The sequence below is a fragment of the Diadema antillarum genome, unplaced genomic scaffold (genome assembly GCF_040938485.1).
Source record: "Diadema antillarum isolate AM-2024a unplaced genomic scaffold, OU_Dant_1.0 seq00001795_RagTag, whole genome shotgun sequence".
Classification (NCBI taxonomy): Eukaryota; Metazoa; Echinodermata; class Echinoidea; order Diadematoida; family Diadematidae; genus Diadema; species Diadema antillarum.
Genome location: NW_027272473.1, coordinates 674,132 through 735,324, shown reverse-complemented (window position 1 = coordinate 735,324; position 61,193 = coordinate 674,132). Strand labels below are relative to the sequence as shown.

The 61,193-nt window shown below is 39.4% G+C and overlaps 2 protein-coding genes across 2 annotated transcripts; both read right to left on the bottom strand.

Annotated features, from left to right (window-relative positions):
• Positions 1–2,853: 2,853 nt before the first annotated feature.
• On the bottom strand, positions 2,854–27,092 carry LOC139712376 (probable G-protein coupled receptor CG31760). The gene is made up of 12 exons (XM_071624202.1): positions 27,044–27,092; positions 26,242–26,457; positions 22,832–22,845; positions 22,118–22,314; positions 19,595–19,766; positions 19,050–19,118; positions 18,204–18,316; positions 16,856–17,070; positions 14,847–14,991; positions 6,068–6,170; positions 4,709–4,846; positions 2,854–3,408 (listed from the first exon to the last, which is right to left on the bottom strand). Exons 1-12 carry the CDS (start codon positions 27,090–27,092, stop codon positions 2,854–2,856), a joined length of 1,986 nt encoding a protein of 661 aa, XP_071480303.1.
• Positions 27,093–32,007: 4,915 nt separating this feature from the next.
• On the bottom strand, positions 32,008–59,760 carry LOC139712375 (methyltransferase-like protein 27). The gene is made up of 5 exons (XM_071624201.1): positions 59,644–59,760; positions 36,697–36,822; positions 35,727–35,862; positions 33,223–33,315; positions 32,008–32,195 (listed from the first exon to the last, which is right to left on the bottom strand). Exons 1-5 carry the CDS (start codon positions 59,758–59,760, stop codon positions 32,008–32,010), a joined length of 660 nt encoding a protein of 219 aa, XP_071480302.1.
• Between the last annotated feature and the right edge of the window lie 1,433 nt (positions 59,761–61,193).

Genomic DNA, 61,193 nt, shown 5'->3' with positions numbered 1-61,193 from the left:
GTGGTCAAGTTGAATGGTGTATTTTCGCACGAATATTTTCTTGCCGCAATGACCCTACTCTATCTTTCCTAAAGCAATAAACGACCCAGTACCAGTATCAGTATAGTGTGGAGACTTACACTGCCTATGGTCTATATCTATTAACATGTACTGCTGGTCTTAAAAGTGGCAGTATCCCATTCTCAACAAGTGCTTTAAAATTTCATTGAGATCCTATGCATCACATCTGGATATGAATTTACGGATATAATGTAAAAATACAATTCCATGCCATTTTCAAGTTCACTGTCATAGCGTTTACTAAAAAAAAACAAAAAAACAACAGTCAAACTTCACCGTCGTAATCGGACACAAAGTAAGAAGTTAAGGAATATCTAATCTTCACATGGTACAGCCCTCTCTTTCACTAGCTTTATATCGCTGTTTATTGCCCAGGAATCACCTTACAAGATCACTGTTTGACGATCGTGTCTCAGCTTTATTGCAGGCTAAAGCTATGTAGCCCTTGGAAGACTGCACTAAGTGCAACCAGAGGTTTACATATTGTGCACGTACATTAGGCTATGAAGTACAATACTCGCCACTTAATACGTAATCGCAATATTTTCCAGCAATCAGTAGGATTTTGAGCCCTTCAGTCCCAGACGTTCAGTGAAATGTTGGATGCAAAGTCCATCCTTGCAACTCCATATATCTGCCAGTCAGTGTAAATTTGGTACTAACTCTAGTACACGATGGACCTATACGGCATCACAGTGAGTAACTCAGCCATGAACTACGATGTGACAACAATACCGCTCCAGCTCACCTGGCTGCCTGGATTCAGTGACACTGACCCAGATGTGCATTTCTTTTGACAGGGATTCTTTGACTTTTGATTCGTTCTTCGGTGACCGCACTCTGCAACTATATACGGTATACCAACAGTCTATAAGACTGCGTTCACATAGAAGTATTCGGTATTCGGTATTCGGTATTCGCTATTCGCTATTCGGGCACCGAGTACACCATCACCCGCACCGTTAACTCACCATCCCATGCAGTGAGGATTTCTTCCTCCTACATCCCAGCAAATCTTACTAACAATTTCTAAACTGCATCAGAATGTCAGTCTACATCCTTATTTTTGCTGAAGGGCAAATCCAGACCAAAATTGCCATTATTTCATAAACGAGAGACGGTATACGCTGCAAGAAAATCCAACAAGCTCGATTCCCACTTTGCTATACTATTCGCAGCTATTCGGTACTTTCGAATAGTGCCCTCTTATGTGAACCGGTGTGAGGAAATCCTATCGTTCGATTCAAGCTATTCGCGTGCCCTCGAAAACGAGCCCCAAATACCCGAATAGTATACTTCTATGTGAACGCAGCCGTAGGCTGGGTTCACATAGAAGTATTCAGTATTCGGTATTCGGTATTCGGTATTCGGTATTCGGGCACCGAGTACACCATCACCCGCACCGTCAACTCACCATCCCATGCAGTGAGGATTTCTTCCTCCTACATCCCAGCAAATCTTATTAACAATTTCTAAACTGCATCAGAATGTCAGTCTACATCCTTATTTTTGCTAAAGGGCAAATCCAGACCAAAAGTGTCATTATTTCATAAACGAGAGACAGTATACGCTGCAAGAAAATTGAACAAGCTCGATTCCTACTTTGTTATACTTTTCGCAGCTATTCGGTACTTTCGAATAGTGCCCTCCTATGTGAACCGGTGTGAGGAAATCCTATCGTTCGATTCAAGCTATTCGCGTGCCCTCGAAAAACGAGCCCGAATACCCGAATAGTATACTTCTATGTGAACGCAGCCTTATGGAAAGACACTCTTCACCTGTGAACCACACTGCACCGACTATTATTGACAACTAAGCACACAAGCCTACGTGACCGTTTCACGACGAGACATTCATTCAGTCTCCAATATGACTGCCAAAGGGTCTTTTGCCGTAAAAACAATTAAATCAAGTCACAGCAAAACATTATGTCAACTGTTATCAGAGTCATAGGGGATGAAGCCATCCTTACCATGGTCGAATAACAAGCCTGCAAATGATTTCAAGATTCAAACTGACAAACAAGAACAAGTAGAATTCTGGTCCTAGAAGTCACCAATGACAAAACAATTTAAAGAAATTGAGAAACTCTCAAACAAAGTTTCCCAACAGAACAGACAAGATCCATTATGTAAAAGTTGAAACACCACTTAGATCTTCAGGAACAGTACTCCCTAACTGCCTACAATTTTTTTTTTTGTGCAAATGACATCAAAAGAACTCTTGATGGTCTTCAAATGACATTGATATTCATTGATATTCACTCTTGAATTATCAAGGAAATTCTTAAGTTATTGGGGAAGCCTTGAAGACTTGAATTATCACGAAATTCTTGAATTCTTGAAATATCACGGAAACGGCGTAGAAATGATGCTGTCAGATGCCAATTTTCAAATTATTGCTTGTTCGGTCGCTTATCACTGCTTATGACTTATAGTACAGCTTCCTTATAAAAGTGCATGTGTATTACTTTGTAAGTCTCTTAAGATAATACAGTCAACGTTGTAATTTTGTTCAATTAAATTGCCAATTCTTGCTGCCTTCTGCTTCACAGAAACTGAGTTCTCTACGTTCCTTCTGAACAGTCTTCAGAAGCACCTTCTTTACGCAGCTTTTCCAAAAAAAAAAAAAATCTAGCCTCAATCGGGAGGCCCTCCTTTCAGTTGCTTTGCTGTGTAGATGGAGCTTCCTTGTCCGGATTACATCCAGGGTGAAGTACAGAAACTGTGAGGGCTGCTCCGGGTTCATCTCCTTGCATAATTTCTTGACAAGGCTCAGAGGAAGCAGGTACGTCTAGTTTTGATTGTTCGTGTGCTTCACCGCTGACACGTCATCCACGAATATCGGTGCTGCAGAATCGATGCTGCTTGCATCGACCGTCCTGCCGGCCACTTCTTCGCTCGCCCGGAAAGGTTCCTGCTCCCTCTCTCTTGCCACGCGCTGGGAAGGCGGACTATCAACGGCGTGCGAGAATTTCGTGTAGGACTCCTTGGCGTTGCTCAGAGAGTTGACGGAAAGCGTCAGTTGACCGTCCGGGTTTCGAGGGATCTCCAATTTGGAGTGCCTGCCGGAGAGCGAGTGCAAGACGACACCAGCTAAGGGGTTTCCCGCCCCCTTCTGGGTCTTCTTAAGGAACAACGGGGTGCTACAAGGATTGTCCTCGTGACCTGTCTCCCGTGTGAGGGGTCCCCTTGACTGCAACACCACAGTAGTAGAACTGGGGTCGCATAGTTGATCGTTCTTGGAGATTCCTAGCTTGTAGCGATTGACGATGCTTCTGTTCACCGGGGCTAGTTTGGCGATTTCTTTGATGTCAACCAGTTCTCTCCGCATCCTAGTTAGCTCATCCTGGTTGTGTGGAGGAAAAAAAAACAACGAAAGAAAATGAAGAATCATGTACAGAGAAAATTTACCTATTAACAGAAATGTGGGTAAACATGAGAATAATTAAAAGTAACTGGGACGGGGGGGGGGGGGGATTAAAAATCGAGAAATTATAGCTTTATGCAATCTGCCATGCGATTAATGATAAGAAATGCACAAATGCGACAGAACTCGGAGTTTCCATTTTAATAGCCTAAGTGAAATCACGATCGTACATTAAACATTACACGAAAAACAAAACACCTTAAGTAGGTAACATTATGTTGATATACAGTGTACTTATGAAAGTATTACAGTCCTAACATAAAGGTATCTTTCAATAGTATTCAATTTTATTCTATGAATTAAGCGCTTTCAAGAAACAAAATTTCTTTAATGCATCATTTCCATTCTTGCTCGGCAATATGAGCCCAGAGTAATAAGTGTCAGGTTCCAAAGACATGATTTTAACAAAAGGGAATGGTGCTATTAGAGAGACGTGGGGGGAGGGGGAGGCATTAAAGGGATGGTTTAGTATACTATTGTTGGAGATCGCGGAGATGAGGATTGGGCTTTTAACTTTTTGCGAGATACCGAGAAGCCACTTATGAAATAGTACAGAGCAATACCATTCTAAGAGGAATTTAAAGTTTATTTGATGAAAATTGGTTTGGGAATGGCTGAGACATCCAAAAACAAAGTAAAACAAAGTGATCATGATAAAAAGTGGGTCCCACCTTTCATTCAGATTGCTCTGTTTTGCATATCTCAACCGTTTCAAAACCAATTTTCATCAAATAAATGTTGAATTCCTCTTCGAATGACATGCTCTTTCATATTTCATAAGAGGCTTCTCATCATCTCACCGAAAAAATGTCTTAATTAAAGCTATACGATCCCTTTAAGCACTAGGTGGACTATAGCAAGTGCACCGGAGGACTGTACAAGTTGACATCGAATTTTCATATATGACCGCCTTTTGTGTGGCTTTTCCAACGGAATTTTTTTGTAGGCTTATCTCTTCCGACTGTCCTGAGTCGTTTTTGCTTTTTTTTTTTGGGGGGGGGGGGTGTTTTTGTTTTTAGTAAACATGTCCTTCTTGTTTAATACAGTACTTTTGGTGGAGAGATGTGTTCCCAGTGCAATCAGAGCCTTTCAATAGTCTGCTCTGATGATCATGGATGTCTCCTACATGGATCCGGTCCTGCGATCGGATCAAGGGACGTCCAGACGATATAGGACCATGAGAGGATTCGAGGTATCGATAATAGGACCACGCACTCACCGATACTTCTCGATTTTCATATGTGAACTCTATCTTGTGTTCAGACGTATCGATGGTGAAGACGAGTGGAGTTTTCCTGCCGCTATTACTGGCTGTCCCGTCTGACTGTGACTTCTCCGTCTTTATCACTAAAACAATCTGCGAGGAGTAAGAAAAAGTCAGGAAACAAACACGAAAAAATTAATCTTAAAAGACACATACACACACACACACACACACACGCACATGCACATGCAATCAAATAGACGGCTCGTCACAGGAGTAACCCTGCGGGAAAGAACACAGTGTCCCACAGTGTGAAACACAATGAGAAACACCACTGAACACAGTGGGAAGACGTTGCAAACGCAGTGCTGAACCTCTTCACATTGCGTTTTAACGTTATGAACGCATTGCGAATCATTACAGTGTGAATCATCAATATATTCACGGTGTGAAACAGAACATTGCTATGTGAACTCCCTGTGAAAATCCACACCACAGTATGAAATCATCTTCACACTGTTAAGTTCGAGTGTTTTCACATAGTTGACTATGTGAACACATTGTGAACACAGTGTGGGACACTGCGTTCTTTCCAGCAAGAAATTCAGTGTGCATGTCTCTGCAGTTTGGTATGACCTATGTTGACTACTCGAAATCTTCTGCAATTTTGCCTGTTAGGCACAGCACAAAAACAAAAAGGCATGGATTTTAGTCAAAAGGATCGAGCGGCTAAAGTATTAACTGAAAGAGCCTAAGTGAAGATGCACTGCTCTGGATGCTGAAGAAGTATTTTAGCTGGAGATATACATTAGTAATGATCTGGTAATGATTAAAGATATCGTACAGTTTTGGTGGAAACTTCAGGTTTGTAACATTTTGGTGCAATAATGAGAAACCTCTTGTGAAATGTGAAAGAGCGTGTAATTCCAAGAGGAATTCAATGTTTATTTGATGAAAATCGGTTTTGGAATGGCTGAGATATCCAATACAGCGATCCTAATAAAAGGCGGGGCCCACCTTTTATTGCAATTGCTTCGTTTTACTTTGTTTTTGAACGTCTCAGCCATTCCCAAACCGATTTTCATCAAATATACTTTGAATGTACTTTGTACTGTTTCATTAGTGGTTTTTTGGTATCTCACAAAAACGTAAAAGCCCAATTCTCATCTCCACCAATACTATACCATCCTTTTAAACATACTATGTCATCATCACCATTTTCAGTATCATTATCATCATCTTCCTAATTTCTATTTCTATAGATACTGATATGATCATGACCCTGAGCAAAACCTTTAGGCCCTATAGAAGACGAAAGATCTGAACTGAGCGAATGAAGAGATTCAGAAATACGAACAGTGGAAACGGTCTGACCTTTGACACGAAGATAAGGCACGTCATGACCGTGAAGGTGAGATGCACTCGAGAAAAGTCGATGAGAAGAGAGGAGTCCGGACCAGATACTTCCTCTGGTAGCCTGTTCAAAAAGAAACAAAACCCATGATTAGTCAAAGGCACGAAAGAGGGCGGTGAGTTGGCTCAGTCGGTAGCGCGTCTGCCTCACGATCACGCGGCCCCGGGTTCGAACCCGAGTCTGGACTGAGCAATGTTGTGTGTAAGCATACCGTCCCCTCTAGCAAGAGGCAAAACACTCTGTCCCTCGGATAGGACATAAAATGGAGGTCCCGTGTATGAGAGAGTAATATCTCATGCACGTTAAAGATCCCGCTTCATTTATTCATCGCAAAGAGCAGGATGTTTAACCCGGTGAAGTGATCCCACCTCACATCCAACTGGACCCCATGGAAGACCGCCAGCTAACATAGCTGAATATGGGCTATCCAGGCCATCTTCTCAGATGGAAAATGTACATACAAACAAACACTACCGAACTCTCTGATGTTTGATCCCATTTCTCTTTCAATCAAGAGACGATGGAATTGATTATGCTGTAAATTTGAATGTTGTTCGCTATTCTGAAGGTTCGTTATTCCGAAACACGAAAATTCCCTAAATATGCATGTTCGTTCAGTCGAGAGTGAAATATATGTCGATTCTTTAATCGGTACATTTGGGTCGTTATTCCGAAGATTCGTTAGTCAAAAAATGAAATAAGGTTGGTTAATGGGAGAATGAATAGAAGATATGTACTAACGAACCTTGTGAATCATGAATCTTATTTCGTTTTTGAATAAACAAACCTTTGTGGTGAACGAACCTTTTTATTTTTATTCAGAAGAACCAACCATTGTGATAACAACCTAATCTTTATTTTCGAATTAACGAACTTTGAATGCAACAACCTTATTAACAACTTTCGGATTAACGAACTTTTGGAATAAAGAAGTGTAACCGGACAGCGAAAAACAAAAAGCAAATATGATTAATGCGATAACCTTACACCTCCCCCAACACAAAAGAGAGGAAGGAAAAATAAACCTACAATCTCTCTCTGTCTAGATTTCAAGAAATATCGTTGTTGCAGGTTCTTTATTTCGTTCTTTCGATATTGCTCGATCGAGGCAATTAGGAATCACAATAATCATCCAAACGGCCTTCCTCTAATCACAGGCTGGCAATGTCGAAATAGATTGAACCATGGCTTGAGTAATCTACGTGGTCGAATTAGCATGCTGTGAGCTGTGAGACAGTGATGTGATATAATGCCTCATTAAGCATTATCAGTGTGCAGTATCTTGTTTGGAGTAATGCGTTTTACGCAATCGAACATGATCACAATAATTGATTTTTTTTTTTAAAACATGCGACTACATTTTTTATTCTCATTATCACCTGTATTTTTTTAATTTACATTTACAAATATGTTCGGCTCATACATTGTATTCAATTTTCTCTTTTTATTTGATGGAAATGAAAATGAATTTAAACTTGAACTTGATCTTAAAAGGGAACAAGTGTCATGCTCCACGTTGAAGTCGCAAGAAGACTTCGCAAATAAAGGGTAAAGTAACTGGCCGATAGATAAAACACTACACTTTTGTCATTTCCTATCTCGTGTATCAGGATGTCTGGTAAGCGATGATGTGTTATCTTTCCTGAGCTATATCACTTTCCCTCCCCGTTTATCTACATGGTTATAAATGGCTCTTCCAGACGATATCCCCCGAGCCCAGAATTACTAGGTACCCAGAGACATCAATAGGAAACGGGTTGTCTAAGTATGTTAAAGAAATGGGTATAGGACCTGGGCGCATTACTTCCTGTGTGACATATTCACGCACTTTCACCACTGGTGGTAAAGCAGCGTAATTTTGAATTCACCCTTTAAAAAGAAAATATGAACATCCTCTTATCTTTCCGGTGATCTTGGACAGTCACTCGAAAATCGATAGGAGATCACGCGATTGGTCATTGGAGGGTAAGTACTGTTTTCTTATGTAGATCTCCAATGCACATCCTCACGCACACACATTTACACGCAGTATGTTCGTATTAGCTATACATAATCTCTGAATTATGTACAACATTCATACATGGTAATATGTAATAACTCGTGCGTGGTATCCAAGTATAGAGCATTTTTCAACTTCAATTCTAGAATTTGAAAGGGGGGCTTTTCTGCTTAAACCTGAAGTTCAAGGTTTTGAAGACAGACTGGAAATTATTTTCATCCGTAACATTAGAAAATATAGACCTACAAGTTGTTTGATTTTCTCTGAAATGATAATTCCTCATGATTGTGCGGATGTTGATATTTAACATTTCTTTTGAGGCTAGTATTCTCTATATCAAAGCGAACCTCCCTTGAAATTCAATTTAGCTTCATTTGGTAGAGGAAAGTAATGAAATTTCGTACTCCTTTGTGCAATATGGCCCCGTACTATAACGAAACAATATCTTACACAAGTAGCTGCTGTGCAAAGAAACAAAAACTCTCGAATTTTAACAGAAATAGCTACTAAATCTGCAACTTTCAATATATCAGTATGTTTCTGTGATAAAGATCCTCTATCCAGAATTAGGGTTAACGACAATGCAGATTCGTGACCATCGTGGTGCAAAAAAATAGTGATTTTGTAGCAAGTTTTTCCCACACATAATTATCTTTGGCAGGATACAGTATTGTCATACTGCCCTCTTGCGATATAAAGCATTCCAACAACATCAAATTACCACTGTACCAGCTTCAGTGAGCTCTCTTGACGTTGCTTATCATAGGATTATTATGTGATGATGTCGCCCCACTTTTCCTTTCCCTATACCGATTCACATTATTTGCGCTACTCTGACTGCAGTGAGTAACAGTGACTTTGCGTAGAATGCGGAATAAAAGTTCTTCCATCCATCTTTCTCCAGTATTTATCTCCGCGTTTCATTATGGACGAATATGACTGATAAATGAATTGGTGAATAATGCATTATTTCCTGTTACTCTATCTCTGTCTTTACGTATTCATCTACTCTGCTATTGGTATATTCAGCAACTTTTCTCTTTATTCAAGATCAACGGTCTTATAAAACATGAAATATCACCACCATCAATGGGTTATACAATCCAAAATCCTAATAAGTTGAGTTTATCCTGACGTCTTAATTGCCTTTCTTAAAGACAGGCAGACGAGATGGTTTTATGGCATCAATACAACCCAGCGATTGTTGACTTTTTGCATAAAAGGGAAGCAATTTAACCGAAATTCTGTTTACGTTCTTAAGACTGGTCGAGTAAAACCAAACAAACTCGTAGGCGTTCGTCGAAATTGAACGTAAAATGAGACAGTTATTGCATTCTTTAGATTTATCGCGTCCTTATTAGAGTGATATTAGTAAATCTAGTGCGCCATTAAGAGGAAGCGATAATAGCATGGCCTTTCAAATCTCCACTGAGCTTATTAAGTATTCTCTCTTGAGATCATTTTTTTTTTTAATATGAGTTAAGTTCTGCAGTTTTATGCATTGTTATTAAACAATACAATGAACTTGCCCGGTTGTTTTAATGATTATTTTGTAACTCATAGAAGCCTAAAACCATCTACCTAGACCTACTACTCGAAATTTACATAACTTTTATTTACCTTTTGTGGAGTGATATTATTTTTTTGGAATTGCTATTAGATACAAAGATTCTGTTATTTAGAAATAAATACCATATTTTGGGTTTTTATTTCAACCTGTTAATGACAACATAAGTGCAAATGTTATTGTCGTCATTATACCTTATAGGCGATCATTTGTATCAGCCAAGATGTCACTATCTTATAACAGCCCTAACTTCACAGGAATGATAGCAATATGAATGAATGCATCTTTACATCACATCAACGTTCATTGAAGTCAATGTCATATAACTGGTATCGTACTCTCATTGAAGGATCTGACAGAGCGGAGGGGAAAACGTTGTCTTAAATCAACCTTCAGGGGCGGATCCAGAGGGGGGGGGGGGGGGGGGGGCGCAACCGGCGCACGCCCCCCTTTATTTTTCGTTCAAAACAAAAGAAAAAAAAAAGAAAAAAAAGATGAGATGAAACCCGGAAGTGGCACCAGAAATATTAGTCACGCCCCCTCCCCTTTACATAATTCCTGGATCCGCCCCTGACCTTGATATGTATCTCTAGGATTGTGGGAAAACATGATAATATTGTAGAGTACACATATCAATGAAACAACCTCCTCTAATATAAATTGGAGGAAGATTGAAAAAAATGAAGAAGATAAGTATAGTATAGTTTTGGTTGAGACCTAATTTCAGGTTTCTAACATTTTTTTGGTGAGATAATGAGAAACCTCTTATGAAATATGAAAGAGCATGTAATTCTATGAGGAATTCAACGTTTGTTTGATGAAAATTGGCTTTGAAATGGCTGAGATATCCAAAACAGAGCAATTCTAATAAAGTGTGGGACCCACCTTTTATTACGATCGCTGTGTTTTACTTTGTTTTTGGATGTTTCAGTCATTCCAAACCCGATTTTCATCAAATAAACTTTGAAGTCCTCTTAAAATGGTATGCTCTATACTATTTCATAAGCGTTTTCTTGGTATCTCCCAAAAAGTTAAAAGCCCAATTCTCATCTCCACCAATACTGTACCATCCCTTTAATGTTAACATGGCAGAGAAAGATGAATATTGTATTATCTGTGTGTATTCACCAACGAAAACGTCTAATAAAGACATATTTTACAAAGGTTTAATTTCCTGGGTTAACGTTTTAGATATTTCGAAAAATAAACTAATATTTGGTGGGGATTGGAATTGTGTTCAACATGGACAGTTATATACGCAAGGTATATCCCATCCGTATAAACCCCAAAAAATGGTTTCTAAAATTTAGTAAAATATTGGATTTGATAGATATTTGGCGATTGGTTCATCCAATTAAGGAACAATTTACATGGCGTCAGTTATCGCTCGGTCTGTTTTCAAGATTAGATTATTGGCTTATTTCGTCATCTTTACGATGTGTTGTTCAGAATACTGATATCAGACCATCTGTTCGTTGTGATCATAACGCCATTTCATTGAAAATTAAGATTTGTGATACTACACGGGGAAGAGATTATTGGAAATTGAATAACTCTTTATTGTTAGATAAACTGTATAGGGAATGTATTATAAATATGATTGGTAAGATGCGTTTTGAATATCAAAATTTTGATTCACAATTGAAATGGGAGATGTGTAAGATTAAGACAAGGGAATTTTCACAAAAATATGCAAAATATAAGCAAAAAATAAGGAATCTGTATTTGATTAAACTTCAACAAGATTTGAATATGATTGAAAAAAAGTTAATGAAGACCCTACAGAGATAAATATACAATAAGTAAGAAGAATTAAAATGAAATTAGAAAAAATATATAGAAATAAATATAAAGGTATTTTGTTCGATCCAGAGAGAAATGGATTGAAGAAGGAGAAAAATCAACGAAATATTTTTTTGAGGTTAGAAACGCAGAATGCAAAGAGAAAGGAGATTAATGCTGTTTTGAAGAAAGACAAAGTTATTGTTGATGAGAAATGTATTTTAGAAGAGATTTATTTATATTACAGCAAATTATACCACTCAGACAAGTTACATAATTCTTGTGAATATCTGCAAAATTTGAATTTTGTTACTTTGGAAGAGAATGACAGTTTAAGTTGTGAGGGAATCCTTACAGATAAAGAATGCTTTGAAGCCTTGATGTCGATGGAAAATAACAAATCCCCCGGCAGTGATGGCTTAAGTGCTGAATTTTATAAGATTTTTTTTGGGATTATATTAAAGATTTATTGTTAGACAGTCTGAATACAGGGTATAGAAATGGTACATTATCTGATAGCCAAAGACACTCTATATTAACACTGCTGTTTAAGAAGGATGATAAACGAAAACTTGATAATTGGCGCCCAATATCTTTGTTGAATATTGATTATAAAATAGCTACAAGGGCGTTAGCGAAACGTTTACAAAATGTAATTCCGAAACTAATTTCTTTTGATCAAATGGGGTTTATTAAGAAAAGATCAGCAGTAGAAAATATAAGACTTGTACAGGATTTATTAGACTTTTGTTCACAGACAAACTTACCGAGTATTTTTATTTTTCTTGATTTTAAGAAAGCTTTTGATAATGTCGATCATGATTTTCTGTTTGAAGTTTTGAAACGGTATAATTTCGGAAAATCGTTTATTCAGTGGATCAGAATTATTTACAAAAATGCAGATTGTAAGGTTTTGAACAATGGTTGGTTGTCCAGAACGTTTCCAATCACTAAAGGGGTTCGGCAGGGCTGTCCTCTTTCTGCATTGCTGTTCCTTTTAGTTGTTGAAGTACTTGCAATGAAGGTACGAAATAATGATAACATCAAAGGTATATGTATTCCCCAATGTGAGCAGTCAAATTTATAAGAAATCAAAATATCTCAATTGGCGGACGATACAACGCTTTTTGTTGATTCTATCCAATCGGGAAATGAAGCGATGAAAGAAATTGAAGCGTTTGGTGCATATGCTGGTCCAAAATTGAATTTTATAAAAACACAAGCTATATGTTTAAACGGAAACTGTGATGACTGTATTGATGGTTTACAATGGTCTGAGGAACCGGTCAAGTATCTTGGAGTGTTTTTGAATATTCATGGTGAAAATTTTGAATATTTGAATTGGTCCAGGAAGACTGAAAAAATGAAACGCATAATCAATATGTGGAAAATGAGAAATTTAACATATTATGGTAAGATAACAATCATTAAGTCGTTATTAATTTCGCAAATAATTTATGTAGCAACAGTGTTTACGATTCCTCCAAGCTGTATAATTGATATTGATAAGATTTTGTTTGCATTTCTTTGGAATTCCAAAAGAGAAAAAGTGAAGAGAAGTGTACTAATTAATAATTCAAAAGCGGGGGGTCTTGGTATGGTAGACATTGAGTCAAAAATAAAAGCACTCAGATTGTCATGGCTGTCCAAACTTATTGATAATCATCCTCATCCCTGGAAAAATATTGCTAGCTTCTGGCTTCAAAAAGTTGCAACACCTCCCACATGTTTTGTGATAAATTGTTCCATAGAAGATATGTGTTGTTTATGTAATAAATATAAGATCCCATCATTTTATAGACACCTATTGATCTATTGGGCAGAAAAACGATATGTGGATCTGTTGCGAGTTAGAGCTATTGGCGTGAAATTTTTATGGCTTAACAGTAATATCAAATTTGGAAAAGAAATGCTTTATTTTCAAAATTGGAGTAATAATGGTATAAATGTAGTGTCTGATGTAATAGTAAATGGATCTTGGGTTGATCAAACCCAAGTTAATAATAGTCTGCAGACTGATAATTTACTTGTTTCTTTTCAGTATCAAAAATTGAAACACGGTTGCATAAGCTACGTAATCAAAAAATTGAAAATGAAATGAATAGTCAACAGATGTTTGAAGTGTCAAGAAGTAATGTTTCTGATATCCTCAGCAAAAAAAGCTAAAATGTATTATACCTGTTTAAAAGAAAAGAAGGTTTCAGAACCAAATATGATCATCATTTGGCAACGTAAACTCAACCTACCTTATACATTTGATTGGGAGTCAGTATTTGCTTTTAAACTGTTGAAAGTGAAACTCAACAAGATAAAACAGTTTAATTTTAAAGCGATAAACAATATTGTACCTTTTAAAGATAATCTATTGAAATGGATAATTACCACAAATGCACAGTGCAAATTCTGTAATGAAAATGAATCATTAATGCATAATTTGTTATATTGTCCGAGAATAAGAAACATCTGGGCAAGGACCAGTGACCTCATTTTTGAATGTTCAAGAAAAAACATTATCATAGATGAGAAAATCATAGTAATCGGGTATGAAATTTGTGAGGAAGATTATTTCTTTATCAACACAATAATTAATTTCATGGAATATGCAATTTATGAGGTATATCTCATGGAAGAATACAGAAATCAGCGATTTACTGCATCTTTTATTGTAAAAGTATTCAAATATGAGTTTCTGTTATATTGTAATGATATCTCTAAAAAAAGAAGTATTCGAGAAATCGATGATAAAATCCGTTATATACAGAATTTTCATTTGATGTAAATTGAACTATGACTACAATTGTCTTATGCTTGTATTGACTTGTGCTTGATTTTGAATAATTGATTTGAATAAAGTCCCTCAAATTGAGGACAAAAAAAAATTAATGTTAACATGGCAAGAAACATACCACGTGCACTTTTCATATGTTGGGTAAACACGTTGATTTACGTAGATGCCAAACATTGAACATGGTGCAGATCATCTGTGGGTTTCTCAGATTTGTTTATATATATATATATATATATATATATATATATATATATTTTTTTTTTTTTTTTTTTAATCCTCACGTCTCTATGGAAACCTGTTCCAAAATATATTTCCAAAAGATATTTGAAAATTTCAGCCGACACTTAGGAATTTTGATTTATGATATTCTTTATCTGAGTTTCATTCAATATCAGGTCCATGTTGACAATAAAATTAATACGAACAAAAAAAAAAGCAGCTGTATTCTTCTTTATTATGCTGCTAAATCATTTTTTCCAAAATACAATACAATATAATGATTTTTTTTTCAAATCATACCATGTTTATATAAGAGAAATGACATGAAATTCTGCATAACTCTCAGAAAAAGGAAAGACGTCAGAATTGCGCACGCACACTCACACAAACTGAATGATCGCGCCGAATATGTTGATGAGCGTTTCATTATAGATGGAGACGCTGATAAACCTGGACTCGTTGAACGATGAGGGCGCTTTCCTCACCTTGATGCACAGATAGATGCCCCAGCCGAGCAGTAAAAATTCGCCTTGAGATGATACGAGAGAATTTTACAATGAAGAATAAACAAACAAACTAACATATAATCAAGCAAACAAACGAGCTTACAAATTGAAGTCGCTTATAGCACTCCAACAAATAGAGAAAGAAAAGAAATCAGCTTGACAGAATGTTCGCAGTTTCATTCAGTTTCTGGAACACTAGTTTCTATGAACATGACAACGTCGTTATGTCGTGCTTATGTCCCATGCCAACGGAGGATCTGCACCCCTCTTTTTCTTTTCTATTCTGTTAGCTAAAAAATCAACTTGAACACGTAAAGGTATAACGCTCAAATCAAATGGCCCTGTCTTATAGGAGCATTACTGTGGTGTAAAAGATGTCCTATACACAATAAGTCAATGAAATGCAAAAATCATATTGATGCAATTTTATCCCTTTAATACACTATTGCTAATCAAAGACAAGAGCGGTAATGCGTTAATGTGCACGTTCTTTCTCCAACTCCCCTGCCAAAAATGTAAACAATAGTGTAAAAGTGCAAGCGCGTCAGGGAATGCGTGCACAATGTTCATTACGTGTGGTTTACTTGTGCTAAAATGGGTCGGTACATAAACGCCGCAGGAGCAAATTGGTTCGTTTATTTGATTTATTTCCCCTTAAAAAGACCATTCGCCAATTCTCCTCAAATTTCGTAGGCTTGGAATCTGGGATGTTCATGGAATCATCTTTTTTTTTTTTTTTTTTGGTCACAAAGTCATACATCGCTTCATCTGGTCTTGCCTTCAGGCTTGTCAACAGCAATTCAACATCCGTCAAAACAGACCACGACTGACTCACTGAAGATAATTCGAGCCTTCAGGCTTACAACACACCATCCGCTAAAAGAAACAACTGACTTTAAATAATTTGAATAGTCGACAAATGCTGAAATTTATGTAATATTCCACACAAGACTAAAATGAAAGAGAATTTTTATAAATGCAGCGAATCACCTTCAAACAGTAAGAAAAGTAAAAGCATTCATTCATCGTACGGTAATTATTATCAATAACATCGTCATCATAATCATAATCATCACCACAATCATCTTCAATACCGTATTATACTGAAGAGAGAAAAGAGGTAAGGTAAACAATGTGGAAATGGAAGGAGAGACATAACAAAAAATTAAACTCATGAGAAAAAAGAATAAACAAGGTTACAAGGGAAATAAAGATTTTCGACGGCAAAGGCGCAGACGTTTTTGTTTTGACATATTGACTTTTTTCAGAAATGCTGCTTTAATACAGAAACCATGTGTGTGTGTGTGTGTGCGTGTGTGTGTGTGTGTGTGTATGTGTGTGTGTGTGTATATATATATATATGTGTGTGTGTGTGTGTATGTGGTGTGTGTGTCTGTTGAATATCCACTTTGCGTCGCAACCCAGTTATTCTGCGTTTAGGAGATGGTGCCAGCACGCCAGCCAAATTGCCCATTGAAGTGTTACAAATATGTCAATTAATTGAAATGTGACTGTACCTATAGTGAGGTAGGAAAATCTTTGAAATGGGCTTTCGGTGCTCAGGAAAGTGAACGTTTCAAAACCGCTCATATACGTGAGGGTGAGTCAGTTAGAAATAAAGTCCCATCATTTTGAAGTTGTCTTGTTTGAAGTATGAACATTTAATCAGGGGTTTCGTGATATGTCTTGGTAGAATTATCCTTCCAGCATTTCCGGTACCCTTTTCATTTGGATCTCTGCATGCATGACTGAATAACGGACAATCTTAAAGATTGTAAAATGCAACCAGTAAACGTAATAACAATTTGATGTAGAAAATTAGTCAGTATTTTTTCCCCGGGCCCGGGGGGGGGGGGGGGGGAGGAGGGATTATTTTGATTGACTTACCCCCTTGCCCGACGTAGTCCCATGTATTACGTGAGCATTCGTAGAATTTCAGTCCATCCTCCTTGTATTCCAGTGTAGGCGTGGATGGATCCAGGAACGTCCAAGCCGAAAGATAGACGGCACAAACGGCGAGCAGAATACCGATGCGCGCGTATAGATTGTTGTCCGTGATGCGGACGGGCTTGGCGCTGCGCACAGTGAAAACTTTTGTGATTCTGCAATCGTCGCAAACACATCGAAAAAAACAAACAAACAATGTAGCAAAGACAACAACTTACCTAGCCATCGACACGCACACATCAGGATACTTCAACTTCGCTCAATGCTCATTCTAAGGTTGTGTATATGAAATACCCTCAATCTAAATACTAGTAAGTGGAACTCACATAAAAAACAACAAAACAGCATTTTAAGCTGATGTTCCAAGCCATTCTCCTTGTCTCCTTATTTTCTGTTGTTTTTACTACTTATAAGTCGAATTTCTCCTAGTTTACAACTGTTTCAGTCCCAAGAGATTTTTATTCAAGCCTAAATGTATCCTGAAGAACAAAAAGGAAGATACATTTCATAAAAGGAAGCACATGAAATGGAATTGTTAATGCTTTTATTTTTACAGCTGAGACGCATTCGAAATTTTATCTTGCTTTCAGGAAAGCCAAATAAACAGCTTTCGATACCATGTGTATACCTAGCAATATGCTGTTATTGCGGGATTTCATTCTTAACTGATTAAGTTGAAGATAAAGATTGGTATCTCTTTTCATAATCACACCGGGTGAGTTGGACAAAAATCAATGAAAATGCTATATTGGGCAGGAATAGCACTGTAAAGCTCAAATAAGAAACAGCGCGGACAAACAAGTACGACATCGAAGCAAAGCACGATTTCTCAAGATCTGTTCATTTAATACGCCCATTTTGGTACCTGTTGGATTTCATTCCGTCTGGACTCCAGACAATAGCAGACGTAATCAAAGAGAATGAGACGCAATTCATCGACGTGTGTACATTGTAACTATACGCTTTAGTAATAAGTACGAGGTTCGGTGAGGTACATGTATAAATTTTCTATGAACTTTGCACTACCAAGCTGCCAATATTACTAAGTTTCCTCCCAGTGAATGTGACTGGAATACGACAGCACATGAGGTCGTTGGGAGTATTACGCTTTCGTATCAAATAGAGCCAACAAGTCCGTCGCAGAATCGAAACACAATGGTAAGAAGAATACGATCATGCACCAAACTAGCTTTCTTTTTGTTTAACCACACGAAACATTCGACGTCAAGCGCGCTCGTTGCCATGGTGACGGCCGAAGTGGTGGACATTAATCAGTTAATTGCCTTACCTCCATGTCTTGTAGAGTAGGGCACCGTAAGCGAGACAAAAGCCGATATAGCGACACCAGTTCAGACCTTGACAGGTAATGATGTTGAGGCTTAGAACCACAGCCGCAATCGTCTAAAAGATACAAAGTCTTTAATAGTCAACGGTTCGTGCCATTCTTTTTCGGGTACACATGATATATAGAGGGGAGACATTCTTTCTGTTTCATGTTTTGTGTGCTTCTTTCAGTGTTAAGGGATATAACATATTTTTGAGTTGTGGGTTCGGGTTGTTTTTCTCATCAATCTTGATTTGTATACCACAAATAGTCTCTAAAAACAAAACTCGTACAGCCATAGAAAACATCTCTTTATAGCAGACACACAATTTCCCTACCAATCTTGTTTAATTTCTATCAAAAAAGAAAAGTACATTTATTGCTGTAACCATTAACGTCATCACAAAGGTGCATGCCATAAATAGATTTTATGGCTACGAAGTGAAAGTAACAACTCTAAGAATATTTAAAATAGATTGTGTTTTCTCGGAATGTTATTCAATTCAATTCAATTCAATTCAAACATTACTCCGAAAGGTTCACGGTTCGAATTCAACAAACAAACAAACAAAATAGATGTGCACTTCGCAACGAAACTTCGGAACTATAATCACTGAGCCTTCGGTATATCGCACCTTTCTTCCACTTTCGGATTAACGAACATTCGGTCTAAACGAGGCAGCTTCATGTGTGTGATATTAACACTTTCTATGCCAATGCCTCAAATGTGCACAAAGTGAATACACAAATTTATTGACAGGATATGAGTGCGGCACGCAGAAGGTTAAAGGAGCTGTTTTTGTCCATTACCTGACAGTAGCAAATCCCGGCACCCACGAGGATGACGTAGAGTAATCCGGGGCTCGCTGCTTTGAAAACCTGAAGACATGAAGACATAAACATGACAATGACATACTCAGGTGCAGGAGAAGGCAAAGGGGTTGTAAAGGATGATGTATATATGAAGAGTTTGTTCGCAAAAACCGATAAGTCCATTTTTGAAGATTTTGAAGTACGGTCTCTGTCATAAAGTAAAAAATAATACCTTTTAAATGATATATTGGTCACTACATATAAAGGTACATTTTTGAAGTTATGGTCAAAAGAAACAAAAAAATTCTTATTATTCTCTTTATTTTTCTTGACCTTTAATCGCAAATATCTCCATTTGGCAAATATGGACTTACCGGTTTTTGCGAACAAACTCTTCATATATATATATATATATATGTATATATATATATATATATATATATATATATATATACATACATACATACATACATACATACGTGTGTGTGTGTGTGTGTGTGTGTGTGTGTGTGTGTGTGTGTTTGTTTGTTTCACCTGCTCACCCTGTTCTCTCTCAGCCGGTATGTGTAAAAGGCCAAGACGAGGAGCATGACCATCCCAAGGGTGTTGACGGCGAGTAGACTCCATCGGAGGACGACGTTCGGCTCGGCAAAGCATGGACTAGCATCCACGCAGTCCTCGCACCCATCCGGGCAGGGAAAACAATCGAATGCACTGCATTAGAGGTGAAAGAGATTAAACAAATATTAGCTTGCACTCAAGACAAAAAAAAAAAAATCATGAGTCATAATAATGTGTTTCAAAATGAATTGGTTAGGGTCCATGGTTGCAATGTGATTATGAGCGTTCATTGGCAAACCTAAATATAATGATCAAACGTAAACCTAGATGAACGTGATGAGTTAGGGCGAGTTAAAACAAGATGGAAAAATGTATGAGTGTGTGTGTGTGTGTGTGTGTGTGTGTCTGTGTGTCTGTGTGTCTGTGTGAATAACGTGTAATAAAAAAAAAGACAATTGAAATTACTGGGCACAGCTTATTTGGCATAGCACAGGCAAGAGTAAAAAATTAATGAGCGGAGCTGAAAAATACCGAAACACCTGATTGTACAAATCATTGAGTATTGAAAGTAGCTCGGGTTTGATGTTAATATAATGAATTTTTGTAAGGTAATTACATCATTGGGAAACATGCATCAAGCTGTCCCTATATAGCTACTTCGCCATGATTGCTCTTTCGAGTAATTAATTTTGTCTCAATGTTTTTCGCGTGTATGAGTTATATATATGTATGTATGTATGTGTGTATGTATGTACGCGTGTGTGTGTGTGTGTGCATGTGTGTGTATATATATGTGTGTATGTGTGTGTGTATGTATGTAGTATGTATGTGTGTGTGTTCATGCTTGACAAACCATGGAACCCATCTCAAGGCCATCCATTGCTCCTAATGACTTTCAGCTTGATTACACGTATTTACATTAATGATGATTAAACCCTTGATAAAATTCCCGCTATATAAATTATGACGGATTTTCAGGTGACATCGAAAATAGACACCTTCACTCCCGATCGGTTCATCCATCAGCGATTTGTTACGTAACATCTCATTTACATTTGTTACGGACAAGTAGGAAAAATCAGGAAGGCTGTGTGAGACGAAAAACTTGCGTCTGTCCATTAAACCGTACAACGCTCTTTTCGATACACAGATGGTTAATAATTGAAGTAATGCAATGTAACGATATCGGCACTCTTAAGAAATAACACACACATATTCTTCACAGAAAAAAAAATGTACTAACTTTGAGATTGAGATGAAGAATTAGGCATAACAGAAAGGATATGCTATGAAAGATGATGACGCGTGAATGGCAAGATGATTTTACATTATTTGAATACACAGATGAACATTTTATAAGAATTGCAGTTCAGTGGGTCCCTTCGTATTTTTTTTTTTTTTGGGGGGGGGGGGAGGATAAGTGTTCATTTTTTTTTTTTTAGTGGGCCAGACTGATATCGGTCTTGTATAAACGATAATTTAAATTCCCTAGAATGTATCGTTACAGTTTCCTCCTTTAATTTAAGGCTCAGTTGACAATTTCAAAATGAAGTTGACTTGAATATGTATTCAATTTTCTGTGTGAGTGTGTGTGTGTGTGTTATCAAGCGTTATCACTTTACATATGTATATATACGCAGTGTAATTCCTCATGTCATTTTGTACGATGATCTTGGACTCACAGGCCACTATTTTTTTTTTTTTCACTCGATGGAAATTACAAGGTAAGATTGATTTAGAGCAAAAATGAGGCATCGGCACATAACTGTGTGCTGAATCACATGCCGCCTCGCGGTTGTCATCATTTTACACCCTCTTTTGTCTCGTTAGGTATTTGTCTCTTTTCTCTCTCTCTCTCTCTCTCTCCCTCTCTCTCTCTCTTTTCTCTCTTTCACTCTGCTCATGAATTGTGTATGGCATCCATTTTCACTCCAGGGGGAGGGGGGGGGGGGGGGGGGGGGCTATTGAGTAATCGGTTCAAAATTACCGAACGAAAGCTAAGTGTATTAACGTCGGCGGTTTTATTTCTCTCTTTTTTTTGTCTTGTATGGAATATTAATTACATAAATTTCAGCATTTGTCGACTATTCAAAAGCCTTTCATCGAAACTATGTGCTTGTTGAAATTCCAATCTCTTTGGATTATTTTCAGATATAGATTAAAAATTATGTTTTGATCTTCATGTTTGTGTTTGTGTTTGTTTTGTTTGAAATTTTTAGCAGTAGAAAGCATAGTGAAGACTTTGATCGAAAAGAGGCTTAGGCGCCATTTTTCAAACATTCATTTTGAGGTGAGGTCATCAAAAACTTAAGATAGAGCAAGTTGAAACTTTCTAATGATATTTCACATAAAAAGGAATATTCTGAAGTTATGGTTAAGAACATCCAAAACTTCTTATTTTCTTATCTGTTTGTGATTTTCGCAGGTTTAATCCCAAATACCTCAACTTTGCAAGAACGGAGTTGATTCGTTTTTCCATCAAACTCTTCGGTTCAGCTCCTTACCTGTCGTAGAGATTGTCCTCTCCGTAGACTTTCTTATTGTACTCGGCTTCTATGGCACTTCCGGAAAAGGCGCGATGGTCTTCGCTGTCGACGTCGAGCAGGTAAGTGGGAACGTCGTTGACCGGAAAATAGTAGCCCGGCTTACACTCGCAACGATAGGCACCACGCTGAAACCCCAGACCAGAGATGTGAGTGCACTACAACGGGATCAAACGGCAGACGACTACTTAAACGGGCAGTAACTACAAAAACTCAAGTAAAGAAAAAAAAAAGAAAGGCAAGGAATATAAGAGAACAGGACAAAACAAGAGAAAGCAAAACAATGTACAGCAGCTTTGTCTCGCGATGCTACATGTACAAAGAGGGAGATCATCGAATTATATTGAATAGTTTAGTGACTCGGATGTCACTGCCTATTTGAAATATTAGCCATGATTCCCTACAATCAGGTATGAGTTGGCATACCCTGGTTACAAAAACACACACATGCTCACACTATTTTTGATAGATTATTATTTATAAATGTGACATGAGGCAAAATATGCAGCTTTGGTGATGTTTTCGTTGTTGTGACATCGACAGCGATCATCAGGAACAGTTTCAGAGCAATTTATGACTCCTGAATAACGCCGTTACTCCCCTGATCTGTCCCAATTTACTAATTCATCCATTAATTCATTCAGATAGACATTTATTACGTCTTCCACAAATTACGAGATGACACAGATCTACAGATCACACAATAGTATTAAACACAGATGTGAAAATCCCGTGCGTACAGACTAAATTTACAAAGTTAGGAGGGGATGCACCGAATAGGGTGCGTCATATTATATCCGTGCACTTATCTAACGATCTCTTTTCATATCTATCTATCTTATCTATCCATCCATCAATCTATCTACCTTATCTATCCATCCATCTATCTATTTATCTATTCATCTATTTATTTATCTATCTATCTATCTATCTATCTATCTATCTATCTATCTTTATTTTTTCGGGGGCGGGGGAGGGGAAGTAGGGGAGGTGACTTCCCGCTATAACATCATTGATATTGATGCTGGGATGAGGTCTAACTCATCGCTTCTAAACCAAATTAATCCTTTTTGGCCCTAAATATCACTTGAATAAGTTGGATATTAATTCCATTTCTATTGTAGGTAACAATATCCCTCTGTCAAAGTCATGTCGCAATCTGGGTGTTAAGTTTGACTCTCACATGGCTATGTCTGATCAAATCACCAACATTTCTAAATCAGTCTGTTATCAATTGCGCAATATTGGTTTTATTCGCAAGTATTTGACTCGCTCTGCAACGGAAAAACTTGTTTATTCATTTCTTTCTTCATGCCTTGATTTCGGTAATGGTCTGTTTTTCAATCTACACGTCATCTACCAAACTCACAAATTGCCCAATATTACAAAAGCTACAAAATGCCGCTGCACGTATCGTTTCTTCGTCAAGTAAACGCAGTCATATCACCCCTATCACCTATCCTAAGAGTCTTCATTGGTTGCCTGTATAGGAGCGTCTAGGTTTAAAGGGATAGTACAGTATTGGTGGAGATGAGAATTGGGCTTTTAACTTTTTGCGAGATACCAAGAAAACACTTATGAAATAGTACAGAGCATACCATTTTAAGATAAAAATGAAATGATAATTTTAAGATAAAAATGAAATGAAATGAATGAAATGAAGAGGACTTCAAAGTTTATTTGATGAAAATCGGGTTTTGAATGACTGAAACATCCAAAAACAAAGCAAAACAAAGCGATCGTAAGAAAGTGTGGGTCCCACACTTATTAGAATCGCTCTGTTTTGGATATCTCAGCCATTTCAAAACCAGTTTTCTTCAAATAAACGTTGAATTCCTCATGGAATTACATGCTCTTTCATATTTCATAAGAGGTTTCTTATTATCTCACCCCAAAATGTTAGAAACCTGAAATTGGGTCTCAACCAAAACTATACGATCCCTTTAAGGTACCTTTTCCGGTTTATCGTGTTATCGAGGGAACAGCTCCTGATTACAATGTTTGTTGTTTCGTCAATACCAACCTACACGAACTCTTCGATCCTTCTGGTCTCTTACATATTCCGTTTTCTAGGAAATCTTGGGGGGGGGGGGGGGGGAACGAGCTTTCGCTGACGCTGGACCAACGCTGCGGAATTCACTTCCTCGTGAGCTGAAAGACTCAAGCTCCATAACATTTTTTAGGAGTAATTTAAAATCCTATCTGTTTAGTAGTGCATTTTGAAGACAGACTTTCATGTCTTCTTTTTCATCTTCTTCTATTACAGTGGATGTACTTGTATTTTCAGTCTTTTTGCTTTGATGTAAAGCGCCTTGAGCATTTAAAGGTACTAGCCCACATTTGCAAACCCACGAAAATCAAAACTGCATAAAACAGGTCCAATATGACTTCAAGTACAAGTTATAACAGTAACATACCTCACCCGTTGCTCTTTGTCTATACCATTCGATAAAAGAGAAAAAATCGTCGTTTTAAAATCAATTTTCAAACCGGGTCAACCCGACCCAAAATCGAATTACGAGCGCGGGCTAGCTACGTACTAACTGCGACCAGCCCCAACGTGCAGCGTTGGGGCTGTGCCGTTTTCGCATTTCAGATCGAGGAGTTGTACAAAACGGGTGCCGTTTCGGCGCTATATTTCCTTAATTTTTCCACAAAAACTACTAGGAATACTTACATGGGTCGATTAGACCTAAATGATTAATTTCGGCGACTGTTTGATGCATTTCATTGCTTATGATGCAGAAAATGTTGTCTTATAACGCTAATATCTTCAGCTCACCGATGCTCACTGAAACTCGCAATCACTTGCACAGGCGCACAGCATGCATGAAGTGGAATGCATTGAGAGCATGCGTAATGCGTACTAATGGATATAGCAGCAAGTCTCTTCACTGTTGCACTAGGGCAGGCCGCTTATTACTCCTAAAAAAATGTCGAAAATTTTGCAGTTTCTAGATAAATGGGTGAGAAAAACCAAGTCGAAAAGGTAATGTATTAATTGTCACTGTGTTTATGATAGAAATTTAGCCGTGCTTTATTTGTGAAGTCGCCGTGAATGTGGCAGTGATTTTTGCCCCCGCTCAGCTGCGAGGTAGCCGCCAGGACCGCGCCTTGCGGCGCGGTCTAGTACGTACATGTAACTTACACATGTATCGCATGCAAGTAGTACGTACGTGGACCGGAGCTAGCGAGCGTTATACGCAGGCATACGGTGCATTTTCATTTATTTTTTATGAAAGTAATGGACTAATTGGAACGAAATTTTGCACAGGTGTTACTGCAATCATACCCAACTTCCATGCTAACTATGAGACCAATCTTTGATTGCTGCAGGTTTACAAATGTGGGCTAGTACCTTTAATCAGAGTGGAGAATGGCGCTATGGAAATTAAATGTATCATTATTATTATTATTATTATTATTATTATTATTATTAGTAGTAGTATAAGGAATTAAAACCGTATCGACCCGGTTCGAGCCGTAGAGACCCGCATTGACCCGCATCGTAATGCATGTCAATTCCTGATGGATTCCAGGGGCTATACGATACGGCGGTGACAAATTTTTGGTCATGTTCAAAATTTTCTCACGGATTTCAAATCCGTATTGATATCCGAATTGACCCGGTTAGAACCGCATTGACTCGCGTCGACCCGCTGTAACCCGCAGCGTAAAGTCGTATGGACCCTTGCCGTATGCCGCATTGTCTTCAATGCAACGGATGACGACAAGGTTTACATCCGGGTCGGTACGGGTCGAAGCGGGTTGGCACATGTCGATAGGGGTCGAAAAGGATTCAATTAAGGATTTAAAAAGCGAATTTTTATACGGCTCTCTCCGATTCGAACTGGGTCGATGCGGTTATAATTCCTTGTGTGACTGTAGCATAAATTACCCTCCATTCTGGGACTATTCCGGCTTATTTTCACCCGGATCAAATTCGTTTTGTCAAACGGCCGTGTGTGACTAGCATATGTAATCAGTCGCCAAATGTGCAAATTAGTTAAATAAGTGAAGAGTTCTTTATTTTAAATACTGAGGAAACGAGATATGGATAAACAGATTTACATATCATGACTTACAACTCTTGTTCTTGCCAGGAATGCCTTCCAATATATATTTTGGAACAAAGCGATCAGAAAAGACCTCGCCGTTCTTTAAGAGAGCCTGTCTGATGGAGAGTTTGTCATTCAAAACAACGGCCAAGTACGGTCCCCTCCTCAAGCTGAATACGGGGCCGTATCGTTTAGCGAGATCCCGGTACGTCTCGTGGCTCGGTCGTCCTCCAAAGCGGTAGCCTACAAGTGGTAAGGACCACGGACCAGGAGGCAATTTTTTTCTCCGACGAACAAGCCAGAGAGTCAGCATGAAACTGCACAGTCCGACGAGTAGACCCGTTGAAATAACTGACATGTTTCAATCTTTGGTATCCCTGTTCTGGCATAGAATCGGAAAGCTTGGATCCAAATGCAATCTCTAGCTACAAAATGGGCGTCGAAGCCTTTTCGTTCATCGTTATCAGCAAAAAGAGCGTAGAAACCTAAGAGCAAGGTCCGCAAGGAGCGTTAACACCTTGCCGAGAGGGACCGTTTTCCCGATTTTACACGTAAACGGACGTACTAGTACGCACTGGAGCTCAACGGTGGCCATTTTAGGATGCCAGTCTCTATAGACCGATTCGGGTTCGTTGAGGGCAGCAGACAATTTGTGGCACTGGGCACTGGCAAAGCCATTGGCTCAAATTTTCGCTATCGCCAATGACGTAAAAAGTACCCGGATGTGGCTTTTTCGTCAAGATGTAGTGCACTTGGTAGCAAGGGCACTTCCGGCGCGGAGCATAATTTGCACAACGCTAGCGTGCACGTGCGCGTACGTGGACCTTACCTATAGCGCAGCGCCGACCACGGATACTAGTACAGTAGACCGCTGTCATACCGCCAGAGCCAGCGAGTGGCCAGGCCTGTCATACTCGTACACTGTAGTTCCCGCCGGCGGCCGGCCTTGCATTTAGCATGCACCACTCATGCACTGCACGCAGCGCATAAGCTTACACATACCGGTACGGCGTACATCACAGATCAGTCATCTCTGCATACGCTGAAAATATTCACCCACCTGGATATACAGTATATCGTCATGGAATGCCCATTTTTTTTTTTTTTATTTGTTCTCTGTCGAAATGTCGCGAACACAATCGGGAACAGTGATCTCGAACTTATCCTGTCTCCGAAGCAATTTCTTCCAAGTAAGTACAAACTGTACGTACAATGTACGTAGGCACTAGGCCTACTACTACCTAGTGCCACTATAATACTACCACAACTAGTAAGTCGCGCGTGCACGTACTGCGCTGTGGAGTCACCCGCAAACTTCACCCAAGCGGCCACGTCACGTCTCGCATGCCAGTAAGGGTCCTATTTCTGCAGATTTTTTTCATCTATTGTCGTGCGAACAACACATGGCAGCTTCGCAGCAACAACCAATAGTCGTATTAACAGCAATTTCTTAAGAATGGAGAAATTTCAAAAAATATTAAAGCTGTAATTCAAGTCGAGAAAACCGGAAGTACGCGTAGAATACAGTCGGTTGTGTGTGTAAATAACATTAGTCACGTATCACGCGCGTACGAACGGAAGTGACTTTGCTACCGGACTATCCCATAATGCACCGTAAATGACGCTTAAATCAACATCCGGGTACTTTTTACGTCATTGGCGACAGCGAGAATTGCGGTGTCCTAGCCTACCCCCCTCCTCTCCCCCACCCCACGGCCAACATGTTCATCGCGCACTTGTAACAAAAGTCCGCGCACTAAGCGAGCGTTCGTGCACTCAGTACGAGACGCCTATTGGCTAAAACAACCACGCATCAGTTCTTCATTCCATGCGCGTGCTATAAAGGGTAGGGAGGGGGGGGGGTCGGCCGGGACACCGCAGTAATGGCGCTGCCCATGCCGATAATACACAAACCGCCTCACAGAATCGGTCTATAGATCGTCTGGAGCGTATACATGTACTTGTATCACGTAACCTATACCGAGTCTGCAGAGTGAATTCTGCCTCTTTTTTTTTTCTTCTACGGGACATACAATGTTTCAGATGCATTTAGGACCTTTCTATGTTACCATACAAGAGTATCATATCTTCTGAAGTATGTTATGGAATTGAGGAAATGCCCTTTACGTTCCAAAATATAGTCCCTCAAAGTTCGAGCTAACTAATGAAAGTATTCAGGCATATTTCTGTACTCATAAAGCACTCCTTTTTGTTCTCTCTCCCTCTCCCTCCCCCTCTCCCTCTTTCGTCTCTCTTACCTGGTCGTCTTGGCTGTTAGTAAACCCCTATGTAATATTATTTGAATAATAAGAATATCGATTCCATCATTCATATCCTCATGTCGTTCGTTCCTTTTTGATAATGATCTTCATGTCGTTCGTTTCTTTTGATAATGTATAGATAAAAATCTGTCATGGTATATACGCTACAGTACGAGAGAATTCATTCAAGGAGCGCAAGAGTACATCCTGAAAGACATGATTGACAACTTCAGCAACACAAATCCACGAAGGATCATGCTGATGGCTGATACATACGCCTACGAAAATTACAAAAGTCAAAAAAGTCTGCACTTACGAGTTTGAAGCCTCTATTAAAAAAAATATATATATATCTGTTTTATTGTTCCCCAAGAAATTTTATCATGGAATAATAGGACATGTATATGTAAAAATTAACGGGGAATAAGCGGATGAGCTAAAAACATGAATGATACTGAAATTCTCTTCATGCCCCCCCCCCCCCACCCTAAAGAGAGGGTGGAAGAAAGAGAAGAAGGAGGAGGAGGAGGAGGAGGTGGAGGAGGAGAAGAGAAGAGAAGAAGAAGAAGAAGAAGAAGAAAGAGAGGGAATGAGAGGGGGAAGTTGAATGGGAGAAAGAAAGTGCCTTCGATAGTATGACCACAGTTCCCACGTCATTCTGTACATAAACACAACATGGCTTTTAGGAAGGCCTACATTGTATCGGTCATAAATAAGCCCGAGAATATTGAGGGACTACATTTGGAAATTGTATTTCATGATTAGGCAGGAATCCAAGTTCTAAAAAATTATGCTATAATGAGGTCCCGAATACATCTTACCATGCCCCATGAAGAGGAGAACTGAAAGCCGTGACAAAATACGCCCTCTATCGATCACCCAGCAGTTTGCTTCCTAAAATGACGCCCGCGCCTGAGCGAACTACTCAAAGTACTCCGCAAAGTCGGGAGAGTGTTCTCTCTCCATACTACATTGGTTATCAGGCTATTAGTTATTCAACAGTGTTTTCATAGTCTTATCTTTCACACGCTTCTTGCAAGCACATGCAAGGGAAAAAGGCCACATGTGATATCCATGATATCAATTTAGGTATGTTAAAGAAGTGGACTTTACACTAATTATATTGAATACATCAACACAGCTTTGTCATAGGTATGTCAATAAAGCATTATGCAAGTACTAGTATACTTTTGATCTAGTTAAAGTGATGTGCTAGCGTGCTTTATCTTTTTATTTTGCTACCTTTTCAAACGCTATTTCCTATTCCGTTTCTCCCATCTACAGCACGTTGATTGTTTCCATTATCGTAAAGTTTTGTCTAGGCAAAGAACGTTGTGACTTCCCGGCAAGCGTTTCGTCACTAGTCCCTTTAAAATCCCTTCTAAGTGATGGATAGTAACAAGAACAGTCGCTGTAAATTATGTAACGCATGACAGTTATTAATTGACAACATTGACAATGGTATAACACCCTCATGGCATAGAAACAATGTCAACAAAGGTACATTTTATGCGGACGGATGGCATCGATTGATCATTAAATCACGTTTACGTATGGTGTAAAACAAATTAGAAACTCTAGAAAATGAAAATAAAAAAGAGAAATATGATAAAAATCAAGCAAATGTAACCATCAAAATCTTTTTGAAAAATATGAACTCAAAAAAGTGTTTACTTTCTTTTTTTTTCGCTGACAGTATGTGTATGATTATAGCTCCAGCTTTAGGGAAATGGTAAGTCCATGATTACTTTATTAAGGAGACACACACGACCTAAGGGAGACAATACACATGTATTTCTGTCTCCTCAACGTTTCGACTGTATTATATCCCATTCAGCTGCATGCGTTGCTGCTGACATGCTAATGCACACAATGTCTCTACAAAGCTGGATCCATGGATATCAATATCTGTCTAGGTACAATATATATATATATATATATATATATATATATATATATATATATATATACGTATACACGTATATTCATATATACATAATTATATGTATATACACGAACCAATGCACAGTATAACAGAAACAATACATACAGTACAAAATTATACTTTGATTATTTTTTTTTTTTTTTTGGGGGGGGGGGCACGGTACATGTATGTATGTTAATGTACTAAACGTAGTATATTATTTGTGCCTACAGCAACATCAGCAGAATGCTTGACAATAGAGGTAATTTTATTTTCTTCTTTATTCAATGTAGTCTTGAAAACCTCATGTATAAGTAGGTAGTTACGTATTAAAAAATGAACATAAAACCGTAAAAAATAATTTCCATGTGAATCATTCCCAAATGATTCGTATTACACAGTTACAAAATGCAATGAAAGCCCCTATCACATGATCAGGTTCATTGCTTTTTCTTTGATGATTAAAATGCATTTACGAGTTCTACATAACTCCGCACATCATTGTATATTGTAGTTTGCTTAAAACTACAGTGAAATATATTAACACATCGCATTAAATGTCCAAAAAGATGCGATAGTGAAAAATATGGTCAGTCCTGATGTTCCTGTCATAAAACTTACGAAAACCAGGTTTGTAAAATAGATAAGTTATACAACCGTCAACCCTGTCTCTCCGTCATTCAAAAAATCATAGTAATGGAATCTCGTCGACAGGAAGCAAATCCAGGAAAGCATGTAAAGTAAATAACATGAAAATATATAAGCAACCGGCATTTACCTATTGGTTATCTAATCATCTTTGCTTTCTTATTTGCCCTTTTCCCCTCTTCCTCCTTTATCCTAGTTTACGTGATCATAATATCTCTTCTTCAACAGAATGCTGCATTTTGCAAAGAAATTATAGCCGCGGTACCATGCATATATATTTAGAAACATATTGTGTGTACAAAGATGCTATAGCAAAATTGATCGACTGTACATAGAAATGATGAATGGTGGCGATGAAAGGGTTATAGAAAACAAAGACTCTTACAGCTTCAAAACTCATTTTCATTGTGCTCCCATGGTCTTGATTGGGTAGCAGCTGACAGATAAAGACTGAAGTAAAATATTTCATGCATGATATATGTGTCTTTACTCCTCAGTTTGCAAGTGAATCTCACTAAGAATTTCTGAACATAATTTATTTTCTTAAAATAGTCACATGTATTATCCACTTTATAGACTAAAGACAAAATGTCAAAATAACTGCCGGCAGATCAGACGAGTGAAAATAACAGTAATTGACAACGTCGATAACAGTATAACGGATACTGGTATAGAAACAATGTCAGCAGGGATGCAATTATTATCTGAAAAGATGACACAGTTTGATCACTGACAAAAAATATATATAATCATACATACATACGTCCATGTCACTTTCAAAAATGGTACCAAACATATTACAAACTATATAAGAAATGAAGCTGTCAGTCAAAATCACCGGTACATCTACCAAGTCAGCTGCGTAGTACATCTACCAAGTCAGCTGCGTTGTCAGACATTCGGTAAATTACCATGAGGAGTACGTCGTGTCTGGTCTCTATTTTTAACTTGGGGGCATAGCTACTGTGACTGCAAGACTGTCAAGACTATTAAGACGCCCATAGCTCCCTGAGAATATTCTTGGATCTGTTCTTGGTCCACGGTGAATGCCCCCTCCAGCTTTAGATGGTCCATGACGTCGACAAAATCAAAAACGTCCCGAGGATTCTCCAAGTGTGTATGTCTCATGGCAATAACGATAAGGCCACCTGTGTTAATGACAATTATGCAAGACAAATAAAGATCCTTGCCATCTGATTGGATAAATGCGGGTCACATGTCAGGTATTCAGAAGAGTCAGCTATCCCACGCTCACTCGATGGCAGTGCATTTGACATCTAGTGAACGGCAAATCAAGGTGTGTATCGTAAAGTATCGATGCATGTGCGCCAGATATAAATTTAGGTCTAACCGTTAGTCCTCCTCTAGTTTTGGACCCTTTTTTGTCTCGAAATATTCCGTGCGACACTTGGCGCTCCATGGTTTTTGTCCATGGTTTAAACCATGGTTTCATTTGTACCACCTTCGTGAATTCGGGCCTTTTTGTCGATTCTTTTTTCGCCGACTATACGTGTTAGGCCGAGTGATGGCGCGATCCCGAGAATTGCTGCCCCGAGTCTATTTTGGTCTATATCGTGTGTTGTATAAACCAAATATTCAATGTTTAAACATTCGGTGCAAGTTTAACCGTTCTACTTAACTCATGCACGCAAAAAGATCCCTCTTCATTCATTCATTCAAACAAACAAACACACAAACAAACAAACAAACAAACAAACAAACAAACAAACTCCGCTTCGCATAGTTAAAAAGATATGGGAAATATTATCCCCTGCCTTCTGAAAGAGGCAAGTCAAATGTTCTTTTATTATGAGAGGAAGTGAAAATATGTTAAATTTTCTACACATTTTTTTTTTCGTCAGTCATTCTACACAATCAATGTGACGTCACAAGAAATAGTAGTCTCTCATCCAGCTGTAACTGAGCAGAAACTTCGATGATTTATAACTTCTGAACGGACTGCCCAAATTTTCTAAAACTCTCCCTGATGATTTCAACTAATATGTCTGCATTCACTCAATCCACATATCTATAAAGGTTAAAGTAGTGATTTAAGTATTGAACACATTAGACTAATTCAAAACGATACCAATGTGCTTCATCAGCATCTGAACACAGCCATTCTCATCTTAATATTAATCAACTTGCCATACATATCTTGTGACCAATGTTTACCTGGTTTAACCAATCGCACTAGCTCCTTGAGACTACTGCCATCGCAATGGCCGGGTAGAAACGCACCACTCGACACAGCAGCGTCAAAGGAATCTAATTCGGAAGGGGCAAAACATTCACATCAAGCAAATCACACAGAGCCTTTTAGTCACACCAGGGAGGTGGAAGAGAGAGGTCAAACCACATAATCATTGCAAAAGTTGAATGATTAGCTCCATTCTCTTTTCTTGAAAATGATGATAAATAAAGCTGGTAAAATACAGAGAAATAATAAGAAACATTTAGATATTCTTATCATAACTTTAAGAATATTTTTGTTAGATTTTACTGGAAAGGTTTAATTTTGCGCTGTCTGATCATAGACTATAATTAAATACGTTTAAAAATTGTTACGATCAATTTCTTCATTTTGTAACATAGTGACTCAGAATAACTTTTCTATTTGTCTATTGAATCGAATGTTAAAAGGATCGTATAGTTTTGGTTGAGACTTCATTTCAGGGTTCTAACATTTTTGGTGAGATAATGAGAAACCTCTGATGACATATGTATGAGCATGTAATTCCATGAGGAATTCAATGTTTATTTGATGAAAATTAGTTTTGAAATGGCTGAGATCGATTCTGATAAAGTGTGGGACCCACCTTTTATTACGATCGCTTTGGCTTACTTTGTCTTTGGATGTTTCAGTCATTCCGAACCCGATTTTCATCAAATAAACTTTAAATTCCTCTTAAAACAGTATGCTCTGTGCTATTTCATAAGTATTTTTTTTTTTTGGTATCTCGCAAAAAGTGAAAAGTCCAATTCTCATCTCCACCAATACTGTACCACACCTTTAATTCTACTAATAACATCCGCAGCATCATGAACAATGGAGTTACAAGAGCACCGAGGACTGAATCAGTATCGAGTTTTTGGGGTCTCACAATATACATGATAAATCATATTTCCCAAATCTTTGTGCTTTTCCTCACTTGTCCGCTTCCGCTCTGAGCGATGGCCTAAGTCATTGGCTGCGTTTATCAACTTTCCCCTGTTTAAACGGCTTTCGAAAGTCCTTTCCAAAGCCCTGACTGCCTGTACTATTAATGTGCCGCTTGTTTTCTAAGAAGGGACGGCGAAAAGCAATTACCATCATAAAGACATATATTCCTTTGAGAGTGACGAGTCATGATGCAATGCCACATGAATCAATTGTCTTCCTATCTGTGAGGCTAACATCCAGTTTAGCACATATATGTGTACTTCAAATATTTCTGAGTGGCGGCATGAGACTTTGGCTGCGTTTATCAACTTTCCCCTGTTTAAACGGCTTTCGATAGCCCTTTCCAAAGCCCTTTAGAAACGGCTTTCAAAATAGTAGCGTTTATCAACTCTCTTCGCGAACACGATTTTTTAACTGGCCTGTCACTGCACAGCTGCATTGCGCTATTCGACCCGAGGAGAAATACAAGTACTGAAGTACAAGACTACAAAGCCGTTTCAAAACAGCTTTGCGTTTATCAACTTCAAAAAGGCTTTTACAAACAGGTTTCTGAAAACCTGTTTAGGAAACCTGTTTGGATAGCCACAAATTTGGGGCTTTCGAAAAGGCTTTCCTAAAGGGCTTTCAAAACAGCTTTGCTTTTATCAACCCGTAAAAATTCCTTGAAAGCTGTTTGGATAACCTGTTTCTGCCGAGAAAGGAGAGTTGATAAACGCACCCTTTCGTAAAGGCTTTCCTAAAGGGCTTTCAAAACAGCTTTGCGTTTATCAACTCGTAAAACTTTCTAGAAAGCTGTTTGGATAACCTGTTTCTGCCGAGAAAAGGAGTTGATAAAAACACCCATTGACTTATGCGTATCCTTAAAAAATATTGGTTTCCTTCATTCAAGATATCAAGGTATTGCGTTATCCTGTATTTATGAGATCAAACTTAATTCATGGGACAAAAATATAAAACCTTGGATATTCATTTTTGTAGCACCATATCATACGCAATCAAAATTCCAAGCTCAGTAATGATTGCCTATCAGTAGTATCTGCATTTTTTTTTTCCTGCCAGGGTTACCCTGGCTCGTCTGAATTTAAAGTTCGGAAGCATGGATTTAGACATAAGAAATGGTAGTCTCTAGAAAAAGAAGAGTGAAAATAATCACTCTTGATGGAGTAAATGACAGAAAAGAGTGCTTTTCTGATATTGGGATGAATTTTGAGTGAAAATGATTATTTTCACTAATTTTGGAGTTGGAGTTGGAGTTGGTGCTTTTATAAGATCCCATATACTTTTATGTGACTTTGAATTAACTTTAACAGATTTGTAAGTCTTTAATTGATATCTCGTGGATCCCTATGGAAACCAGCTCTGCTGATCAGGGCGTTCCATCCCAGAAAGTGGCAATAAATTCAATTCAATTCAATTCAATTCAATCTTATGACATTATGTTGCAGAGTACGTCACTACATTATGACATTTAACACTGGGTTGCCGCGGTCTTGAAGAATTCTCGTGATTTACTAACCGTCTTTCAGAAGAAGTGGTGTTGGTCCGATGAAGTTCTTGATTAGCTCTGTGTAACACCCTTTCGAGTTGCAGACGTCGAGAAGCTTCTGGGAGGGGTCAACTGCGCAGATGTTGGTAAAGCCGCTCTTGCAAAGCTGAATCACAGACGGAGTAAAGTTACTTTATCCGACATAACGCCATAGAATACAGCTGAAAGAAAGCTTGACCGTGTAGATTTGGTCACAATATTGATTGATTAAAGTTGACCTTACATGGATAAAGTAGGAGTTCAGAAACAGAACAGCATGACAACCGGCAGAAGTTAAAACTGGACTCAGAATATGAAGTTTATTTCAACTTCCGAGGCTCTTAAAGTATGCAAATTGGATAAGGCAATTATGTTATTCAGTTCTGTTTTCAATAAGACCATTTCTGTAATGTTTATGATCTATGAATGTTTATTTTCCTAAGCATTTCATTCGCCTGTTCCCTTCAGTGAAGTTCCATAGGCAGGAATTCACTTAATTGTTGCTAGGTTGGGCAAGTCTCCGGGGCACACTTTATGGTTGTTATGGGCAACCTTTCAAAACATAGCAGGCATACATTTTGAAGACATTACCGAAAATCACATCTTTCACATCTTTCAAATCATGTCGTCATTTCTAAAGATATGTAAAATTGATTTGAATTGAATCGAATCGAACTGAATTGAATGGAAGTGGAGTGGAATTCGCACACGTTGCGATTGTGAATTGTGAAAACAATTTAATGAGCTCAAGATTTCGGCAGGATATCCTCATTTAGGCCTACGGGATTTTAGGGAAATCCCAAAATGTACACATACACATACACACGCACACGCACACACGCACACACGCACACAGACAGACAGACAGACACACAGACACAGACACACACGCAACACACACACACACGCACACACACACACACACACACACACACGATATGACGCCTCAGCGTTCACTGACCTCCTCTCCGACGAGTCCCGTACCGGCGCCGACGTCTAATATTCTGGCATTCTTTTTGTTCCCGAGCAGGGTGTCCAGCTTTCTCGCCACAGCAGTCGGTCCTTTGTAGCCGGCATCTGCAAGAACCTTCGAAACAGAATTAGGTAAGGACCTTAAATGGAAGGTTTACCTTCAATCACTATCAAAAATTATTATCATTGGATCATGTAAAACACTCTGCTTGCCGTATCAAAGTTAGGAGCAGCAACAACAAGATCAACCACAAAATAAATGAAAGAAGAAGAATGAAACGTTAAAAAGGGGGATTTAGACGAAAACGACGACAAAAGCTTTAATACCTTGCAACATAATTATGCCATTCAATGGCAGGCATTGATGGATGAAAAAAGAAAAATGAATTCGATCCTCTCGTTTTATATGTTTTCCATATAACATCATCGGCTTCATAAATGCCTACTCGATAGCAGTACGATTACTATGCCACGTCATCAGGGCACCTTTCCTGCTAAATGCATGCCAATACTCCATTCTCCACTTTTCGAGCTTGAAGGGGTTATACGCCAGGCAAGGATTTTTTTTTTTTGCTATTAAATATAAATCACATCTGATTACATCACAAATAGTATATTTTCATATGAAATTTTCTTACGACTCCCCTAAAGGACAATGTCCACGCAGTCGACTTCTGGTAATATCATAGGTCTGCCTGGTACATGGTCCGGGAGCTATATACCCTAGGCAAACAATGTCTACGATTTTCATACTAGGCAAAAAAAAAAAAAAAAAAAAAAAAAGGCCCACAAGCTGGACATTACATCACGGGGCTTTATCTACATTCTACATAGCGTTGTGCTTGCAGACCCCCCCCCCCCCCTTTTTTTTTTTGCCTATAGTATCGAGCTGATGGAACTTTATTTCCTAGTGTCGAGCTCATGGACCTTGTGATCTTAGCATCTACAGCTCGGGGGCTGTATGACTCGTGTGTGTGTATGTCCAGTGGACCTTTTTTCAATGTCTATCTTTGGCTGCGTTTATCAACTCCTTTTCTCGGCAGAAACAGGTTATCCAAACAGCTTTCTAGAAATTTTTACGAGTTGATAAACGCAAAGCTGTTTTGAAAGCCCTTTAGGAAAGCCTTTTACGAAAGGGTGCGTTTATCAACTCTCCTTTCTCGGCAGAAACAGGTTATTCAAACAACTTTGAAGGAATTTTCACGAGTTGATAAACGCAAAGCTGTTTTGAAAGCCCGTTAGGAAAGCCATTTCGAAAGCCCCAAATTTGTGACGATCCAAACAGGTTTCCTAAACAGGTTATCAGAAACCTGTTTGCAAAAGCCTTTCGAATTGATAAACGCAAAGTTGTTTTGAAAGCCCTTTAGGTCGCCCTGCTCCGGTTACGCAACCATGCGTTTCCGGTTTCTGAAAAGACGCGGGCCACGTAAAGTACACACGAGTACGTGTACACAGGTGTATACATACAGCTGTGTGTAATGCACGCATATGCTTGGAACAAGGAGGTGTTTCTTTCACCAACGAGGTTTAAGAAATAGAGTAACAACAGTTTCATTCCCTTTGATCCCATGTCTCATGCCGCCACTCAGAAATATTTGAAGTATGTGCTAAACTGGAGCTGCCTCACAGATAGGAAGATTGATTCATGTGGCATTGTATCATGACTCGTCACTGTCAAAGGAAGATATGACTTTATGATGGTAATTGCTTTTCGCCGTCCCTTCTTAGAAAACAAGCGGCACATTAATAGTACAGGCAGTCAGGGCTTTGAAAAGGGCTCTCGAAAGGGCTATCGAAAGGGCTATCGAAAGCCGTTTAAACAGGGGAAAGTTGATAAACGCAGCCGACGAAAACAAGCGGCACATTAATAGTACAGGGAGTGGACAGGGCTTTCGAAAGGGCTATGGAAAGGGTTTTCGAAAGGGCTGTGGAAAGGGTTTTCGAAAGGGCTATCGAAAGGGCTATCGAAAGGGCTATCGAAAGGGCTATCGAAAGGGCTTTCGAAAGTCGTTTAAACAGGGGAAAGTTGATAAACGCAGCCTATGATAGACCGTATGACCCGTGGGTATCGAGGTCGTGGGGTGACCCTTTCAAATAAACCATCTGTGGGTGCAGGTGGTTGTGTCCGCGAAATGATAGCTATATCTAGGTCTAATGAAATATGACAGCGTCTCAACGATCGTACGCGTAATGTAGGCCTATAGCACCCCTATTCTGAAACAGAGACGAGTAAAACAGATCAGTAGCCTCCGTGTGTCAGTATGTCCTTGGTATGCGTTACACTCTAATGAGAAGATTCTCGTCCGCGTGTCCAGTGCAGAATGTATCTTCTTCAGTTGCATGTGTAATTTAGGCCTGGTTTAGGTTTGATATGAGTAACAAAACGCACAAGAGGACATGGTAAAAAGTTGCATATTTTTAGATCACGTACACTGCAATAAGTCCGGTGTTAAATAGTGAACACCGAGCTGGTGTTAAATTTTCGGTGCTCATTTATGGTGTTAAATTAACCATTCTGGGTGTCATTTCCAATATAAAACTGTTTTTTGAAGAGTTTCTTAGTAACTGCACTTCTTGTTGATTTTTAATTTAAACAAGACGATCAAGAATTTTACATTAAAATATTAGATTTTTGAAAAATGTGAAAATAAATTTACACCACAGTAACACCACCTGGTGTGGTCTCTTATTGAAGCTGGACGGGTGTTAAACCATTGATATTAACACCAACAAATATCAAATCAACACCATGTGGTGTCATTTTTGAATTAACACCAGTACAGTGTCAAAATAACACCAGGTACAGTGTCAAATTAACACCACGAAGTGTCAGGTGAACATTTTTCAACACCATCACAGTGCATTTTCTACACCTGTGGGTGTGGTCCTCTACTGAAGTTTGATTGGTGTTAGATCTAACACCTATGGTGTTAAATCTAACACCAATGTTTTTACAGTGTACCACTACAAGAAAAAAAATCGTTCCACATGCGCATTAGGGAACCCTGGATAGTTCAGCAAAAAACCAGTGTCTACAGCTTTGACATTGTGTTTTAGAATGACGAATCCATCAAGTTTAAGTTTGACGCCACTCTACCTGGCCATGACCCAGCTTATTTCAAGAAGGATGAAATCTCGATCTGAATATAAGGCCTGCGTTCAGAACCATCCATAGGTATATTATGTAGGTATATAAAGTCCTGCATACTGAATGAATGCTACTAGTAATTGAGAGATAAGCCTTACGTCCCGCAGCGGATCCGTCCTTAATTTGAGTGCCCATTTTGCGACCTTGAAAATTATACTCCCTTCATAAATTGGCACATCATAGGTTGAGAGAATATGATCTTTATAAATAACATATGTTTATGCAGTAGAGACAAATAGTCTGTAAAAAATGAAACATTCCAACAAATGAAAATATAGTAAAGAATTTTCCTTCTGGCGCAAGTGTAATTCTTGCGTTTCAAAACCAGCCCTACATCGGAATTTTCATGCTTGAATGTCTATGTGGTGGCGTGGCCGTGTGGTTAGATTCAATGAAATTATTGTGTTTGTGGTAACCTTTACTTCAGTTGGAGGATACAGCGCATAATGAGGGCTTCACGCAGAGTTGGTTTATTGTTAACCTTTTGAACACTTACACTACCAAAGTTACTGCCGTATAATCTCTTTGGAAACTCGATTTGAAAGTCCAAAAGGTTTCCTCCTGCAACTCAAGTTCTCCCGATAAAAAGTACCCACGAGACTCCCGTGTTTATAGCTGCAGCGGGTTGACCTCACTAAGGTCAGCGGCTAAATTCAATCTATCGAGAGTCCCTGTCTTACGTAACTCAAGGTCGTAACAACGATGTCGAGCGACATATGACGAAGGTCGCACGCGACCGGACCACATCAAAAGGCCGAGAGTGAATTCATGAACAAGGTCGAAAAAACATGTGTTATTTTCCAGAACTTCCTCGGACAGCCGAGACAGCATGCCAGGTCAGTGTGTGAGGTGGGAATGCCAGGTTTGAGCATGGAGGTAGAAAAGAGACTTTTCTACCTCCATGGTTTGAGCGAGAACGAATAGCGAGGCCGTAAGGCTGCGTTCACAAAGAAGTACGTGTACAATGTATTCGGTATTCGCTATTCGCTATTCGGGCACCGAGTACACCATCACCCGCACCGTCAACTCACCATCCAATGCAGTGAGGATTTCTTCCTCCTACATCCTAGCAAATCTTATTAACAATTTCTAAACTGCATCAGAACGTCAGTCTACATGCTTATTTTTGCTAAAGGGCAAATCCAGACCAAAATTGTCATTATTTCATAAACGAGAGACGGTATACGCTGCAAGAAAATCGAACAAGCTCGATTCCCACCTTGCTATACTATTCGCAGCTATTCGCTGCTTTCGAATAGTGCCCTCTTATGTGAACCGGTGTGAGGAAGTCCTATCGTTCGATTCAAGCTATTCGCGTGCCCTCGAAAAACGAGCCCGAATACCCGAATAGTATACTTCTATGTGAACGCAGCCTAAAGCAAGGATGTAGCGAGGACGGAAGAAAGGACACAGACGCGAGGTCGAAAGCAAGGATGAACTAGCTCGTCGGAGAAGCACAGCTAATAATTAAAGCCTAATGGTTAAATCTTACAACACAGAGAGCACCGCAGTTTACATGAAAGCAATCCACAAATCATTTTGAATGAACTAAATGAAAAGCAATCATACTCTTCTATCACTAACTTACAGGGGCATCGAAGACGATTTTCATAATTTAACATCATGTAGTGAATAACTCGACAACTCCATGTATAGATTTGTGGAATTTATTGCGGCCTTTGAGCAGGGAAACCAGTAAACCATGGACCTACCACACGCATGGACTATACTATGAACGGTCTTTATTTGATCCCATCATCACCACCACCACCTGATTATGTGTTTATTAATGAGTACATTCAGACGTTTGGACAATGACGATTGTGTAATTGTGCATCGTCACTGACAAAAGAACCGTTTCCCTCATTTCGGTCCTATTTGATGGCTGAGGTGTCTTTTCAGACTCAACTGCCTTTGAATAAACACCAATGATGGGGAGCAGCAAACCTCTTACAAGGACAAATTTTGCGTCACAAAATTGGTAATTACTGAAGCGGACACTTTTTTTTTTCTTAAAGATTTCTCAAAGCGCCGTCTTGTTTTTATCCAGGCGGGCTGTCGGTGGACAAGTCTGGATCAAAGCAGGAAAACATGTTCAAAATGTTTTTGTGACGCTTTTGACAGAAACAGGTGCACGAATTAATTAACGAGTGATGAATGTCCACGTGTGTGGTAGGTCCATGAATAAACAAATAACACCGAAATTCTGTACTCAGCACAACTAATTTATGTAGTTATTCAAATATAAAAGTCTGAAAATCATCCGGACGAGGTCTCCTTTAATACACAAAATCTAGCTTTCAAATTCCATTACAATACTCATTCCACGCACATCAAGATAATCTAATACTGACATGGATAACAGCTTACGGAACCTGATTATAGTAATAATAGATAGTCGAGGCTCAGTGGTATAGGAGATAAGACAAATATTATGATACACAATAAAGTTATACTCATCTGTAAATACAAACAAACAAATAAAAGTGCATGTACTATTATAATGCATGTATAGGCCTAACATGTATAGGCCTGACATAAAACGTTCTGCTTCTTCTTCCGTAAGAGTGACCACAATCAACTTGCTGATTATTCTGTCACTTTCGGGGAGGTCTAAGTTGTACAAGTCTTCAAAGGGTTCAAGTAGTTGCCGTAGTAATCATCATACAATGAATAAATAAGTAACAAATAAACTGACAAGTCCATCAATAATAGTAATAATAATAATCTATTATTATTATAATTATAATTAAAATTATAATTTATTTATCGTTCGTAGCTGATGTGAAAATGAAATCAGTCACGGAGTTTGCGGGTACGCTGCATTTACGACGAATCCAGTGTGCTTTCAGCATGCTGACTGAAAAATAAAAATACATGTATACCACTTCTAGATGCAATGGGCTCACACTGTAGTGTAGGACCCTATTCCTTTCGCTGATTTTTGGTGAAAGGGATCACAAACATATGGGCAAACGTTCCTTTTGGGACACCACCCAAATGTGCGTGCGTGCATCCATGCATAAGATATCAAGGGTATGGCAGTGTAAGTGGGGTGGCTGTCTAAAGGAATTCTTGCCTATACGTTTTAGCGTGCGTCCAAAAGAAATTCCTGCCCTTGTATTTAGTGTGACGACCAAAATACTGATGCCTCCGATGTTGATAGATGTGAATACATGAGCTATGAATTCTCTAACCTTGTCATAGCTGCCCTCTTCCGCCCAGTCATCGTAAAGTTTAGTCAATACCTCGGGCTGCACGTCTCTGCCGTACCTGATAAACTGCCCGATCATACCCGTCATTTTCTCAGCCTTTTCGCGTCAGGCGCCCTCGAGACACGTAAGTCAGTGGAAGCACAAACCAACCACACAAACACTCGTCTTGGTCGTAATGAAATCTGCACAATACACAAACATCTCTTTCGGGGTCGTTGCATGTATAATCAAGGAGGTTGCCTAGTACCTCCTTGGTATAATCCTAGTCCACTTCCTGGACTGTATTCGTAGTGTGCCCGCGTACGTACGGACGTACGTTGATGGTGTCTGTATGTAAACTGTATTACACATGATCACCCCTCCTGATTTTTTTCGAGAGTACCAATTGGTAGAGTGTCGCAATCAGCGGTTGGGCGCGTTGGGTGGGTGCTAGTCCAGATAGCGTGTTTTTTTTAGACGGCACAGATTGGGGAAACTAAAAATCTATCGGGGACCCTATCAATAAATCTAACCCTAATCCTAATCCTAACCCTAACCATCAAACCCTAACCCTAACCCTAACCCTAACCCCAACCCTAACCCTAACCCTAACCATAACCATAACCAAAAACCCTAACCCAACGTTTCTCCCATAGGTTTAACACGCGCCATGCCCCAATCTGTGCCGTCTTAAAAAAAACGCGTCCCGTCCCGATACGGGACTCTTTTCTTTTTTCTCACTCTCTCATACGCCCTCATTAGCTCATTGGCGGTAGCGCGAAGTCTTCTCGATCGCGACAGTCCACGCATCGCGCGAGTCCACAAATAAGCCAGTTCGGGGTTAGCTCATGGGCACATTGGTACAAATGACCTTTCTTCTTTCTCAGTTGATTAGGCACCCCACGAGTTTTCAAGCGAGAGAAGGTATTTCAGCTTACCCGACGTAACAATTTATGGAATTTATCAGTCATGTTCAAACAAAGAATGAACTTGCGTAGACCAGGTGACCAGAATGATCCATCGATTAGCACTTTGGAAAGCATCCATTTCATTATTTTGCATTGAATGTATTAACAATCTTTTTCTATTGATATTGTCAAATACCACTTTTGCTGTCAAGTGGATGTGCTGGCAAGCACCACTCGTAATGATCACTTGAATAATCATTACATCACAGATGCTTATCTCAGTGAATAAAAAACCCAACATGCTCTGCCGGTACGGATGACCTTTTTCTGCTCATGCTCAAAGTGGAACCCCGAACTGGCTTATTGCTGCCCTCCCCCTCCCCCCCCCCCCCCCCCCTTCGCGGGGTCTCTCCTTATACTACACGCCCTCAACGACGGTATTTCCGTGTGCGATATTGCTAATACCATGCACACCATACTAGTACACACCGTATCCGAAGGCAGTCCAGGCAGTGGACTAGGTGGGTGCATGATGCGTGTGTTACTATGGGGAATGCGGACGATTAAAATCGTCCAGTATCTGGACTAGTATAATCCCTCCTATTGCCTATGGACATACGTAGTAGTAGCTGCTCCGGACAAGGGCAGCTACAGTACACGGCCTACGGGACGGGACAGTGCCAGTGGTGCATGTAGTCTTTTTGGCGCAGACTCCTTGACGACCGAGAAGTGTTTGTGTCTGCAAACTACGGCAAGGCTGGCAGGACGAGGTGTTAAAGAAGAAATCTACTCCAGAATTTTGTTAATTTCATAAGAAGAGAGAGAAAAAAAAACCACACACCCTGAAACAGTACAGAAATGACCAAAAATTGGATTATAAATACGGAAGTTATGACAGTGTGAAATTTCGAAAATTTTCGGAAAACACCTATTTCTTGACCAGTTGTGACGAATATTCAAATTAGCAAGTTGATGATGCCATGCTCTCACAATTTCTTATAAAATTCATGTAAAGAAATGACACAAATCTCATATTTATGCTATATAAATATAAATATGAACTTGCCTTTAACCCACCCCCCCCCCCAAAAAAAAAAATAAATAAACAGTCTACATTTTGGCATGGGATGTATGTGTTCACCTGTCATAGCTAAAAATAAAAGTTTTCCAATTTTTACATAAATTGTGAGGGCATGACATCATTAATTCTCTCATTTGAATATTCATACGGAGTGGTTAAGAAATGGTTTCGGAAAAAAACAAATTTCAAAATGTCATTCCTTCCTTATTTCTTCTCCAGTTGTTGTCATTTTTGGAACGTTCGATAAAGGGGAATTTTGTTCTCTTTCTTTCAGGGTCTATTTATTTATGGGGTGGGAGAAAAGCGTCTCGATGTTGCCATTATAAAGTTTTCGATGCTATCACATAAGGGACATGCATACAATTGCTGAAGCAAGATTTCCGACAATGTTGCGTAACAGTTGTGATAGCTTGTTTGTGGCCCTTATCACCAAACTATTTCAAAAGGTGTGCACTTTTTATAGCGTGTAGCCAGAGCTATGGAGATGGTTCTGTTTCATCACGAACATATCGGTCCAACCCCTTTCGTGTATTGGAGTGGCCTAGGCAAGGGGACAGCCAATCACGGCCCTCCGCCTTGCTGAGAAGACCGAGGCAGACTGGTTGGAAAAATACAACATTGTCGACAAGGCAACTCGAACCAAGGAGGTTCGAGAAATGGAGTCACAACAGTCTTGTTCGTTTTGATCCCATGCTCGAAGCCGCCACTCAAAAATATTTGAAGTATGTGTCAAACTGGATCTGCCGCTCAGATGCGAAGACAATTGACTCGTGTCTCATTGATAATATCATCACCTCACAATTTTCCATTGATTGTGTATAAGGAAAAAATGTCAAAAGTTCAATGTTACTGTTATCAAAGTGCAAAATATTATGTCCTTCCTGGTTGAAAAACTTCCAGGTAATGATCACTTATATGGGATCAGAATTTGGGACTGGGGTGTAATTGCATTAGAATGAGAAATTGAAAATGTAAAAATTTTATGTAAAAACTATATGGCAAATTGTGAGGGGATGACATCATCACCTTCACTATTTGCATATTCATATTGACTGTCCAAAAACTGTTTCCTGAGAAATTAACCAAACTTCTAAATTCCAAAAAAAAAAAATCCTTATTTTTCGCCTGATCTTGATCAAATCTTTATCCTTGCGCTGAAACTGTAGAGTGCATGCACCTAATGCTGCATGCAGTTCATCGCCGTACCACCTGATACACCGCGCGATCATATTATCCGTCTTGTTCTGATCCGTTCTCGTGCCACGTGCAGCCGAGATACGGCGAGACTGAAGGAACGAGGTCTTACAGTTTATAGAACAGCGTCACGATTCTGCCGGTGTGAAGTTTTCAATGCTATCACATGGCTGTGTAAGTGACATCAATGCAATAAGCCAGTTTGGAGATAGCTCATGTGGTCATGGGGACCATATTAATAACCTTTCTTTTTTTTTTCTCAGTTGGTTAGGCACTTCACTCGATTCAAAGCGACATAATGCATCAGCTTGCCCAACATAGCAATTTATGGAACGCGTATTCGAACAAAGAATGAACCTGCGTAGATCAGGTGATCAGAATGGTTCGTCAATCAACAGTTATAGTCCATGGGCCAAGACCCGAAAAATGGGTTGTTGGTACCATCTGAGGTGGCACAACCTTTTTGGTGTCAGTTTGTTTGTCGGGCATAGATATGCTTATCAAGCTATGATAGCATTTCCAAATGAGTAGCTTAGTCATAATAAGGAATGTTTAACCAATTTGGTCTCGTTTTTATATCCCTATACTTCTGAATTGAAACTAAACCGCTATACAAAGAAGAGCACTGCCTTCTGTATGTCCACAGGTGTTCTGTTGTAAACGCGGTGCGCTTAGTCTTTATTCAAGGCAGCGAAGGGAATATCCAAAGGGTTATGATGTCCACAGCTGTCACGCGGTGCGCTTAGTCTTTATCTAGACCAATGTACCGTTATCATATTTAACTAGCAGCACCCGTGGAAATCCACGGGTCTGAGAGGTTTTATTTTTTTTTCCTCATAATACGATTTTGCACATTTTTATTGAAGAAATAAAAAGAAAAGTCTTCTCATTCTTTCGTTAATTGTGCTGTCTTCTAAATGACCACCCTTCCCAGAAATTTTATAATACATTTTTGTAGTATATGCCAGGCAATCCGGTCCATTGGTAGGGATCATTCCCGCCACTACTTGCTTTTATTATAGAACTTGAGTTTCGAGGGGTTATTTGCACCCGTTGAAGTCCAACAGTTGTCTTGTTGCCCCTCACCCCTCCCCCCCCCCCCTCACGCACACACACATTTCCACCTCCGCAGGGCAAAAAACAAAAACATTCAGGGAAAAATTACCAAAAACGCAAATGAGATTCCCCGAAAGTTCTGCCCACAGGTTGTTCCCGTCGAAACGGGAAGATCAACACTATGACTTTGATTACCCCCTGCTCTTGCATCCACGCGGGCACCCGCGGGAATCCACGGCTGGTCTCAAGGCCTCGGTTTGTTTTGTGTGTTTTTTTTCATGTTTCTTTTCCCCACATTATGAGAGAAAAATAAGATATTTTCGTCTTCATAATTTTGCTCCCTCCTTTTTGTTTTTAATCACCAAAACTTGGCTTGATATATCATATTAATATAGAACTACATCTGCTTCAGATTGTACATTATCATAATTAATATTTATTAGGCCTACAATTATTGCTCCTATTATTGCTATTATTATATCATTATTATCATTATCCTTATCATTATTATTATTATTATCATCATCATTGTTATTATTTGGGGAGGGGGAGATCATAGTCATCAGGTTTAATAGTCATCAGGTTTAATAAGGCACCCGTGGGAGTAGGTTCTCACGACCTCGTATTTTTTTTCTTTAATATTTTTCCCATGTTATGGAAGAAAGAAGAATATATACATCACTGCATTCGTCTTCATTTGCTCCCTCTTTTTTTGTCACCAAAACTTGGTTTGATAGACCATAGAACCACACATTCTATTTCCACTTGCAATTTTAAAAATAGGCGGTCGGCAAAGCGAGGTTTTCCTCTACGTCCGCTCATCTTATGAATATGTATGATTACAGCAGCTCTGCAGTAAACGAATGGACACAGCTGCGCGTGTAATCTGATATGTAAGGGTACGATCGGCAAATATATTTAGCCGCGTCCTAAACAGTCTGCGTACAGTGACACCGGACTTGAGAGCAAACGGCGAGCAAACTAAATGACGTACCTGACGTTCGTTGTTTTCATTTGGGGACGCCAATAATGGCGAACTGTACGTAAATGCCCTTGTAGTCCATATCACGCACACACAGATTCGTGTAACCATCGTCAATACATTCAGTACACGTAACAGGCGGAGGCAAAGGTACATCACAGAACTATATACACACCGTGTCGAGTGTGTATGGAGTTCTGCGAGGTACATTGTGTGTGTGCGTGCGCGTCCGCCGGAAGATGTCAGAGATTTCGCTGCACCATCATCTGTAGTATCCCCCAGTGTCTCTGCAAGCTAAAAGATGGAAGATCGAGAAAGCAGGAGGCCAGCGCAGGATCGGTGAATATTGAAACGCTCGGCTCTTTCGTCACGCACAAAAATGCATTATGCATGTAGCTAATTAATTTTTCTTTTTCGTCCTCGACGTCGACACGGAGACGGAAAGGGGACGAAACCTGCGCCATCCGATGTAGGATACTCTCCTGCGGCCGACGGCACCGGTCGCAACTGCCCGGAGCCGACGGCTCGGGAGGAGATAGAGAAACCAGCAACGCCGAAATAAAACAGGAAATACATAAGGCCGCGACAACAACAACAACTTCGAGTATTATAGTATAGGAAGTTCCTCATAAAAGGGATTATCTATACTGTTTTTATTTAATACTACCCTATCAACAAATACATCAGTTTTAAACAAAAATCACTCTGTTCATTTACAATATCATTCATTATAATGTATCGTAGTGTACCGGTACATTGTTTTTGCATTATCTTATATTGTTGGAGGGAAATAAAGCGACATTGGCGTGGTATCAGCGTTTTCAACTTCTAATGTTTTTAATTGTTTTTTTTTTTTCGGGACACCAAATTTTTCTCTGGGGCCACCAAAAATTTGAAATTTAGGATTTTGGTGGCCCCATCGGGCCACCAAACAAAAATGTTAGTGTCGAGCCATGGTATAGGGATATAACAACGAGACCACAATGGTTAAAAATTCATTTACTATGACTAAGCTACTCATTTGGAAATGCTATCATGGCTTGATAAGCATATCTATGCCCGACAAACAAAATGACACCAATAAAGGTTTTGCCACCTCAGATGGTACCAATATCTGGCCTGGCCCATGGACTATTAGGGAAGCATCCATTTCGTTGTTGTATTGCACTTGGTAATGTTAAAAGATAAGTTTATTAATGTAATAAACTTATCTGTTAACATTACCAAATACCAGGCTTGCTGTCAGGTGGATGTATTGGCAGCCACCATTTATAAGGATTACATGAATAATTGTTACATCGCAGATGCTGATCTCCGTGAATTAAAAAACAAACAAACAAGCAAACCTCACCGACAGCCAGCATAAATGAAAACAAGACGGCGCTTTGAGATATCTAAAAACTATACATTTGCAGAAGATAATAACTCTCTCAAAATCAAGAAAGATGCAGGTGCAGTTGTTGTATAAACTGGGAAATCATCGCTCACTTAATTTCATTTGGGAAATACACGTACGAAAGCAAATGTTTTGGCAGGTTGATTGTGATTTTCCCACTCTCGCACATTGTTTCAGAGTAAATAGGGAGGTGTTACAGAGATGGAGTGGCAACTCTTCGTAATTCATGCAAACACATGTCTGGGTTCAAGGCGTTACAATGGAATGTCTAATATTCATACAATGAATAAATAAGTAACAAATAAACTGACAAGTCCATCAATAATAGTAATAATAATAATCTATTATTATTATAATTATAATTAAAATTATAATTTATTTATCGTTCGTAGCTGATGTGAAAATGAAATCAGTCACGGAGTTTGCGGGTACGCTGCATTTACGACGAATCCAGTGTGCTTTCAGCATGCTGACTGAAAAATAAAAATACATGTATACCACTTCTAGATGCAATGGGCTCACACTGTAGTGTAGGACCCTATTCCTTTCGCTGATTTTTGGTGAAAGGGATCACAAACATATGGGCAAACGTTCCTTTTGGGACACCACCCAAATGTGCGTGCGTGCATCCATGCATAAGATATCAAGGGTATGGCAGTGTAAGTGGGGTGGCTGTCTAAAGGAATTCTTGCCTATACGTTTTAGCGTGCGTCCAAAAGAAATTCCTGCCCTTGTATTTAGTGTGACGACCAAAATACTGATGCCTCCGATGTTGATAGATGTGAATACATGAGCTATGAATTCTCTAACCTTGTCATAGCTGCCCTCTTCCGCCCAGTCATCGTAAAGTTTAGTCAATACCTCGGGCTGCACGTCTCTGCCGTACCTGATAAACTGCCCGATCATACCCGTCATTTTCTCAGCCTTTTCGCGTCAGGCGCCCTCGAGACACGTAAGTCAGTGGAAGCACAAACCAACCACACAAACACTCGTCTTGGTCGTAATGAAATCTGCACAATACACAAACATCTCTTTCGGGGTCGTTGCATGTATAATCAAGGAGGTTGCCTAGTACCTCCTTGGTATAATCCTAGTCCACTTCCTGGACTGTATTCGTAGTGTGCCCGCGTACGTACGGACGTACGTTGATGGTGTCTGTATGTAAACTGTATTACACATGATCACCCCTCCTGATTTTTTTCGAGAGTACCAATTGGTAGAGTGTCGCAATCAGCGGTTGGGCGCGTTGGGTGGGTGCTAGTCCAGATAGCGTGTTTTTTTTAGACGGCACAGATTGGGGAAACTAAAAATCTATCGGGGACCCTATCAATAAATCTAACCCTAATCCTAATCCTAACCCTAACCATCAAACCCTAACCCTAACCCTAACCCTAACCCCAACCCTAACCCTAACCCTAACCATAACCATAACCAAAAACCCTAACCCAACGTTTCTCCCATAGGTTTAACACGCGCCATGCCCCAATCTGTGCCGTCTTAAAAAAAAAAAAACGCGTCCCGTCCCGATACGGGACTCTTTTCTTTTTTCTCACTCTCTCATACGCCCTCATTAGCTCATTGGCGGTAGCGCGAAGTCTTCTCGATCGCGACAGTCCACGCATCGCGCGAGTCCACAAATAAGCCAGTTCGGGGTTAGCTCATGGGCACATTGGTACAAATGACCTTTCTTCTTTCTCAGTTGATTAGGCACCCCACGAGTTTTCAAGCGAGAGAAGGTATTTCAGCTTACCCGACGTAACAATTTATGGAATTTATCAGTCATGTTCAAACAAAGAATGAACTTGCGTAGACCAGGTGACCAGAATGATCCATCGATTAGCACTTTGGAAAGCATCCATTTCATTATTTTGCATTGAATGTATTAACAATCTTTTTCTATTGATATTGTCAAATACCACTTTTGCTGTCAAGTGGATGTGCTGGCAAGCACCACTCGTAATGATCACTTGAATAATCATTACATCACAGATGCTTATCTCAGTGAATAAAAAACCCAACATGCTCTGCCGGTACGGATGACCTTTTTCTGCTCATGCTCAAAGTGGAACCCCGAACTGGCTTATTGCTGCCCCCCCCCCCCTCCCCCCCCCCCCCCCCCCCTTCGCGGGGTCTCTCCTTATACTACACGCCCTCAACGACGGTATTTCCGTGTGCGATATTGCTAATACCATGCACACCATACTAGTACCAGGGAGGTTTCACCTCCCTGCTAGTACACACCGTATCCGAAGGCAGTCCAGGCAGTGGACTAGGTGGGTGCATGATGCGTGTGTTACTATGGGGAATGCGGACGATTAAAATCGTCCAGTATCTGGACTAGTATAATCCCTCCTATTGCCTATGGACATACGTAGTAGTAGCTGCTCCGGACAAGGGCAGCTACAGTACACGGCCTACGGGACGGGACAGTGCCAGTGGTGCATGTAGTCTTTTTGGCGCAGACTCCTTGACGACCGAGAAGTGTTTGTGTCTGCAAACTACGGCAAGGCTGGCAGGACGAGGTGTTAAAGAAGAAATCTACTCCAGAATTTTGTTAATTTCATAAGAAGAGAGAGAAAAAAAAACCACACACCCTGAAACAGTACAGAAATGACCAAAAATTGGATTATAAATACGGAAGTTATGACAGTGTGAAATTTCGAAAATTTTCGGAAAACACCTATTTCTTGACCAGTTGTGACGAATATTCAAATTAGCAAGTTGATGATGCCATGCTCTCACAATTTCTTATAAAATTCATGTAAAGAAATGACACAAATCTCATATTTATGCTATATAAATATAAATATGAACTTGCCTTTAACCCACCCCCCCCCCCAAAAAAAAAAAAATAAATAAACAGTCTACATTTTGGCATGGGATGTATGTGTTCACCTGTCATAGCTAAAAATAAAAGTTTTCCAATTTTTACATAAATTGTGAGGGCATGACATCATTAATTCTCTCATTTGAATATTCATACGGAGTGGCTAAGAAATGGTTTCGGAAAAAAACAAATTTCAAAATGTCATTCCTTCCTTATTTCTTCTCCAGTTGTTGTCATTTTTGGAACGTTCGATAAAGGGGAATTTTGTTCTCTTTCTTTCAGGGTCTATTTATTTATGGGGTGGGAGAAAAGCGTCTCGATGTTGCCATTATAAAGTTTTCGATGCTATCACATAAGGGACATGCATACAATTGCTGAAGCAAGATTTCCGACAATGTTGCGTAACAGTTGTGATAGCTTGTTTGTGGCCCTTATCACCAAACTATTTCAAAAGGTGTGCACTTTTTATAGCGTGTAGCCAGAGCTATGGAGATGGTTCTGTTTCATCACGAACATATCGGTCCAACCCCTTTCGTGTATTGGAGTGGCCTAGGCAAGGGGACAGCCAATCACGGCCCTCCGCCTTGCTGAGAAGACCGAGGCAGACTGGTTGGAAAAATACAACATTGTCGACAAGGCAACTCGAACCAAGGAGGTTCGAGAAATGGAGTCACAACAGTCTTGTTCGTTTTGATCCCATGCTCGAAGCCGCCACTCAAAAATATTTGAAGTATGTGTCAAACTGGATCTGCCGCTCAGATGCGAAGACAATTGACTCGTGTCTCATTGATAATATCATCACCTCACAATTTTCCATTGATTGTGTATAAGGAAAAAATGTCAAAAGTTCAATGTTACTGTTATCAAAGTGCAAAATATTATGTCCTTCCTGGTTGAAAAACTTCCAGGTAATGATCACTTATATGGGATCAGAATTTGGGACTGGGGTGTAATTGCATTAGAATGAGAAATTGAAAATGTAAAAATTTTATGTAAAAACTATATGGCAAATTGTGAGGGGATGACATCATCACCTTCACTATTTGCATATTCATATTGACTGTCCAAAAACTGTTTCCTGAGAAATTAACCAAACTTCTAAATTCCAAAAAAAAAAATCCTTATTTTTCGCCTGATCTTGATCAAATCTTTATCCTTGCGCTGAAACTGTAGAGTGCATGCACCTAATGCTGCATGCAGTTCATCGCCGTACCACCTGATACACCGCGCGATCATATTATCCGTCTTGTTCTGATCCGTTCTCGTGCCACGTGCAGCCGAGATACGGCGAGACTGAAGGAACGAGGTCTTACAGTTTATAGAACAGCGTCACGATTCTGCCGGTGTGAAGTTTTCAATGCTATCACATGGCTGTGTAAGTGACATCAATGCAATAAGCCAGTTTGGAGATAGCTCATGTGGTCATGGGGACCATATTAATAACCTTTCTTTTTTTTTTCTCAGTTGGTTAGGCACTTCACTCGATTCAAAGCGACATAATGCATCAGCTTGCCCAACATAGCAATTTATGGAACGCGTATTCGAACAAAGAATGAACCTGCGTAGATCAGGTGATCAGAATGGTTCGTCAATCAACAGTTATAGTCCATGGGCCAAGACCCGAAAAATGGGTTGTTGGTACCATCTGAGGTGGCACAACCTTTTTGGTGTCAGTTTGTTTGTCGGGCATAGATATGCTTATCAAGCTATGATAGCATTTCCAAATGAGTAGCTTAGTCATAATAAGGAATGTTTAACCAATTTGGTCTCGTTTTTATATCCCTATACTTCTGAATCGAAACTAAACCGCTATACAAAGAAGAGCACTGCCTTCTGTATGTCCACAGGTGTTCTGTTGTAAACGCGGTGCGCTTAGTCTTTATTCAAGGCAGCGAAGGGAATATCCAAAGAGTTATGATGTCCACAGCTGTCACGCGGTGCGCTTAGTCTTTATCTAGACCAATGTACCGTTATCATATTTAAAGTTCCTCATAAAAGGGATTATCTATACTGTTTTTATACTACCCTATCAACAAATACATCAGTTTTAAACAAAAATCACTCTGTTCATTTACAATATCATTCATTATAATGTATCGTAGTGTACCGGTACATTGTTTTTGCATTATCTTATATTGTTGGAGGGAAATAAAGCGACATTGGCGTGGTATCAGCGTTTTCACCATAGCGTTTTCGCTGGAAAATGATAAATAATTGAAAGATACGGTAAAATTCACGAGGAATTGCTTTTGTTGCTGTTGTTTTTAGATAAAAGGATATACACTGTATCACGCGCTTTGGATATTCCCTTCGCTGCCTTGAATAAAGACTAAGCGCACCGCGTTTACAACAGAACACCTGTGAACATACCATAGAGCTGCATTTTACAGCTCTATGGAACATAGAGAAGACAGTGCTCTTCTTTGTATAGCGGTTAGTTTCGATTCAGAAGTATAGGCAGGGCTCGACACTAACGGTGGCCCGGTGGCCCGGGGCCACCAAAAATGAAAGTCGGGCCACCAAATTTCAAAAAAGGGCAAATCTGGTGGCCCGCCTCGGGCCACCAAAATTTTTTGAAAAGTATGTCAATAAATTCGTAACTTTTTGCGCCTGAAATTAGCAGTTAAATTTGTTTAAAGGATGAATGAAAAGAGCTGAATGAGTGCCTGTGAGTGAGTGTTGCAAGTTTGTTGAAGTTTATTTATAAGTAAAAATGTCCAACTTCTAATTCTTACTATCATAAAACTTAAATATTTGACTCATTAAAAAAAAAGAACTTCTAATGTTTTTAATTGTTTTTTTTTTCGGGACACCAAATTTTTCTCTGGGGCCACCAAAAATTTGAAATTTAGGATTTTGGTGGCCCCATCGGGCCACCAAACAAAAATGTTAGTGTCGAGCCATGGTATAGGGATATAACAACGAGACCACAATGGTTAAAAATTCATTTACTATGACTAAGCTACTCATTTGGAAATGCTATCATGGCTTGATAAGCATATCTATGCCCGACAAACAAAATGACACCAATAAAGGTTTTGCCACCTCAGATGGTACCAATATCTGGCCTGGCCCATGGACTATTAGGGAAGCATCCATTTCGTTGTTGTATTGCACTTGGTAATGTTAAAAGATAAGTTTATTAATGTAATAAACTTATCTGTTAACATTACCAAATACCAGGCTTGCTGTCAGGTGGATGTATTGGCAGCCACCATTTATAAGGATTACATGAATAATTGTTACATCGCAGATGCTGATCTCCGTGAATTAAAAAACAAACAAACAAGCAAACCTCACCGACAGCCAGCATAAATGAAAACAAGACGGCGCTTTGAGATATCTAAAAACTATACATTTGCAGAAGATAATAACTCTCTCAAAATCAAGAAAGATGCATGTGCAGTTGTTGTATAAACTGGGAAATCATCGCTCACTTAATTTCATTTGGGAAATACACGTACGAAAGCAAATGTTTTGGCAGGTTGATTGTGATTTTCCCACTCTCGCACATTGTTTCAGAGTAAATAGGGAGGTGTTACAGAGATGGAGTGGCAACTCTTCGTAATTCATGCAAACACATGTCTGGGTTCAAGGCGTTACAATGGGATGTCTAATATTCCACTACACTTTTAAGTCATGCTCGGCACCGCTCTAGTTGCAAGACGAAGTTCGGAGACGAAGAACGCATTTTACCTTTTGTTGAATTATAAGCTTTATTTCACCGTAAAATTTTAAATGAAATACTCGAATTGATTTAGAATAGTTTAGGAAAGAATTCAATATCATAAACATGTATTTCTAGTTTCTTCGTAATGCGCAAATCGAAATGTAATGAAAATTAGGCCCTCTTAAAACCTAATAGTTTTTTATAATGCGCACATTTCCGCATGTTAGTTTTCTATCTTTTAATCTGGGATATTTTGATCTTTCAAATAAAGTACTCCGCTAAAGCGTGTTCCAGCGTGCTTTTAAACTATTTGCTGTTAAGATTGTCAGTTTTACACTGCATTTTGATTCGCTGCTCCAATTCAAGGTACACAACTTCATCGTTGCCATCACATTGAAAGAGAGAGCGAATTGCAGTAGGGGCAAGTATTTCTAGATGTGAGAGCGCTAGTCCCGATTATTGATGCTCTCTTTTGTCAAAGCACGTGGGTAACACCTGTAGTTGAACGCATAACTTCTCGGCGGTGCCGCGCATGACTTCAAAGGAGAGCAGTATATACTGTAAAACATGATATATTCGCGGCATGAATTTTTCGCGAATTGGAGCCGACAGCCTTTTTCGTGGCATGAAATTTTCGCGAAGTGCCACTGGCGTTCAATGCATATAATGTTAACAAGGACTTTCGCGTGCATTTTAATTTCGCGAATCTTGGCGCTCGCCAAATTCGCGAAATTAAAGTGCACGCGAAAATTCCTCGTTTTGTTGTCTCTCCTTCTCTAGCACCTCCCTGAAGTAAACGTGGACTGCAACGGTGTGATGTCTTACATGCGTGTCTACAAGCGTCCACTTCAGTACTTACTAACTTTGTGACACAAAATTTGTCATGATTTTAGGTTGACTGCTCCCCATCATTGTTTTTTTTTCCTCCAAATGCAGTGAAGTCTGAAAGGGCACCTCAGCGAAATAAAACCGAAAGGAGGGAAACGGTTCTTTTGCCAGTGACGATGCATGATTACACAATCGTCATTGTCCAAACATCTGAATGTATAATCAAGATGCACATTATCAGGTGGCGGCAATGCTGGTCCGATCAGACAAGGAATTGCGTTCATAGTCCATGTGTGTGGTAGGTCCGCAGGTTATGTCTCCCATAAAACGGGTTGGGGGGGGGGGGGATTCCAAAAGAAGAAAAGAAGAAGAAGAAAAGATGATCCAAGGGGTTATGAAATGGGTCAGCTGCACTGATACGTCTGTGCATATAATTATCAACTATTGTTAGGCATGCATGCTGAACTCCCCCCCCCCCCCCCCGTTATGGCTGAAATATTTATTAACATGAAATACACACACATACACACACACACAGACACACAGACACAGACACACACACACAAACACGAGACAGCACCCAAACCGGACAGGTAAATATAGCACCGAAAACGGTTCAATATGTCTGTGAAAGGAACTGGCCGAAGATTACCTTTAATGAGAGCTTTGGTACACAATACCAAAGTGTTCAATCAATTCTCATTAAATCTGGACAGACATGTAAACTCAATTAAGAAAACAAATGCCATCCAATTGTTTGAAGAAACTACCTAATTATAGTGTTTAGGAATGTATTTATTCTTCACGTCAAAAATATTGGTGTAGTTGCACGCGAGGACTTTTTGGCAATAAAGATGACAACTTCTGGCAAACTTTGGACTTTGGGAGAGAAATATGAGTGTTGCACGATTGAGCTCTATCTTCATTCCTCAAAAGTGGTTGCAAGAGAGTGGCTTAATTACAATATCCCCAAGATGCTTTTGAAATGTAATGCGGAGCATTTATAAAGAGATAGTGATACAGTTTTGGTTGAGATGGGGCATCAGGTTTCCAATGTTTTTCATGACAATTCTTTGAAAAATTGAAAGGGCGTGTAATTCAAAGAGGAATTCAAAGTTAATTTGATGAAAATTGGTTTTGAAATGGCTCAAATATCCAAAACAATAACACCTAATAACTTTCAAATGAAAAAAAAAAGATTAAATGCAAGACAGAATTCAAAATGATCATTGCATAGTGATAGGCGAGGATTTCGTGCAACGAGCGTTCCTCTTTTCTGAGAGACCGTCACTTCAGTAAAGCTACAAATCCTGGCAGGTCATATTGGTACTTATATCTACTGAGATAAGTAAGATCTGCATTATATAATAATTATTCATGAAACCCTCATAAATTGTGCCTGTTGGCGCAAACATCTGACGACAAGCCTGGTATTTGGTAGCCTTTTGTCAAGGCCCTCTCGCTGTATGGTGGTGAGCGAATGATCAAGGGCGAACGAAGTGACCTCAGCTGAGTTGGACAACGCGAGGCCCTCGCGCTGTTGCGCTCGGATATGGCTCGCTTTGCTCGCCCGTTATACCCATCATACAGCGCCAGGGCTTTGACGCAAGGCTGGGTATTTGGCAGTATTTACAGCAAAAGTTTGATGCTGTAATACTTTCAATATGCAAAATAATGAAATGGATGCTTCCACAAGTGTGAATGTTACCGATGGACCAGTCTCATTACCCGGTCTACACAAATTCATTCTTTACTTGAACATGGTTATTGATGAATTCCATTATCATGTTGAGCAGGCTTATGCAGTATGTCGTTTTGGGAAAAAAAGTCAAGTGCCTAACCAAATGAGAAAAAAAGAGACGTCATGTTTATCACCTTACACATGAGCTAAGCCTAACTCCGGATTGGCTTATTGTTATCGCTCGAAGTGACTTAAAATTATACGGGAACAGGGAACTTGAGACGATGACTTTTTAGATAATATGCAAGTAGAAATTTGATTGTCTTTCAATTTGTTTAAGTGTACCAAATGTGAGCCAGCAGAGTTTGTTCATCTATCATATAAATTGTATTCCTTTTTCTGAAATATTGTTACGGTCTTAACGCTCTACGTTGTCACATAATGTGTGGAATACGCAGATGATTGTGGGAGCCGGGTTCCTATGTATGTTCTTTACAGACAAATGTCGCCATATAAATGCTGTTTATCATCATCATCATCATCATCATCATCATCATCATCATCATCGTTCCGTCTTCATGCTTTGATCGTATGCGTGCAAATTTAACATTCGGGGAAGTACCATGCCACATTTTCGCATATTACATTAGCAACTCCATAAAAAAAAAAACCACAAACATACGAAATGTTGACATGTCAGTCGTTCGTAAAACAGTTCATTTTGAGTTACAATTGTGATTGATTTTCATTAATTTTCTGCAGACAATACTACACGCATAGTACTGCATTTCAGTTTTGGTCTCCACGCTCTTTCAGAACGACGTCAAACGGGAGACGTAAATGTTTTCAATCATAACATTTTACCCCATAGATACATATGATAACATACGAATAACTACTGCATCCAAGAATTCATAAATATATTGTACTCTTTGCCTGTAAAGTGAATAATAGGACATGAATTCTCTAACCTTGTCATAGCTGCCCTCCTCGGCCCAGTCATCGTAAAGTTTAGTCAATTTCTCGGGCTGCACGTCTCTGCCGTACCTGATAAACTGCCCAATCATGCCCGTCATGTTCTGATCCATTCTCGTGTCGCGCACAACCAAAACACGGCGAAGGTGGAACACTTAACTGTGGAAGGACGAAGTTTTGAATGCTCGAGGGTCTACCGTATTGCAGAATGAAACGCTTTGGACTCTAGCTATGTGCAGTCATCCATGTAGTCTGGGCTCCGTCCCCTTTTCCTTGGTGCGACCAAGAGATGGCGCAAATGTTCTTATCGCGATAATCGAGAGACTGCGCGCCCAACACCTTGGGTATCGCAATCCTCGGGTGTCACGCCCTCATACGGCTTGTCGCGTACAATCACGGCTACGAGTAAAAAGAGTCCAGAAGCTAGACTATCATCCATGCTGTGTGGGTATAGCATGCATACAATTGCCGAAGCGAGATTTGCCAGTTTTGAATAAACAACTGCAATTTGTATAGAGCAAGTTATAAAATAAAAGAAGAAATAAACTGAATACGACCTTTCCAAGAGCTGAAGGGGTTTGCTTCCTCTTCCATGTGGAAACTGTGGATGAACAATTACGATATTCTGCCTTTTTCCAAGGTCCCTGGGAAATGCTGTGTGCGACCTCTTTTACCCAAAGGCCCGAATTCACGAAGGTGGTACAAATGAAACCATGGTTTAAGTGTCGCACGGAATATTTCTTTACGAAACTGGTCATTTCGTCGACAAAATGACCGCTTCGTTAACGAAATTATCATTCCGTGGACGAAATGTTCATTTAGTTACAAAATGTCATTTCGTCACAAAATAATCATTTCATCGTCGAAATGACTGATTTCGCAACGAAATATTACATTCGACACTTGGCGCTCCATGGTTTTTGTCCATGGTTTAAACCATGATTTCATTTGTACCACCTTCGTGAATTCGGGCCAGTGTGTCTGAAGAGATGTATAGCCTTGTGACTGTGCACATTCCATGTTCAATGGATTCACAATTAATATTCTGTTTTTTTATTTACATATCTATTCGTTTATTTATTCATTTGCTCATTCAAGTATCTACGTGAAATGTTATACAAGACTACTCTGGTCGATACTGGGAAGCTAGTCTTAAACCTCAGCCCTTTCTACAATGGCACACTTATTTTGTGATGAGACAGAAAAAGAGAGGGATAGAGAGAAGGAGAAAGGTGGATAGACAGACAGACAGGCAGACAGACAAACATAGTGACTTAAAGAGGAAGTTGAAACAAATTCATACTACATGTGTGCATGGATCGAGTGAATGCAGCAATATAGTAGAATACATCAGCGACGTCTGAGGAAAATCAGACAATCAGCTTGAAGGTTTTAAAATTTCATCATCACCATCGTTGAATGGGAAAACTACAATAGTTTGTGACGTCACTGCATGCAGGGCAACAATATGGATGAGATACATAAGGAAAACCTTCAAACGTTATTGATGTGTTCTACTACTAAAGGGATCGTATATTTTGGTTGA

What these genes read in the sequence shown, in the direction of transcription:
- LOC139712376 (XM_071624202.1), bottom strand. Translation starts at nt 27,092, where the DNA reads ATGACAGCGGTCTACTGTACTAGTATCCGTGGTCGGCGCTGCGCTATA. An exon ending in GGCGCGATCATTCAGTTTGT is followed by an intron (nt 6,171 to 14,846) that starts GTGAGTGTGCGT and finishes CTTTTTGAACAG; the next exon opens with GCTACCAGAGGAAGTATCTG. An exon ending in ATGAAAATCGAGAAGTATCG is followed by an intron (nt 3,409 to 4,708) that starts GTGAGTGCGTGG and finishes CCACACAACCAG; the next exon opens with GATGAGCTAACTAGGATGCG.
- LOC139712375 (XM_071624201.1), bottom strand. Translation starts at nt 59,760, where the DNA reads ATGGATCAGAACATGACGGGCATGATTGGGCAGTTTATCAGGTACGGC. An exon ending in AGGAGGGCAGCTATGACAAG is followed by an intron (nt 36,823 to 59,643) that starts GTTAGAGAATTC and finishes TCTGTTTCGAAG; the next exon opens with GTTCTTGCAGATGCCGGCTA. An exon ending in AGTGCGATTGGTTAAACCAG is followed by an intron (nt 32,196 to 33,222) that starts GTAAACATTGGT and finishes TCATTAACACAG; the next exon opens with GTGGCCTTATCGTTATTGCC.